Consider the following 60,898-nt stretch of genomic DNA (forward strand, 5'->3'; position numbering starts at 1 on the left):
GTGTGTAACAACTGCTGAGATCTAATGGTTAAACCAGATGTTTACTCTTATCTTTTCTCCATTAGCTCTGCTTCCTCATGTCTTTCGCTTGTTTTGAGGTGGATATTTGTTGTTACACACCAACTGAAGTGTAGTTTTTAGTTGTATCGTCTTTTTCTTCATAGACCTTTGTTATTGTCACACACAGTAACTTTAATAGTGATTTATGCCACAAACTATGAGTTGTAGAGAGGTTGCAGAGTGTGGATTTTACATGTCTGAGAGCTTTTCCAGCTGAAGCTGTTGATGATAGATGCTCAATGCAATAATTAATACTTTCATTTACATGGTATTAGTCACAGACACAGACTAGATCAGAGTTAATATTCACTAATGAGCTCATTGCTGACCTTCAGTCTGACTATAGAAATACACACAGGAACAAATAAAGTTCACATGACCTCACTGAAAATTGATTTAAACTTATATTACTCTTGTTTAATATATTGTTTAAACTAGGGCTGGGTTGAGTTTACTCGTTATTATCGCGTTAACTCATCGATTATTTAACGCCGATAAATATTTTATCACGCATTAACGCAATTTTTTTATTTTATATATATTATTTTTTATTATTTTTGGGGGCTCTTGTGCCTTTAATGGATAGGAAAGTTCAGAGAGACAGGAAGCAGGGGGCAGAGAGAGGGGGAACCACATGCAGCACAGGGCCGTCCGATGCGGGATTCAAACCGGGGCCAGCTGCAGCGAGGACTATAGCCTCTTGTACATGTGGCGCCTGCTCAACCCACTACACCACAAACCACCCGTTTTATTATTTATTTTATTATTGTAAAGGTCTGTTGCTCACAGGCTTTTATTTTGTAAAAGTCTGTTGCTGTCTGCTGTGGAACTGGAAATGAAAGTAATCGGCGGATCCACCAAACATGGAGAAGGGTACGGAACTTTTACTCTGCCATTTTCATTTTAAAGTTCTTCCAGACGGCGGAGTCGACAGAACCAAAGTCATCTGTAAACACTGCCAAGTTGAATTGTCTTCTCAGCGTAGTAGTTCCAGTCTAAAATATCACTTAAAGGCAAAACACACAACTGATACCAGCAAGTCATTCAAGGAAACAGACAGTGGAGCGAGGCTTCTACATAAAAACTACAGAAAGATGCTGATGTTAAAAGTGTGTTTGCACAACAAATGTTATGGCACTTTCATTCATATGGCAGCACATTTAAAATAAAACTAAATGCTAAAAGCTATACACTACTTTTGGATTCATTTTTGGATTTTGCGTACAAATGCGATTAATCGTGATTAATCAGGGAAATCATGTGATTAATTAGATTAAACATTGTAATCGTTGCCCAGCTCTAATTTAAACCTTACTAGTCAGTAGTTGGCCTTAGACATGTGCCACATGCTGAGTCACAGACAGTCCCTTTAATTTCTCCACTTCTGATATACGATTACACTGAAATGCAATAAGATGGTCAATCCAAGTAGAATTCCTACTGAGAACGTTGTAACAACTGTAAAGACATTTAGATTAAGCCAGAACTTTGCTGCTGGTTTAGACACACAGTTACAGACTGATAAAACTACAACTAAGACATGTAGCCCACGGCCTAAACCTGTAAATGATGGAGCAGACTGGAGCAGGTCAACACCTACAGTAGAATGAATAGAAAGGTAATGTTGAGGATAGAAGTGCAGCCAGAGAGAAGAAAACCCTTTAGAAAAGGAAGGAGCTGATGGTGTTTTAGATGGAGCAGGTCATTTGGCATATTGATCGAGCTCCCTGCAGAGAAACGTGCCTTGTCTCCACATGTCTGATGTCTTAAGGGAGCGGTTGGCAGGATGGCAACACGCACAGCACACAAGCATGTGCTGAAGCCAGAGGGATTCACAACATCGGCTGTGCAGTGACCTACTTACCTGTGTGACCCGCTTTGTTTTACATTAAAAATGGATAACACAGAGGCCCCGAGCAACCCAGAGGACAGCAGGAGGAGTGCTATGATGGAGGGGAAAAAATGCCATTTCAAACTGGCCACTAACACACATTTAATCGATAGTTTCTCCGAGGGGAAAGTGGTCAGCTCATAGCTGCAACACAACATTTCTGTCTTTCATGTGTTTTTAGACCAATGCAGCTTAAAGGGATAGTTCGCCTCTTTTGACATGAAGCTGTATGACATCCCATATTAGCAATATCATTTATTAAATTCGACTTACCCCCTGCTGCGTCCTGTGAGCCGAGTTCCAGCCTCATTTTGGTGTTGACGAAGGTAGTCCGGCTAGTTGGCTGAGGCCACAAAAATAAAGCGTTTTGCTTCTCAAAGCAATATGCGTTCAAAAGAGTAATACATTTGCATCACAAAATCGTTCTCCAGGAAAAAAGTCAGACCTCACAATCGCTTGGCCCTATTTTTTCTCCCTTCGTATCACTGCCTGCTGCCACCTGCCGACACCTGTTACGGTGTTTACTGCTCGGTCTGCACTTCGGTCTACACAGCAGGCAGTGATACGAAGGGAGAGAAAATAGCACCAAGCGATTGTGAGGTCTGGCTTTTTCCTGGAGAACGATTTTGTGATGCAAATGTATTACTCTTTTGAACGCTTATCGTTTTAAGAAGCAAGAAGCTTTATTTTTTAAACCCCAGCCAACTTGCCGGACTACTTTTGTCAACACCAAAACGAGGCCGGAACTCAGTTCACAGGATGCAGCGGGGGGTAAGAAAATTTAATAAATGATATTACTAGTATGGGATGTCATACAGTTTCATGTCAAAAGAGGCGAACTATCCCTTTAATGCTGGACACTAACCCATTATGGTGATGATAATTGTAAAGGATGGTCAATTGTTTCCTCTGTCTAAAGCCTTTATGTTCAGTGAAAACAACCAACTGTAGAACAACTGCTCTTTTACAGTCTAATTACCGCCATTTTTTTAACAATAGACACGACTATAATTCGGATTACAGTATATCACCGTAGAATAACAAGCAGCACGTTTCATGTGTTTTCAGAATATCAATCAGTACCAACATGGTGGTAAATCGACTGTGATTATTTACGGCTTTTCTAATCCAGTTGACCACTCAGGCAATACATCACACACACTCACACCGACCGATGGACGCATCAGTAAGCAACATGTCTCGCCCAAGGACACTTTGACACTTTGGAAGCTGAGAGTCAAACTGACCTTTTGATTCGTAGATAACAACTATTCCTCCTGAGCTGCAGCCGCCAGTCTACGGTTGACGCCAGGCATTGGTTAGTTTGGACGCTGTATCTTTGTTTGCTCTTAGGCCGTCCTCTCTATGTACGGATCCTGAATGTGGGATCAGCCTCTCGAATCACCTCTCATTCCATTTCTAACCAAACGTTAAGTTTGTCTGTCCACTGCAAGAAAAGATTTTTGTTTTTCATTAGTTTTAATGTGAAAGCACGTTTATTTTCAACATAGGAACTCAAAAAAAATCCATTACACATGACTCAATAAAATCAACATGATCCTAAATGTATTTGGAAATATTATGATAAACTACTACTTGCTATTTAACGATACAGCAACGTGATGGATGGATAGATGGATGGATGATTAGCCGCCTCTGTGACAGAACTTCTTCCTCCGCAGACACATTCCACTCTAGTTCAATGGAGGCTGAACATCTGCAGTTGCTCTGCATAAATGGCGTGTGCTATGCTCCCACCTTGTGGGCAATGTTGCTTAATCGATAGCTGATGACTGTTTTAAAACCTACACATTTGGAATGGATGAAATGTTATAGACAGAGGGGTGCACATATGATTTTTGGTCTTGTTCTCAGGGGAGAACTTAGGGTTGTTGCTTGGTCCTCACATTTTAAATACACTTTTTTCTTAACCCACCTCACGGCAGGAACAAAACAAAGTAGCGTGGATAATGTGACATGTACTTTAAAGGGATACTTCGCTTCTTTTGACATGAAGCTGTATGACATCCCAAATTAGCAATATCATTTATGAACATTTTCTTACCCCCTGCTGCGTCCTGTGAGCCGAGTTCCAGCCTCGTTTTGGTATTGACGAAAGTAGTCCTGCTAGTTTGCTGGGCTCTGTTGATTAGCCGATGGCTTTGAGTCTCGTGCAGGATGTTCTCCCTTTCCTACGTTCCAAGCACAAACTATGTGTTATATTCCTCAGAAAACTTGATTGGAAAATCATCTGGCGAGTCAAAAGACAATACCGTTTTATTTCGCTATAATCGTCCTGTTGATTAAAAGCCAACAAGGCGCACCTTACTTTGCAACAAAACAAAGCTAATTCGCTTCAGAATCTGATGGATAAGGGCTATAGCTAAAAGAAACTCGCCTAACACACATCAGAAATGTCCAGCCTGACACTACATAAAATACCTAGTAGAGACAAGGATTTGAATATACACAGCGGTGTCTATGCACACCGCAAAGACATATAGTATAGCCTACTACTAAATTAAAGGCATAATATCAGTTTCTTAATTGTGTAGCAGCTGGTCATGAAGTGTGTTAAATTTTCATTTTAACACCCCCTTTTTTAATTTTTTTTCCCGGGGGAGAAACCCCCGGACACCCGTTAAAAATTATTTTCATGTCTGGGCTACAGCCCCGAATGTTTGCTCAAGCTACAGACGCCCCTGCGGAGTATTAAGTCACTTTTGTCATGACCACCGAGCTTGACCTTAATCCACAATGCAGACCAAAAAGACTGTTGTTCTGACCAAAAAGACTGTTGTCCTGACTTCGTCAAAATATTGTGCAATGATACGCTTTCTAAAATCTAACATGCAGGAAACAAACACTGTAAATCCATGTGTCTGAGCCTGAGTTTCAGTTGTCTTGATCAATCCCAGCAGTCCGCAGTCATCAGCTGGCTGACGTTTCTGCCACTCAGTCACACGTTTGATGACATTATGTTCATTCCCTCTCTAAAGACACCACTTTCGAATCGGTTACAGTCAGAATGAAGCCGGACGCAGGTTAACCATCGCCGCTGTCTTGATGAAAACTCGCTATTTTTCTTGTCCCGTTCACAGCAAGACATCCAGAAGAAGCTCCTTGTTGAGAAAGTTGATATTGAAGAAGTTATCAGGGAGAAGACCAAGATCCTGGCTGATCTGGAGGTCCGCTACATTGAGCTCAAGTGTAGTGAGAACCCTGCACCTACAAGGTATTTTCACTGAAAACATTACAACACTGACTGCTTAATCTGAATTGTGCCATTCAGTTTTTAAGTGTCATTTTTTTTACTCTTTGTCCCCAGAAAGTAGCATATACTGACACAATGCCATTATTAATTATTGTTATTATTGTCACTTTCTCTTTACACCCTGAATCTATTTCAAATGTTGCCACATGCTGTGAGCTTTTAGTCCGGTTTGCTGCATCTGAATTATAACTTACATGGCTTATGCTTGTGGCTGCAGCCCCATAATAATTTGAAAGCAACTTTTTGGTTGCAGCAAAAGATTGAAGATTGCCAGCTTGGCCATAACTCACAGGGGGTGAGACGTTGGGCTTGACTGATGTATCTGCTGATTGCCCCCTGAGATATTTACCCAACCTCTTTCTTCCTGCGGCGTAGGGCACTCCAGAGTGTTTTTGGATGCAGTGCCATGTTCAGTTTTTATGCATTTTATGGACTTATCAGTAAATATTTTCATGCAGCCGGGACAGATTACACTTTGAAGAAATATCATCAGCAACAGCAGAGTTTGGGACATCTTTTATTAGGGGCCATTAAAAGTTTTATCGTGTAGCCTATTGCAGAGCCATGTTGGTAGGTTAGTTTTATAATGTTGGAGGGGCATATGTTGTCTTAACTTCTGTTTATTTAAAGGCTTCAGCAGCTAAAGGAAGAAAAACTAGCTCAGGTGAAGCAGGAGGCAGACCGCGTTCAAAGGTTAAAGTCTGAGCTGAATCACTCGCAAGATCTGTTGGATACTATTGACCAGGGGATACGTAACCTCTACTTCATGATAAGCTCCGGGCCTGTGGAGGTTTGACAACTCCAGATCTTCTGACTTTACACTGGCACCACCTTTGGGCCGGCATTGGTCATTCTAGGTGAAAAGATTGACCCGACGTCTTTGCCTGCCTCAAGATAAATTTCAATCACACTGGAGATCTCCTGATTTTCCTTTAGCGCCATCATCACATTAACTTTTTAATTTGTCAAGATTCTTCTTTATGATCAAGCATCTGCTAAACCAGCTGCGTTCCCAACAGCCTTAGTTTTGCTAGTGCAGGTGCTAGCAAACGTATGAAACTACAAACTTTGTTTCCAGATGATTTTCTAAAATCCTTTAAACCTTTAAAAACCTGTAATCGTTCGTACATTTATTTATTTCTGTTTGCCATTGTGTTACATCTGTGTCCTTTCTTGCTAAACGCAGGATTCCAGCTGCTCATGGTTATTGTTGTGTGATTGTCCTCCTGGTGATGCTCAGCAAGTGTTTCCACTCTCCCGTGCAGGAGCTGTCCAGTATGTCCAGCACAGACAAACTGGAGGAGATCAGAGTCCTGCTGCGGAGATTACAGCAAAGTGCAAAGACAAAGAAGCCTCATGTCAGCAGCGAGGACCGAGAGAGGGTGCTGCAGTTCTCTGATACTCTGACTGCTCTGTTTCAGTTCATTTGCTTAAAGGGATAGTTCGCCTCTTTTGACATGAAGCTGTATGACATCCCATATTAGCAATATTATTTATGAACATCTTCTTACCCCCTGCTGCGTCCTGTGAGCCGAGTTCCAGCCTCGTTTTGGTGTTGATGAAAGTAGTTCCGGCTAGTTGGCTTGGGTTTAAAAAAATAAAGCGTTTTGCTTCTCAAAACAATATGCGTTCAAAAGAGTAATACTTTTGCATCACAAAATCGTTCTGCCTGCTGTGTAGACCGTGCAGACCGAGCACTCCCCTGCTTCCGAGCAGCAAACACCGTAACAGGTGCGGCTGTCGGCAGGCGGCAGCACGCCGCCTGCAACGTTGGAAAAAGACTTCATGTACACCTAAAATGGCAGCTGCTTCATGCATGGGCCATTTATCACCCAGCTGATTCACTGAAGAGAAGTTAAAGTAATATTGATAATGACTAGAGCTGGGCAAGTTAACTCGTTATTAGTTAACGCATTAATTGTTTAACGCCAATAAATATTTTATTGCGCATTAACGCATGTTTTATTATTTTACAATTTAAAAAAAAACAAAACTTTTTTTTTTTGAGGGCTTTTGTGCCTTTAATGGATAGGAAAGTTCAGAGAGACAGGAAGCAGGAGGCAGAGAGAGGGGGAACGACATGCAGCACAGGGCCGTCCGATGCAGGACTCGAACCAGGGCCGAGATACCTCTTGTACATGGGGCGCCTGCTCAACCCACTATGCCACAAACCACCCTGTTTTATTATTTATTTTATTTAGTAAAAGTCTGTTGTTCACAGGCTTTTATTTTGTAAAAGTCTGTTGCTGTCTGCTGTGGAACAGGAAAAGAAAGTAATCGGCGGATCCACCAAACATGGAGAAGGGTACGGAACTTTTACTCGGCCATTTTCATTTTAAAGTTCTTCCAGACGGCGGAGTCCACAGAACCAAAGTCATCTGTAAACACTGCCAAGTTGAATTGTCTTCTCAGCGTAGTAGTTCCAGTCTAAAATATCACTTAAAGGCAAAACACACAACTGATAGCAGCAAGTCATTCAAGGAAACAGACAGTGGAGCGAGGCTTCTACATAAAAACTACAGAAAGATGCTGATGTTAAAAGTGTGTTTGCACAACAAATGTTATGGCACTTTCATTCATATGTCAGCACATTTAAAATAAAACTAAATGCTAAAAGCTATATGCTACTTTTGAATTCATTTTTGGATTTTGCGTACAAATGCGATTAATCGTGATTAATCAGGGAAATCATGTGATTAATTAGATTAAAAATTTTAATCGTTGCCCAGCCCTAATAATAACACATCTTGACAATAATCTTTTTTCTTTCTTTTTGATTTGATAAGGGAAGATTTACAGGGGGCAGAATTAGAGACACTAAAATTCCTGACTGTATTTTAATATCGAGCCCTTTGTGATTAACTCTGTCTTGAGTGGATCTGAATATTTCAGTTTCTGGACAGCTTGTGGGGAAAAAGCTGGTAAACCCAAACATGGGATACATATTCATTAAACAAGCTCAGTTTAGTCTCAGTCTGATCTGTCAAACAATACTTTCCTACCATTTGAAATGAGATGCAGATGTTGCTGACCCTATATTAACCAAACTATTTAATGTTCATGGCTGATATTTGTGATGAAACTGGGTTTGTGAACATTTTATAAACAGAAATCTGCATTCAACTTGCAGCTTCATCCATAAACATAAGATAGTAACAAAAGAAAGTCATTATTTTGTAAGTGAATAGGGCTCTTCCATCATCATCATCATCAGATTTGATAAGGCACAAAGCCTACTGATCAGTGACGATCAAATGAGCAAAAGCAGAAAAAATTCTTGCTTCTTTATACTTTATTTTCCTCACATCCACTGTGTGGTGCGTGTCTCTATTTAGTCTTCTTGCGACCCTTGGCGGTCTTCTTTTTCTGGATCTCAATCAGCTGCATGCTGTCGCGTTTGATCTCCTCTCGGGTTGGACAGGCCGGCTCTTCACCCTCACTTGACTCAAGAGGGTCTGTGAGATGAGAGGCGGATTTTCATTCAGCTCATTATTCAAAACAGCAGACAGTCGTGGAAATAAAGCCTCAACTGCGATATCGTTTGAAGCTATATGTGCAACAGCAGTTATTAAACATGTTAAACACACTATGGCATTTTTATTGGAATCAGTTCGTGGCTCTTAAAGAAATAATACCCGACATTACAGCAGGAATAGTAATAAGCTTATGGACAACTAAAGCTTCTTTCTGGGTCTCATATATACACTTTAATTTCTTGAACTTGCACCTGAAAACTGAAATCTTAGGAAAATAAATCCAGCCTGAACCCAGCACAAAAAAACATATTTCTATTCGTCGTCTTTGCAGAGTCGAGTTCAGTTTAAATGAAACATTAAATCCAGTTCTGCAACACGCTGCTCACCTGGTGGGGTGGCTGGTCTTCTGTTGTTCTTCACCTCAGATGAGTTGATTTTTTCCATTAACATGTAAACCTAAGGGAGAAGAAAGTTAGTGTGGGAAACGGATTAAAGGGATAGTTCGCTTCTTTTGACATGAAGCTGTATGACATCCCATATTAGCAACATCATTTATGAACATTTTCTTACCCCCTGCTGCGTCCTGTGAGCCGAGTTCCAGCCTCGTTTTGGTGTTGACGAAGGTAGTCCAGCTAGTTGGCTGGGGTTTAAAAAATAAAGCGTTTTGCTTCTCAAAACAATATGCGTTCAAAAGAGTAATACATTTGCATCACAAAATTGTTCAACCAGAAAAAGCCAGACCTCCCAATCGCTTGGCCCTATTTTCTCTCCCTTCACATCACTGCGTGCTGCCACCTGACGATAGCCGCACCTGTTACGGTGTTTACTGCTCGGTCTGCACGGTCTGCACAGCAGGCAGTGATACGAAGGGAGAGAAAATAGCACCAAGCGATTGTGAGGTCTGACTTTTTCCTGGAGAACGATTTTGTGATGCAAATGTATTACTCTTTTGAACGCATATTGTTTGAGAAGCAAAACGCTTTATTTTTTAAGCCCCAGCCAACTAGCTGGACTACTTTCATCAACACCAAAGCGAGGCTGGAACTCGGCTCACAGGACGCAGCAGGGGGTAAGAAAATGTTCATAAATAATATTGCTAATATGGGATGTCATACAGCTTCATGTCAAAAGAGGCGAACTATCCCTTTAAGCAAATGAACTGAAACAGAGCAGTCAGAGTATCAGAGAACTGCAGCACCCTCTCTCGGCCCTCGCTGCTGACATGAGGCTTCTTTGTCTTTGCACTTTGCTGTAATCTCCGCAGCAGGACTCTGATCTCCTCCAGTTTGTCTGTGCTGGACATACTGGACAGCTCCTGCACGGGAGAGTGGAAACACTTGCTGAGCATCACCAGGAGGACAATCACACAACAATAACCATGAGCAGCTGGAATCCTGCGTTTAGCAAGAAAGGACACAGATGTAACACAATGGCAAACAGAAATAAATAAATGTACAAACGATTACAGGTTTTTAAAGGTTTAAAGGATTTTAGAAAATCGTCTGGAAACAAAGTTTGTAGTTTCATACGTTAGCATGCTAACGTTTGCTAGCACCTGCACTAGCAAAACTAAGGCTGTTGGGAACGCAGCTGGTTTAGCAGATGCTTGATCATAAAGAAGAATCTTGACAAATTAAAAAAGTTAATGTGATGATGGCGCTAAAGGAAAGTCAGGAGATCTCCAGTGTGAGATCTAGAATGACCTAGAATGACCAATGCCGGCCCAAAGGTGGTGCCAGTGTAAAGTCAGAAGATCTGGAGTTGTCAAACCTCCACAGGCCCGGAGCTCATCATGAAGTAGAGGTTGCGTATCCCCTGGTCAATAGTATCCAACAGATCTTGCGAGTGATTCAGCTCAGACTTTAACCTTTGAACGCGGTCTGCCTCCTGCTTCACCTGAGCTAGTTTTTCTTCCTTTAGCTGCTGAAGCCTTTAAATAAACAGAAGTTAAGACAACATATGCCCCTCCAACATTATAAAATAACCTACCAACATGGCTCTGCAATAGGCTACACGATAAAACTTTTAATGGCCCCTAATAAAAGATGTCCCAAACTCTGCTGTTGCTGATGATATTTCTTCAAAGTGTAATCTGTCCCGGCTGCATGAAAATATTTACTGATAAGTCCATAAAATGCATAAAAACTGAACATGGCACTGCATCCAAAAACACTCTGGAGTGCCCTACGCCGCAGGAAGAAAGAGGTTGGGTAAATATCTCAGGGGGGCAATCAGCAGATACATCAGTCAAGCCCAACGTCTCACCCCCTGTGAGTTATGGCCAAGCTGGCAATCTTCAATCTTTTGCTGCAACCAAAAAGTTGCTTTCAAATTATTATGGGGCTGCAGCCACAAGCATAAGCCATGTAAGTTATAATTCAGATGCAGCAAACCGGACTAAAAGCTCACAGCATGTGGCAACATTTGAAATAGTTTCAGGGTGTAAAGAGAAAGTGACAATAATAACAATAATTAATAATGGCATTGTGTCAGTATATGCTACTTAGTGGGGACAAAGAGTAAAAAAATGACACTTAAAAACTGAATGGCACAATTCAGATTAAGCAGTCAGTGTTGTAATGTTTTCAGTGAAAATACCTTGTAGGTGCAGGGTTCTCACTACACTTGAGCTCAATGTAGCAGACCTCCAGATCAGCCAGGATCTTGGTCTTCTCCCTGATAACTTCTTCAATATCAACTTTCTCAACAAGGAGCTTCTTCTGGATGTCTTGCTGTGAACGGGACAAGAAAAATAGCGAGTTTTCATCAAGACAGCGGCGATGGTTAACCTGCGTCCGGCTTCATTCTGACTGTAACCGATTCGACAGTGGTGTCTTTAGAGAGGGAATGAACATCATGTCATCAAACGTGTGACTGAGTGGCAGAAACGTCAGCCAGCTGATGACTGCGGACTGCTGGGATTGATCAAGACAACTGAAACTCAGGCTCAGACACATGGATTTACAGTGTTTGTTTCCTGCATGTTAGATTTTAGAAAGCGTATCATTGCACAATATTTTGACGAAGTCAGAACAACAGTCTTTTTGGTCAGAACAACAGTCTTTTTGGTCAGAACAACAGTCTTTTTGGTCAGAACAACAGTCTTTTTGGTCTGCATTGTGGATTAAGGTCAAGCTCGGTGGTCATGACAAAAGTGACTTAATACTCCGCAGGGGCGTCTGTAGCTTGAGCAAACATTCGGGGCTGTAGCCCAGACATGAAAATAATTTTTAACGGGTGTCCGGGGGTTTCTCCCCCGGGAAAAAAAATTAAAAAAGGGGGTGTTGAATGAAAATTTAACACACTTCATGACCAGCTGCTACACAATTAAGAAACTGATATTATGCCTTTAATTTAGTAGTAGGCTATACTATATGTCTTTGCGGTGTGCATAGACACCGCTGTGTATATTCATATCCTTGTCTCTACTAGGTATTTTATGTAGTGTCAGGCTGGACATTTCTGATGTGTGTTAGGCGAGTTTCTTTTAGCTATAGCCCTTATCCATCAGATTCTGAAGCGAATTAGCTTTGTTTTGTTGCGAAGTAAGGTGCGCCTTGTTGGCTTTTAATCAACAGGACGATTATAGCGAAATAAAACGGTATTGTCTTTCGACTCGCCAGATGATTTTCCAATCAAGTTTTCTGAGGAATATAACACATAGTTTGTGCTTGGAACGTAGGAAAGGGAGAACATCCTGCACGAGACTCAAAGCCATCGGCTAATCAACAGAGCCATGATCACCAGGTATTGGCGCAAGTGTTGGAGCTCTTGTGCAAGGGCCAGTAGCCTATCGCATTAAACCTTTTCTTGTAGCGATTTGCCCATCACCATAAATTCCGAGCGAATTAACATTATAACCGTTTTCCATCACATGTGTGAATTATGATTGACGATGTTTGGGACTATAAAACGTGACTTCAACTCGGGGCGAATCTACCTGATGGATGGGGGGAGTTTAATGATTGTTTGTTATGTTTATGTGTGTGCTTTTTGGTTGTGGAGCGGGAAGGGATCAAAGATAGCAGGTGGGTTAGTGGCTTCACCTCGGCACTGATTGGGAACACGCTGTTGCTGATTGCAGGTGATTACGGCGTTTGGGAGCGAGAGGAGAGAAATAGAGGTTCAGAGTACATGGTGGGTGTTCTGGGAAGGAGCCGGACGCTTCACGTCGAGTTGCACTCACGGTTGGGGTGGTGGGTGCCGTTCGTAGCTGTTTAGAGCTGCCGGCGGTGAAGACAGTCAGCGGGCAGTGTCAGACAGGGCCGGGCTGTAGGAGTGTATGCTCAAGCGTGTGCCTAAAACGCCGAGCTGCACTCACGGTTGGGGGTGGGTGCCGTTCGTAGCCGTTTAGGGCTGCCGGCGGTGAAGACAGTCAGCGGGCGTGAGGTGAGTTAGGGCCGGGCATTGTAGGAGTGCATATTTGGGCATGTCAGAATCCTGCGGTCTGAGCTGGTTACAAAGTTGCATGATGACAGCAGCGGTATTCTATCACCGCTCAAAGTGTGGTCCACGGAGCTCTTCTTTTCTTCTTCTTCTTCTTATTATACATATTTTATTTATGTCAGTCCAGAGAGATTCGGTGCTGAAGCCCCGAATGACCAGGTCTCTCGACCCCCCTGATACTCTGTGTTTGCTCCAGATATTTTCAGATTAAGTGTATTACCGTCCTTCGGATGGACGGTTAAATCACATTCGTGATCCTGATCCCTTGGTTCACAAGTCAGGTGCTTTGTCGATATTATAAAGTGAGAGGTAAGCAAGAAAAAGCTTATTAGAGGCGACAATAAAGTGGCAAAAAGTATGTTTAACCAGTGTTGTATAGTAACGAAGTAAAAATACTTCACTACTGTACTTAAGTATATTTTGGAATACTTTGTACTTTCCTCAAGTTTAAATTTTTTTGACAACTTTCACTTTTACTTCACTATATTTCCGAACTTAATTGCATACTTTTACTCCAATACATTTTCATTGTTCGGTTTAGTTACTCGTTACAAAAGAGAGAGAGAGAAAAAAAACGCAACAGTGTTTTGACCCCATGCATGTTATGCCTGCCCAAAGACGTGGAAATTTTTTATATATAAAAAAAAAAAAAAAAAAAAAAGTGTTGAGGATAATCTTTTGGACTATTCAACCATACCCAGGGTTTCTGGTTCCATTACATATTGTAACATTTATCATAATGAGCTTGGCTGACCACTGTATTTCACATTTTACAGATTTGGAGTGTTGCACCGTGTGTGTAATAAACACACCTACTTTTTTACTGCCGCTGGGGGCTTATTTTCCTTCTGTATGAGCACAAATGTGGAAAAATTACAACAATAATTGTGCAATGTGTGCCTGGTATACAAAGCTGCAAGCTTTCATACCCAAAGACCCCACTGAAACGATGCCATTTAGCTCTTTTGTGAATCTGCTTCAAAAGAAAAGAATACTTATTAACCTTCTTCTTCGGCACTGCTGTTATTCACGCTGAGCTGAGCTGTTATGCTGCTGACACTGGACCTGTATTCACCAGCTATGACAGGTGTGATGTGCTGCAAGTTTAGAAACTACTTCTTAAAAGCAAACTAACACAATTAATAGAGGATGAGTAACATTTCAGCGGGAGATAAAACAGGAGATAAAACAATAATGTTGGAAATAATAATATATAACCGAGGAATAATTTGTAATCAGTGTGTATTATAACATTTATTTTCTCATGTGTCTATGCATGAAATCTTTTAACTGTTGCTTGTTTTTAAATTCATTTGAATTATTTTAATTGTTTCTCTTTATATTCTTTTATGTATTTTTAATGCTTCTTCCACTCCCTGCTGCAATGCTTTTATTTTATGTAAAGCACTTTGAATTGCTTTGTACATGAAATGTGCTATACAAATAAATTTGACTGACTTATTATAGCGTAATTTTGTTAGTCTTAGAAATTTCAGATGTCTAGGACCACGTAATGCTTTTAATCAAAACAAAAGCAAAGTAAGCATACAAGAGACTCCACAGGGGCTTGTTTCTTCCTGTTATCATGTGGATATAGAATCATGCTTTCACATGAGTTTATAACTTTCTTTCTTTTTTCTATTTAAGTTCTTGCTGTTGGATTTAGCAAGCAGCACTTTGAAAATAAAAAAATGCATTACTGATAATTTAAATGTGACATGTATGGATTACCTGCACTTTTGCAAACTTCTGAGCTTCCCTTAGAGCATCCACATCCTCCATCAGCTTCATGTCGGACTCAAAGCTCTCCTGCTGATCGTCTGCAGAGGCACCTGGAAAACATAAGGAGGCTTAAATTTCTTAAACTGCTCATTTCATTTTACTCTGCTGCCTTGGAGGATTATCTGAATTCTTTTTTTTGGTTAATTTTGAGGAAAATTGTGTTTAACCTCTCTTACTGGGGTGCCTGCTCGAAAATGACATACACAAAATTCACTGAGTATTTCTCTACAATTACAAACTCTGCGAAAAAACTATCTTGGTAAAAAAGCTAACACCTCTGAGGCTTCATGAGAGCTGCATCAACAACCCCCCCACCCTTTGAAATAACATTCAGACTATGAAACAAAAAAAAGTGTTTATCACACCAAAATGTTTTTGATATTTTTGAGTTTGTTCACTATTTGGCTGTATTTTATCCAGCGTCATGAGGTTGTTTCCTGCTCCAATTGTCATACTGTTCATTTTTCTTAAAGAAAATACGCTTGTATTCGCGATCTCGTTCTTTCGGTCACTACCCAAAGCTTGTGACCATAGGTGAGGGTAGGAACATAGATTGACCGGTAAATCGAGAGCTTCGCCTTCTGGCACAGCTCCTCCTTCACCACGACGGGCCGGTGCAGAGCCCGCATCACTGCAGACGCCGCACCGATCCGCCTGTCAATCTCCTGCTCCATTCGTCCCTCACTCGTGAACAAGACCCCGAGATACTTGAACTCCTCCACTTGGGGAAGGATCTCATTCCCAACCCGGAGAGAGCATTCCACCCTTTTCCGGCCGAAGACCATGGTCTCAGATTTGGAGGTGCAGATTCTCATCCCAGCCGCTTCACACTCGGCTGCGAACCGCTCCAGTGAGAGCTGAAGGTCACGGCCCGACGACGCCAACAGAACCACATCGTCCGCAAAAAGCAGAGACCCGATTCTGAGGTTGCCAAACCAGACCCCCTCAACGCCCTGGCTGCGCCTAGAAATTCTGTCCATAAAAATTATGAACAGAATCGGTGACAAAGGGCAGCCCTGACGGAGTCCAACCCTCACAGGAAACATGTCCGACTTACTGCCGGCAATGCGGACCAAACTCTGACACCGATCATACAAAGACCGAACAGCCCATATCAAGGAGTCCGGCACTCCATACTCCCGGAGCACCCCCCACAAGAGTCCCAGAAGGACACGGTCGAACGCCTTCTCCAAGTCCACAAAACACATATAGACCGGTTGGGCGAACTCCCATGCACCCTCCAGGATCCTGCGGAGGGTATAGAGCTGGTCCACTGTTCCACGGCCAGGACGAAAACCACACTACACCTCCTGAATCCGAGATTCGACTATCCGGCGGATCCTCCTCTCCAGTACCCCCGAAAAGACCTTACCAGGGAGGCTGAGGAGTGTGATCCCCCTATAGTTGGAACACACCCTCCGGTCCCCCTTTTTAAAGAGGGGGACCACCACCCCGATCTGCCAGTCCAGAGGCACTGCCCCCGATGTCCACGCGATGCTGCAGAGGCGTGTCAACCAAGACAGCCCCACAACATCCAGAGCCTTGATGAACTCAAGACGGACCTCATCCACCCCCGGGGCCTTGCCACCGAGGAGTTTTTTGACCACCTCGGCAACCTCAGCCCCAGAAATGGGAGGCCCCACGTTCGAGCCCCCCAACTCTGCTTCCTCATCGGAAGGCGTGTCGGTAGGATTGAGGAGGCCCTCGAAGTATTCCCCCCACCGACTCACGACGTCCCTAGTTGAAGTCAGCAGAGCCCCGCCCTCACCATACTCGATGTTGACGGTACACCGCTTCCCCCCCCTGAGCCGCCAGATGGTGGACCAGAATCTCCTTGAGGCCGTCCGGAAGTCGTTCTCCATGGCCTCCCCGAACTCCTCCCAAGCCCGAGTTTTTGCCTCGGCAACCGCCGAGGCCGCGTTCCGCTTGGCCTGTCGGTACCCATCAGCTGCTTCCAGAGTCCCACTGGCCAAAAAGGCCCGATAGGACTCTTTCTTCAGCTTGACGGCCTCCCTCACCACTGGGGTCCACCAGCGGGTTCGGGAATTGCCGCCACGACAGGCACCGACCACCTTACGGCCACAGCTCCGGTCGGCCGCCTCAACAATGGAGGCACGGAACATGGCCCATTCGGGCTCAATGTCCCCTACCTCCCCCGTGACATGGTTGAAGCTCTGCCGGAGGTGGGAGTTGAAACTCCTCCTTACAGGGGATTCCGCCAGCCGTTCCCAACAGACCCTCACAATACGTTTGGGCCTGCCAGGTCTGACCGGCTTCCTCCCCCACCAGAGGAGCCAACTCACCACCACAACTCTGCCCCTCTCTTCACCCGAGTGTCCAGGACATACGGCCGCAAGTCCGACGATACGACCACAAAGTCGATCATCGACCTGCGGCCTAGGGTGTCCTGGTGCCAAGTGCACATATGGACACCCTTATGCCTGAACATGGTGTTCGTTATGGACAGTCCGTGACGAGCACAGAAGTCCAACAACAAAACACCACTCTGATTCAGATCGGGGGGGCCGTTCCTCCCAATCACGCCCCTCCAGGTCTCACTGTCATTGCCCACGTGAGCATTGAAGTCCCCCAGGACGAGGGAGTCTCCCGGAGGAGCACTCTCTAGTGCCTCCTCCAGGGACTCCAAAAAGGGTGGGTACTCTGAACTGCTGTTCGATGCATAAGCACAAACAACAGTCAGGACCCGTCCCCCCACCCTAAGGCGGAGGGAGGCTACCCTCTCGTCTACCGGGGTGAACTCCAATGTACAGGCGCACAGCCGGGGGGCAATAAGTATGCCCACACCTGCTCTACGACTCTCACCGCGGGCAACTCCAGAGTGGAAGAGAGTCCAACCCCTCTCGAGGAGGCTGGTTCCGGAGCCCAAGCCATGCGTCGAGGTGAGTCCAACTATATCTAGCCGGAACCGCTCAGCCTCGCGCACCAGCTCAGGCTCCTTCCCCAGCAGAGAGGTGACGTTCCACGTCCCAAGAGCCAGCTTCAGTAGCCGAGGATCAGACTGCCAAGGTTCCTGCCTTCGGCTGCCGCCCAGCTCACACTGCACCCGACCCCCATGGTCCCTCCTACGGGTGGTGAGCCTGTCGGAAGGGGGACCCGTGTCGTTTCTTCACAAAATCCTCCCTCCAGAAAAAGTCAGACCTTACAATGGCTTGGCGCCATTTTCTCTCCCTTCGTATCACTGCGTGCTGCCGACAGCCGCTCCTGTTTCGGTGTTTGCTGCTCGGTCTGCACTTCGGTCACAGCAAGCAGTGATACGAAAGAAAAGAAAATAGCGCCAAGCGATTTTGAGGTCTGACTTTTTTCTGGATGAACGATTTTGTGATGCAAATGTATTACTCTTTTGAACGCATATTGTTTTGAGAAGCAAAACGCTTTATCTTTTAAATCCCAGCCAACTAGCCGGACTACCTTCATCAATGCCAAAACGAGGCTGGAACTCAGCTCACAGGACGCAGCAGGGGGTAAGTCAAATTTAATAAAGGATATTGCTAATTTGGGATGTCATACAGCTTCATGTCAAAAGAGGCGAACTATCCCTTTAAGCCCATATGGCCCCATGGTAATGAGCTGTGGGTAGTGACCTAAAGAGGCCGGGGACAGGGAGGGACGTCTGGGTTTCTCTGCTCAAGCTGCTGCCCCCGCAACCCGATCCCCGGAGAAGCGGTAGATGATGGATGGATGGATGGATGGATGGATGGATGGATGGATGGATGGATGGATGGATGGATGGATGGATGGATGGCCTTTAAGCCATGGTATCAAAGCAGCTAAAGTTAGTTTAGAGACTACTCCTCAGAAAAAGCACTTCAGCTGAGGACGACAGACTCTGACCAGCAGAAGCCGTCTTGTCACGGTCGAGTGGGGAACATGAGCAGCACCCGGAGGGGTCGTGGCTGGAAAGGTTTAGACCCACTGCTGTGGTTCTTTGTGCTGAAAAGCCATCAGTATTTTTTTAAGGCGATGCAGCCCCCTGCCGTTTCATCTACGGTAAATAAATAATGTTTATCTGGCACCTTTTAACCTCATCTCGGTCCTACAAAGCACTTTACACTGCGCTGAAGTATAGAATGTAAATTAAATGATTTCATCCCTCTTGCCTCTTGTTGAATGTTTTCAGTTTATGTTCCAGCGAGTCACGTTTAAAGTTTATGATTTATACCAACTTCAGCAGGAATGTGCTACAAATGAAGACATTTTGTTTGTTGTTGTTTTCCCACCTACCACATTGTGCAGATTCAGTGGCAGCAACTTCCTCAGTTTCCTGCACCTGTTAAAAAACAGCGACTCATTTATAAAAGTTTGACATCTTAAACAAGATGGCAGAGAAGGCTCTTTTCTATTCTTACCTGCTCTTTACGACTACTCTGCCCAGACATTTGAATTGCCTTTTGCAGCTCCTCTTTTTCTGCAGTCAGTTCATGCAGCTTACTGTCCATTTCCCTTATCTTCTCTCTGACTTCCTGCTCCATCTGAAACACCATGATGGACGGAGGAAAGACATAATGAAAATAGTGCCAAGCGATTGTGAGGTCTGACTTTTTCTGGATGGACGATTGTGTGATGCAAATGCATTAATCTTTTGAACGCATATTGTTTTGAGAAGCAAAACGCTTTATTTTTGTGGCCCCAGCCAACGAGCCGGACTACCTTCATCAACGCCAAAACGAGGCTGGAACTCGGCTCACAGGACGCAGCAGGGGGTAAGAAAATGTTCATAAATGATATTGCTAATATGGGATGTCGTACAGCTTCATGTCAAAAGAGGCAAACTATCCCCTTAAAAATACCACTATTTGTTCAGCACTGAGCTGATAGCGTTTCATGGCTTTTCTTAGTCTTCAATTAGGTACTTTTAACAGTGTAGGTGTGTAACATTGTGATGTAGGCGTCTAGTGGGATGACATCATCGGCGCTGCAGCACAGCTCATTCAATCTGTGCTCTGTGACGGTCGGCTAACTTCACACAGAGTTTGATGCTGCTAGTTTTGTGCAACATGGCAGAATATTTATCAGATTTTGACGACGTGGACGACGACTTTGAGTTGATGGACGTCCTTACCGGAGGGAATAAGCTGTGCTGTAGCGGCGCGCTGCGATGACGTCATCCCAGTAGACGCGTGTGTAGAAAGCTCCTATAAGCCCTCCGATAGCCCCCAATAACAACAACACGGCAGCTCTGCGCTAACAGAGCAATAATAAGCATTCATTCATTGGTCTTAAAGTATTAGTGAAATAAAGACAGATAATGCCTTATTCAGAGGCTGTATTGTCTCTGCCCTGTTCTCTCCCGTTATATGGATATACGCGGATCTCCAGTGATCTAAATATCTACCGAAGGACTTTCACCAAACTGTTATCGGTGAGTAGATGAAGGTATTTTATGCCAGAAATAAGGTCCACGTTTAAAAAAATAAATAAATAAAAAATCCCCTTCAACACACTTCTTAGGCCTCGAACACGATAAAAGATTAAATGCAATAACAGAAATTTTGTCGAATTGGGGAAACCTACAGAAAAATGAATGGCAGGAAAAGAAAAGTCTTGATTCTGGTGTCAGATTACCCTTGTCTTGCGATGACGAGGCCTTGCCCCTGTTCTCTCAACATCAGCTGATTCAGACTTGAGCTTTTTCTTCGTTTTCTCCAGTTTTACCTGTCCACGAATAACTGCATCCGCCTTCTGGTCCAGCATCTTCTCCTGGGCTTGGAGTTGCTACCAAAAATTTTTTTTTAAATTAGGCAAATGAAACAACAGCTTTTGTATTGATCGTTAACATGCCTGCTGTCCAACAGCTAGGATCTGAATTGGGTATGTTATGGGTAAATATCAGTTAATTATGTCTATAAATAGTTTACATGTCTGTACAGCTTCTCAGTACAGATTTTCCCCATTCAAACATGTTAGAAGGTGTCCGTCGAACTTTCCCTCCACCTTCTCAAAGAGAAGACACATTAGCTCGAGTGCAATCTTATTGTACTTGAAAAGGAACTCACCGATATCTTATATCAGTATATACAGTCCTCCCAGCACAATTAAAGCTTTTAGTTTGCTTGTAATGGCCGACATTATTTCAAAACAGCAAAACTCACCTGCTTCAGGTGCTCATAAAGGGACATGTAGGAGGTATGGATCTTCTCAGCTGCTATTATCTTCATCTTCATTTTCTCTCGTTTGTTCTCCGCCTCTCGTGTTTGCTGACACCGTGACAGCAAGATATAAGATGATTAGAAATATATTTATGCAGCGTTAACGGCCCCTGTTCAGGGTAGAAAACACAGACCTGAAGCACACTAAATGATTTGTCATATTAAAGGGATAGTTCGCCTCTGTTGACATGAAGCTGTATGACATCCCATATTAGCAACATCATTTATTAAGTTTGACTTACCCCCTGCTGCGTCCTGTGAGCCGAGTTCCAGCCTAATTTTGGTGTTGACGAAGGTAGTCCAGCTAGTTGGCTGGGGCAAATGTATTACTCTTTTGAACGCATATTGTTTTGAGAAGCAAAACGCTTTATTTTTGTGGCCCCAGCCAACTAGCCGGACTACCTTCGTCAACGCCAAATCGAGGCTGGAACTCGGCTCACAGGACGCAGCAGGGGGTAAGAAAATGTTCATAAATGATATTGCTAATATGGGATGTCATACAGCTTCATGTCAAAACAGGCGAACTATCCCTTTAATCTCCAAGAACAAACAGCTAAAGCAAAAAAACAACACTTGTGACTTCAGGGGGGGGGACAAACATCAGGGTGTCAAGTCTTTCCCTTAATTAACTTTAGTAGGTTTACATCAGTATAGAAAGACAGAGAGATGTTTCACTTCCATAGTTGAGGGGCTCATCTGTAATTTCAGTTTTTAGCTCTTGGACAAAGATGTTTGGGTTTGACATTTTGTGGATGAGCAGAAATTTAATTTGACTGCTGAGAAAAACTACTTTTAAGATGATGTGCAACGTGTCAAGATGCTCTTTAGCATGTAGGCCAAATGTTCTCAAGTGAGGAAGTACTTCCAAGGATTCTGCACTGCCCACAAACCTCTGGTTTTTCAACGATTCAAAGAAAAGAATAGTTTGCAACATAAAAGAAAAATAGATGAATAAATGAAAATAGATAAATGCAATGACTTGTGCATGTGTGGCTGCCAATAATGCAAAAGTTTCAAAACATTTAGCATCAATTATTGATTAAAATGAGCTAAGCTGAGCTTTTACTTTGCTCTGCTTCCCCCAACTGATCAAAACATACGATTAGGTTCAGATTTACGTAAACTGTCCGAGCATTCAAACTCACCCGTTCCAATGTGTCGTCGACCTTGAAAGTTGTAGGCAGAGAGTTCAGCACTCTCATTGACTCCTTCAGCTTTTCCGTTCTTTTCCCCACAGCAGCTGTTAGGCTGTTGCACGCCTTGATCAAGAGAGCCCTCTCGTGCCACTCGTGTTCCATGTTCTGCTAAATGAAAAGTGAACAAATAGAATTGTTTGTAAACAGATTGCTGTAGCCACTGGTGTCAGCATCTAATATTGTCCAGCTAAAAGAGGCTCACCTCCAGAGGCAGTGGACTTTGCTGTGCAGGATTTTTGCCCTTGTTCATCACGACTTCCATTACTGACTTGTCATCTGTCCGATTCTCTAGAAATTGAAATTTAGCTCAGTCCTAGTCACAATTAACAGTATTTCTTCATTTTTAATGATATAATTAAACATTTTCTCAGAAATATATCATTGAAAAAATGATTTCCAAAGTGTGTGAATAAGGCTTTCATATAATCAGATAAAAAATAAAAATAAGTACAGAGATAAAATGTGAACAAGAACAAAAAGAAAACAAATAACATTAATCCGTGCTTTTCTGAGTCCTGATAATATGAGCCGACACTGTCAACGTTTCACTGTTCACACATAACATGTCGTCATGGTATAACTAGCATTGTTCATACGTCCCCAGGGAGTCATTTAGCTGCGACTTGATTGGCTTAAGTGTCTGCATCTTGTGCTTTTTGTACCTTCAGGTCACAGAAATTGCCTGTTTTGAGAAAACGCACTATTTTCAGAATTCTCACAGACTCTTAAGAGTCAAGAAACGAAGAGTTTTCTTTTCATTTGAACCAAAAACAATGTTTGGGGAAAAGCTGGTGAAAGGAAAGCCTACCCAGGACCATAGTTCACAAAACAGTTTGCTCAGTTAACTTTATGTCACATATGCAGATATAAACAAGAGATTACTTCAACTTTAAAAGAAAAAAAAGACTAATACATCAATTTTAAAGATTTAAAGTTCCTGCTATATGTTGATTAGCTAAGCTTACTTTTTAAATAGCCTACCTGAAGTTTTCATTTGATGTGTAGGTGACATCTTTTCAGTCCCTCCAGACTCAGTCTCATTTAGAATTATTTTCCTTCAAATGTACACAATGTTTTGTTAGCAATGTTTTCACATCATTCCGCTTCCGTTTCTTGGATACTGTTGCTATGGCTGGTCTTCATCACTACTAAAACCTGTACAAAATACTCTTTTGTTGTTGTATTACAGTCAAATTTGAAGCGGGACTATAGGTAAGACTTCAGGCTGTAGTCCCATTGTGTTTTTCAGTTCGCAGCCCTATCCTAAAGTCACTTTTACGACACATATTTGGGAGAAAAAAAATTAGGCTGACATAAAAATCCATCTCTTTCATTGTATTCAAGCTCATAATACTTTGTGACAGTAACACTTACCGAGATTCTGACTGTTGTGGGTGAAAATTCAGAGTGTTCTCTTTCACAAGAGACCTCAACCAGGCCTCTGCTCCAAGTGGTTCAAGAGCAGCGTTCAATTTACTTTGGGTATACTTTTTTTTTTTTTTTTTTTAATGGGAGATTCAGGCAAAAATTGCCTGGCTGTTAATCATTTAATAGTTGTATTTCAAATAGCTCTGGGTGTGTCAACTCGTTATTATCGCGTTAACTTGTTAGTTATTTAACGCCAATAAATATTTTATTAAAGCATTAAAGCTGGGTTTTATTAATTTCGGGGTTTTTTATTGGGCTTTTGTGCCTTTAATGGATAGGAAAGTTCAGAGAGACAGGAAGCAGGGGGCAGAGAGAGGGGGAACGACATGCAGCAAAGGGCCATCTGATGCGAGACCCTAACCGGGGCCAGCTGCAGCAAGGACTGTAGCCTCTTGTACATGGGCCACCTGCTCAATCCACAACACCACAGACCACCCTTGTTTTATTATTTATTTTATTATTGTAAAAGTCTGTTGCTGTCCAAAGTCATCTGTAAACTCTGCCAAGTTGAATTGTCTTCTCAGCGTAGTAGTTCCAGTCTAAAATATCACTTAAAGGCAAAACACACAACTGATAGCAGCAAGTCATTCAAGGAAACAGACAGTGGAGCGAGGCTTCTACATAAAAACTACAGAAAGATGCTGATGTTAAAAGTGTGTTTGCACAACAAATGTTATGGCACTTTCATTCATATGGCAGCACATTTAAAATAAAACTAAATGCTAAAAGCTATACACTACTTTTGAATTAATTTTTGGATTTAGCGCACAAATGCAATTGATCGTGATTAATCAGGGAAACCATGTGATTAATTAGATTAAAAATTGTAATCGTTGCCCAGCCCTAATCTCAAATAAATGAACCAAAGAAAAGTTTTACATTTTGATAATTAAAGTAATTAAAAACCTGAAGTAGCAGCTGGAATGAACGGGATCCATGGGTGACGTGAGAATGTAAGTGAAACCCTCTACATGAGCACAAATGTATGTTTAATGCATGTTTGGAAGCTTTGACCTCTGCTGGAAAACAAATCTCCCACAAAAATTACATTTTTTACTTTGAGAAGATCTTCAAATTCAACTGACCCAGAGTTTATGCTTGAACTCATCTCAAGAGACTCAGAGCTAAATAAAAACAGTATAATTATTCTTCCAAATCAAAAAGTTCTCCAGTTGCTCAAAACAAGAAAACTAAATGAGAAGTGAGAAGTGACTGGAAAAAAAAACAGATAAATGCATCAGAGCATCATACCTGGATTGTTTAGATGTAGTTTGAATCCATCTGGATATGATTGATAATATTAACTTACAGGATATAATGAAATCCCAGGATATGATCTATAACAGACTTCATGCTTTAAAATAGGGCTGGGCGAGTTAACTCGTTATTATCGCGTTAACTTGTTAATTATTTAACGCCGCTAAATATTTTATCGCGCATTAACGCAGGTTTTATTATTGTAAAAGTCTGTTGCTTTCTGCTGCGGAACCACCGAACATGGAGAAGGGTACGGAACTTTTACTCGGCCATTTTCATTTTAAAATTGGACATCACCGCTACAGGTGCTCCTCCATCTCTGTGTGAAGCTCACGGAGCTAACCGGCGCTACTTCCTGTTTTACTTATTTCAACATAAAAGCACGAATTTCAAAATAAATTAAAAAAAAACTCCTGCATTTACAGCCAAGTTGAATCATCTTCTCAGCGTAGTAGTTCCAGTCTAAAATATCACTTCAAGGCAAAACACACAACTGATAGCAGCAAGTCATTCAAGGAAACAGACAGTGGAGCGAGGCTTCTACATAAAAACTACAGAAAGATGCTGATGTTAAAAGTGTGTTTGCACAACAAATGTTATGGCACTTTCATTCATATGGCAGCACATTTAAAATAAAACTAAATGCTAAAAGCTATACACTACTTTTGGATTCATTTTTGGATTTTGCGTACAAATGCGATTAATCAGGGAAATCATGTGATTAAGTAGATTAAAAAAATTGAATCTTTGCCCAGCCCTACTTTAAAACCGTCCTTATGTACACAGAGACATTACAAACAGGTGCTGCCACTTCCCAATGTGGCACCAAAGGCTTAAAACAGGTTGAATTAACTGTAACAGCATCAAAACGGGTGTAGATCCCCTTACAGTTTTAAACACAGGCTTATACACCAATCAGCAACAACAATGATCATTTCATTACAATGCAGTGCTGGGAAACCTTGGGTCCTGCTCTTAACGTGGATTCTTCTTTAAAACGAACAGCTGAGCAAAACACCGCTGCAGACTCCAGCACAATCCTCGAAGACAAAGAGCCCAAAAGCATTCATCTGGCATTCAAACTCCTCAGATCCAGATCTTTTCGAGCATCTGTGGGATACATAAGATCAAGTCTGATCCATAGACGACCCACGCAGCAGGAAGACACCATATTACACAATATTAGGCAGGTGGTCTTAATGTTGTGGCTGATTGGTGTTCGCTGGTTTTTCTGACTCTTGTGTAAGGACATGATCCTAAAGGGATCTATATAGAAGACCTGCTGAAAAACAGAAGGGAAACTACCTGGAGGGTAAATTTCCTCAGCACTCACCGGAGAAACATATCTTGGAACCTTTTAGGCTTAGGAATGGTTTTAAGTAACAGTGTTGAAGCTTTTGAGCCATTAGTCGCCTCATATCACATTTGCTGGTGTGTCAACTACTCATATGACGTCACTAAGATTGATACCCAGCTGCCATTCGTAACTTTTTCTCCCCCCGTTTGGTGGATCGTTTTGGGGCATTAAGGATAGATCAATAAAACGTTGATCCCTTTTCACTGGTAACCCAGTCCTCGACGGCTTAAGTGGCACACAAGAGGGGCGGTAACACTCAGGCAAACAAACTGTAAACAAAGAAGAAACATTTCAATTTGACAGGAAAAATTTGCAATGACACCAAATTATGCATCAAATGCAGGTTTTATCTTTTGTTTTTAAACCTTTCATTGATTCACTTTCCTAAAGGCCTAAAGCAGGGGTCTTCAACGTTTTTCAGGCCAGGGACCCCCAAACTGATGGAGAGTTGGAGCAGGGACCCCCCCTACCCTTTATATGGCATACAATTGTGTTTTCTATTTAACGGGACCTAGTGCCGTGTATAAACATAGCTACACTGTTATTGTACATTCAATACTAAGCTATTCAAATAATACACAGGTTAATATATTCATGTTTTTATTTTAAACATGTGCAAGGTACAGGGTGGCCGTGCCACTGCCATTTACACAACACTGAGCTATTCAAATAATCCACAGATTTTAACTTTAAACATGCATGTAGATGGGACAATGAATCCTCAAACCATCTGTGGATGCATATGCCAACTATGCGGTCGCTTAGGGCCCCCACGCCACCAGGGGGCCCCGAGAACAATTTTGAATTTAATTTTGATTACAACTTTTTTTTCTGTAAGATAATGTGAATGTCATTTGATTCTATTTTGTATTTGTATTTTGAACATTTTGCACACCATTGCACATCTGAAAGAAATTAAACTATTTAACGTGTTTACTATAAATGCAGTCTCCAGCCTGCTGATGTTACTTTCAAATAGTTAAATTAATGAGCCATACTTATACATCACTCTTTATGTAGAAGTTAATTAAACCATATTTATGAGTTTGCTGACACCTGTATAATGTAAGATGATTACAAATAATGCTAATGATTGTGGGTCCGTTACACACATAACAGTGTAGCCCAGAGGTCTTCAACAGGGGGTCCGCGACCCCCAGGGGGTCCGCGGAGGTACTGCAGGGGGGGTCGCAAAATATTTGGTTGTTTAGACGATTTAAAAAAAAATAATAATTATTATTTTTAAAAAAAAATTTAAATTTTTTTTTTTTTTTTTTTAAACAGTTTTTTCTCACAAATTGTGTGCAAACGTGTGCCATCCACACAGGGCCGGCCCAAGCATTTATGGGGCCTTAAGCAGAATTTCATTTGGGGCTGCCCTACCATCACCGCAGCTCCAGATGCCTCATTATTCCATAGGCTACGCTGTTATGTGTGTAACGGACCCACAATCATTAGCATTATTTGTAATCATCTTACATTATACAGGTGTCAGCAAACTCATAAATATGGTTTAATTAACTTCTACATAAAGAGTGATGTATAAGTATGGCTCATTAATTTAACTAGTGGAAACCGCTTATAGTGATCACGTTGGTCCAGAGCCAATTTGAACACTATAGGCGGTTGATTATTAAAACCGAAGTTGTATTACAGTACAGGTATTTCACTTATTTTTTATGCAGAATATCATCTAAATGCCATTTGTATCGTTTTTCAATGAGAAAAATTAAATAAAACGGATAGCTTCAGCATTTACTGAATTTTATTATCATGCAAGTTTAATTACAGTACTGCGCAGTGCGCAGACATACTGTAGGCTAACTCAAATACAGTACGTAACTTATTCTCTGCTGTGCCGCCGGTGCATTTTTTTTCTTACAAGTCAGAAAATAAAGTTTGAATTCAATCCGCCTTCCAGCACCCCTGCTCGGATCTATGCTCCTCCATGCCGGTGTTCTGTCGATTTGTGCTACTTGGTGTGAAAACGAAACTTAGAAAATCGGCTTGGCGCATGCGCAAAACCACAAAGTAGCAATTCTCGACAAGTAGGAGAAATCGAATGAACACCGGCCTCCCATCTTACAAGAACCAGCCTGGAGCTTCCAGCGGTCACACGCGCATTCAATCCGCTCTCCAGCACCCATCCTCGGACACATGCTCCTCCATGACTTCCTTTTTCCAGCCATGATTCGCGCGCTTGCTGCCCGGTGTCAACTCGTTACGTTAGCTAGCGAGGCAGAAGCAGACGTCCAGAAAGGAATCAAGGGAGTAAAAAATAAAATAGCTACACGTAGTTTTAAAATTATTTTTGCACATGTTTACATTCATAAAATGGCCAAAAATGAACATTATAAGCGGATTTCTTGATCACTATAAACGAATTATTTAAACAGCATTTGTATAGAAATGATTCCGTCCCAAGCCTTTTGATCCATATAAGCGGTTGATTACTATATCCGTGACCACTATAAGCGGTTTCCACTGTATTTGAAAGTAACATCAGCAGGCTGGAGACTGCATTTATAGTAAACATGTTAAATAATTTAATTTCTTTCAGATGTGCAATGATGTGCAAAATGTTCAAAATACAAATACAAAATAGAATCAAATGACATTCACATTATCTTACAGAAAAATAAAGTTGTAATCAAAATTAAATTCAAAATTGTTCTCGGGGCCCCCTGGTGGCGTGGGGGCCCTAAGCGACCGCATAGTTGGCATATGCATCCACAGATGGTTTGAGGATTCATTGTCCCATCTACATGCATGTTTAAAGTTAAAATCTGTGGATTATTTGAATAGCTCATTGTCGTATGCAAGATGTTTGTTTATAAATGGCAGTGGCACGGCCACCTTGTACCTTGCACATGTTTAAAATAAAAACATGAATATATTAACCTGTGTATTATTTGAATAGCTTAGTATTGAATGTACAATAACAGTGTAGCTATGTTTATACACGGCACTAGGCCCCGTTAAATAGAAAACACAATTGTATGCCATATAAAAAGTAGGGGGGTCCCTGCTCCAACTCTCCATCAGTTTGGGGGTCCCTGGCCTGAAAAACGTTGAAGACCCCTGGTGTAGCCTATGGAATAATGAGGCATCTGGAGCTGAGGTGATGGAAGGGCAGCCCCAAATGAAATTCTGCTTAAGGCCCCATAAATGCTTGGGCCGGCCCTGTGTGGATGGCACACGTTTGCACACAATTTGTGAGAAAAAACTGTTTAAAAAAAAAAAAAATAATAATTTAAATTTTTAAAAAAAAATATATATATATATATATTTTTTTTAAATCGTCTAAACAACCAAATATTTCGCGACCCCCCCTGCAGTACCTCCGCGGACTCCCTGGGGGTCGCGGACCCCCTGCTGAAGACCTCTGGCCTAAAGGATCATATTCCTGCACTTTTCACAACCAAAATTAGTGGACATATCAGAGCATTCGGCAACTGGTGGAGACCAAACTATTCAGCTCATATTAGCCAGGGTGATTGATGACTCCAAGGTTAAGGTCACGTTTATTTATATAGCACCTTATAGCAACCTGGGTTGACCTCAGTGCTTTACATAAATAAATAACAATAAAATTCAAAGCAAATTCAGCAAGAGATATTAAAAACTATTTACACACACAAACAACAATTGTTTCACCCAGGTCTGAAAGCCTGGGTGAAAAGGTGGGTTTTAAGAGTTTATATTTTTAATTTCGAGAGTTTCTGATGAACGAATATGCAGCGGTAACCATGGTAACCCATTCCAAAGTTTAGGGGCAACCACTGCAAAAGCTCGACCGCCTTTCGTTTCTAGCCGTCATTTAGGTACATCCAGGTAAAGTTTGTTTGCCGACCCCAGAGCTCTGATTGTTCTGTGAACATGTATTCAGTTAAATACTCAGGGGCCAGACTGTTTAAAAATCAGGATCTTAAAATCAATTCAGAAGTGGACAGGAAGCCAGTGCAGAGAGGCACTCCAATGGCTCGGCTGCTCATGTGTCCCATGTCAGGTGGTAATGTCAAATGTTTCATTTCAAGCTACTTCTACTAACCAAAACCTGACAAAAAACTTAATTCAACCATTTGTAATCAACTCTGTTCAGGCAGTCGCACAATGAGGCCTTCATATATTTCAGCTTCATATAGCTGCCACAGCTGCTACTTCAAACATCAACCAGGACTTTGAAGTCTATGGGTTTAGATATAAAATTATAGCACTTTTGGCCACAAGCAATAAAGTCAGATGTGGATTTCAGAAGTCTTAGAGGTCATGGACATAAACTGCTGGTGTATCGATAACAAAGAAGTACAATGAGGAGAATGAGAAAGCTGAACTGTACCTGGATCATAAACATTGTGACGACTCCTGAAGCTGTGCTGAGGTAGTTGCTGGCAAACCAGTCCCTCAGCTTCTCCAGACAACCCTGGGGGGAAAGATTAGCATGTTGGCCTTTATTATTCATAAACATAACTTGGTTAAAAATATCGTCATGTGGACAGGGAGTATCCCCCTCGAGAGATTCAACAGGTTTGTTTATCAGGACATAACAAAAATAATAACCACACTGAAAAAAGTGACTTTTTGGTGAAGTAAACTCTATTAGAGTACCTTGTATTTTTAAGATTCAGTAAGAACTAGAGCTTCTTAAGTAAAATTAAACATTTTATTAACGTAATACATGAATTATGGGGGAAGAGTAAGTTTTACTTAGGTTTCCGCATACAATTTAAATGTTTAATAGTTGTATGTACATAAACCTAGAAATACTACATAAACTTTACTCTGAAAGAGTAAATCGTTAAAAAAGTATCGTTAAAATCTACTAAGTTACTTCATAACAGTAAATACTACAGATATATAAACTTTACTTAAAATTTTGAGTAAAATTATGTTCCTGCCTATGAAAAACAAGTAGAGTTTACTTAATTTGTTTAAATAAATATAACTTAAAACTTAGATGTAATAAAGTAAATGTTACTTAATATCTTCACAACTGTTATGTTTTATGGTAAAATTTACTTGATACTGGCAAGCGAGTGTTACTTGATATTGCAGCATTAAATATTACTTAAATCATTTGAGTGCAAATACTTACAAGGGGTTTTTTAAGTAAATCTTATGAGTTGTTTTTTTCAGTGCAGATGATAATAATCAAATTTAGGCCAATAGAACCTCAAATGGGCAACAATACAAGACATAATACACAATGTTATTACCTATTGGACAAAACTAATCTAAAATGCAGAAAGAGCTAAAGTTTCCACTCTTACTTCCACAGGAATTAAGAGGGTAAGGAGCAGCCATCTGCTGCCAATCAAATCAAAATCAGCTGTATAATTGCAGAAGTTTTGACAATTTTGCTGATCTGGAGGATTCAGGTGTGTGTTGACACAATGCCAAGGAGGAAAGACAATCTTCCCTGGAGTGGACGTACCAGCAAGTTCACCTCAAGGTCAGACTGTGAGAAACAGCAAAAAAAACCAACAGCTACATCTCAGGCTCAGTTAGCGTGTAAAATGTTAAAGTTCATGACAGTAAAACTAGAAAATGCCTGAACAAGTACGGCTTGTTTTGAGTGGTTGCAGGAGAAAGCCTCTTCTCTTTAAGCTTAGGTTTGCAAAGTGGCATCTTAACAAGACTTCTGGAACAATGTCCTTTGGACAGACCAGACCAAAGTGGAGATGTTTGCTCATAATGCACAGCAGCACGTTTGGAGGAAACCAAACACAGCACATCAGCACAAACACCTCCCACCAGCTGTCAAGCACGGTGGTGGAGGGCTGATGATCTGGGCTGGTTCTGCAGCCACAGGACCTGGGCACCTCGCAGCCACTGAGTCCACCATGAACACATGCCTGCAAAGCTCAATGAAATGAAGAAGCATTGTACGAGGTAAGAGACAATAACTTCATACAAAAAGATTACATAAAGTTATTGCTGCTGAAGGTGGTTCAACAAGCCACTGAATCATGGGTTGTACTTAGAGTACTTAGTGTTCATACACTCAGCATTTTAGCTTAGTTTTAGATAAATAATAATTTAACTTAAATATTAAGACTTGGTGATGAGAAGATTATTTTTTTATTACCATTTCCTTAGTCTAATGCTGTATTCATTATAATGGATGTCTATGGGAGCCATTTCTGTAATCTGCCATTGCAGAAAAACTAAAAAGCTGTAAAACTGATGTTGTAGCTCATCAATGACATATCCCAGACCTAACAATCCCCCATAGAACATTTCACTTTGCACTGCATACATTGAAAATATAGCAGTTTTTGTGTGTGTGTTTTAACAGAAATTGGTGTTTACCTCATATACACTAGTATTTGAAGGGTTAATTTTTTTTAAACAATTGAAAACTTGGTAGTTATGATCAGAACTGAAGTGGAATTAAAGATCTATGAAAAAAAGTGGAAAAAAATATTAACATATGATGTTTTTAAGTTGTTTTAAAATGTCCCCTTTCAGAAATTAAGTTGTGTTTTAAATCAGGTATGAGGGTTAAATAAAGCCTCTTATAATGGCTGGGGTGCGACCTGTAATACTGGCCTTCATTTTGTGGAAAACGTGTGGATGCACATTCAGTATTTAAAAAGAAAGCCCTCCGAACAACAGATGTGTTTCTAATCATTTAAATCAAGAAATGATTTTATGGTCCTGGAAGTGTTAAGTGTGTAGTTCCAACCCAAAAACAGCATCCAAGCCACACTTATAGGCAAGATGAATAAGAGAGATTACAGTGAGGAGCTTTGAAAACCACTGATTTACGTAGTAAAAATGTAAGTAACCTCATTCCAATTGGGCTGGTCACCGATGTTACAGGGGTTCCTTTTGCAGCAGGACACCGGGACGTTCCCCTTCCAGTCAGCTTCTCCATGAACTCCACAGCATTTAAACTGTAGAAAAAGCAACAACATACTTCTATGAAAAGAATCTCAATGTCACAAGAGCAGGGGAGAGACAATTCCCTGTACTTAAAAAAGTAAAAAAAACATCAGTTTAAAATCAGTGTAAAACATCAGTAACAACATGATATAGAAAGACTATGGAGTGTATTTCAATTGAACCCTTTTCTGCAGCGCCCCCTGGTGTGTGGATGCTTTATAGCGTGTTTGTATAGTAGACAGGCAGCCATGTTCAACAATCCAAGGAAATTAGAAGCATATAAGCAGCAAACATGTGAAATCATTGAATCATTCAAATCTTCCAGAATGTGCTCTATTTGTTACAACTGGGGAAAATAAGTGCACGTGAAAGACAATGTAAAGGCATCTTTCACATCCAAAAATCTCCATCTTTAAATAAATTGTGTATGTTCATAAATACGCTGAATAATTTCTGCTTATAATTTAATTAACCGTTAGAAGTAATGAACCATTTCTCTTTGATCTTTAAATGATAAGTTATTTAGCACTGAACTGAGAACTGGTAAATCAAGGGGATAGTGACCAAAAAAAGCTGCTAAATTATGTTCATTATGATTTATTTATTTATCATTTCATTATTCATCTTCAAATCTAGGCTAAAAAACTACTTATTTAGGATTGCTTTTAATACCCAGTAGTATGATGGCACTTTTATCTTAATCGATTTTGTTATATTTTATTGCTTTCACTGTTCTTTTATTGTTTTTACTTATTCTTCTCTTTATTTATGACCTGCTGTAAAGCACTTTGGTACACCGTAAGGATTGTCTGTAAAGGGCTGTATAAATAAAATACATTTACATTAAACACAGTAGTTGATCGTTTACCAGGAACTGGACGGCATCAAAGTCGGCTTTAATGGTCTTGTTCTCTTCTGGACCGGACCGTCTGTAGATCTCCAAGCTGTTTGTCAGATCTTTCTCAAAGTAAGTGTCAATCTGCACAAAGAGAAACCAAACATCACAGTAGCACAACACAGAGTGCAGCCACTGGTTTCACTGGTTTCTGAGTGGCAGATGCTGGCAGAGAGACCAGCAGCACCGCGTGTGTCGATGGAAATACGAGCATGACCTCGTCACAGTTTGACAGAAGCTCGAATCAACACCTGGCCCGAGACATTTACTAAAGTTCTGATGCTGGTCTATAAAGCTCTGAATGGTCCAGGACCAGAATACATCAGTGACCTCCTGACCCAGTATGAACCTTCCAGACCCCTCAGGTCATCTGGATCCGGTCTTTTATCAGTTCCCAGAGTCAGAACCAGACTTGGAGAAGCTGCATTCAGCTTCTATGCTCCACATGTCTGGAACAAACTCCCAGAAAGCCTCAGATCAGCTGAAACACTCAGTGTGTTTAAGTCCAGGTTGAAGACACACCTATTTTCAGCTGCATTTGAATAAGATAGATCGATAGATAAATACTTTATTCATCCCAATTTGGGAAATTATTGTGTTGCAACAGCATACAGTATAAAAGATATGTAAACAATTAAAGGAAAAACAAGCAGAATAGAAAAAAAATAGAGAATAAACATCAGCTATAAACAAATCTACAGTATGAAGAGTAGGGTAAATAATAATAATAATAAACATCAGTTAACTAAATAAAAACAGATTGGTACATTTAACAATAAAGGTCAAAATAAATTTAACTGAGCAGACTGAACCAATAAGAAAGAAAGCTCCAAATCTGAAGCTTGAGTTTCAAAACTTAATCACATTTTCACTACTGATTTTACCTATTGTTCTTATTTCTTTCTTTATAATTTAAATCATGCTTTTTATTTCTACTGTTTTAATGTCTCTGTAAAGCACTTTGAATTGCCTAGTAGTTGAATTGTGCTGTACAGATAAACTTGCCTTGCCTAAACGTAAGCTGTGATCCAGAAAAAGCCTGTGTAGGCAATAACAATATGTTGTTCTAATAACAGACACAACCAGTTGACTTCAATCGTGATCAAAGCAAAACTGCTGAGAGCAGCACAAGAAAACAGGCCTGTTGATAATAAGGAGCAAATAATAGTTTTTGATATAATCCTCCTTAAAGTGATAGTTCGGAGTAGATTCACCCTAGGGTCATTTGAACCGTGATATCCAGCCAAGTAGCCCACCCGACGTTTTTTCGATCTTGGCTGAACATCAGCTGAGTTACTGAGTTATCCCGAATAGCTTCGTACAAGGGTTAATGGATCCTGGCAGTATCTCCAAAATTACCACACTAAAATCACATGCCATGACACCAAACTTCTACAGTAGTACAAATATGGTCTGTACTCACAAAACGATGCATTTGGAAGTTTGAAAATAGTCCAGGAGTTTATTATTATCAACACAAGCCTGATAGCTTCTCTGCTGCTAAAGCTGCGTCGACGTCACTTCCTTGATCTGGGAGCTTCAAAGTAAGATGAGGGTTGCTCTACTACTGTAGACAACAAAGCAAGGCTGCTCAATTTCTCTATTGATAAAATAAATTCACAACTCTACAACATAAAAATTCATAAAAAAATTATGTAGAATATAGCATATACTTTGTTGTCTACAGTAGTAGATCAACCCTCATCTTACTTTGAAGCTCCCAGATCAAGGAAGTGACGTCGAAGCAGCTTTAGCAGCAGAGAAGCTATTAGGATGGTTGTTGATAATAATAAACTCCTGCACTGTGTACAAACTTCCAAATGCATCGTTTTGTGAGTACAGACCATATTTGTACTACTGTAGAAGTTTGGTGTCATGGCATGTGATTTTGGTGTGGTAATCTTGGAGATACTGCCAGGTTCCTTTAGCGCTTGTACTAAGCTATTCGGGATAACTCAGTAACTCAGCTGATGTTCAGCCAAGATCGAAAAAACTTCGGGTGGGCTACTTGGCTGGATATCACGGTTCAAATGACCCTAGGGTGAATCTACTCCGAACTATCACTTTAAGCAAGGTGAATTTAATGTGTTCATCGTAGAGAAATCAGTCTCTTACCTCTCTGTTATAGACGAAGAACACACAGGCCATGGTCAGCTCCACCAGCATCAGGATGAAGAGCAGGACATAAAACTGGAAAAAGTGAAAGTAGGATCACTTTAAAGCATATAACGCTGAGCTGATAAAGACATGACAGAACAAACTTCAGACTAACAGAGATGAGCATGCAGCGGTTCTCCTTCATGCCTCCCAGAACTCCCAGGTAGCACACACAGGTGACGATGGTACCGGTGACGATCAGCGTGTTGGCGGGATAAATGGGCCAGAACGTGGTGACGAGAGAGGCGAAGGTGGAGTGCATCATCTGGAACTCCCCAAAGGCCACCACGAAAGCTCCGCACAGCTCCAAGAAAGACACAAGAGACACCTCCAGTTATCATTCTGGAAGCAGGCTCAGACGTGGCTTCAATCTGGGCTCACACCATGACTAACACCCCGGCAGCTAATCTCTTTCTGTTCCTTTCAAATAAGCAATTTCACACATTAAATCTGAACACCTTGCCTCCTGCTGCTCTCACTGCGTCTCTGGCAAAGTGACGAGCTAAATCCAAATCAACCAGGCCTCGGATTTAATTAATTCTCTCAGTGATTTTAATCCTCAAATCATACGTTGATTATTTTGTCATCTTGATATAAACTATTTCGTTTTTCTCTTGTTCTCAAGTTAAAGAAGAGGACATAACAATATAAATGAAAAATTCCCTCAAAAGATCAGAATATGTTAGCATTTAGAAGATGTCTAAAAATCATTTTACTGCGGGTGATATCTGTATTTTATGGAAGCCCGTTTCCGCCACTTAATAAAAATAAATTTAGAAATACTATCTCATAATTATGAAATACTTAGTCATAATTTCGATTTAGTATCTCATAATTTCGAATTAGTATCTCATGATTATGAATTAGTATCTCGTAATTTCGATTTAGTATCTCATAATTCCGATTTAGTATCTCATAATTCCGATTTAGTATCTCATAATTTCGATTTAGTATCTCATAATCTCGATTTAGTATCTCATAATCTCGATTTAGTATCTCATAATTTTGATTTAGTATCTCATAATTTCGATTTAGTATCTCATAATCTCGATTTAGTATCTCATAATTTCGATTTAGTATCTCATAATTTCGATTTAGTATCTCATAATTTCGATTTAGTATCTCATAATCTTGATTTAGTATCTCATAATCTTGACTTAGTATCTCATAATTTCGATTTAGTATCTCATAATCTTGACTTAGTATCTCATAATCTTGATTTAGTATCTCATAATTTCGATTTAGTATCTCATAATCTTGATTTAGTATCTCATAATCTTGACTTAGTATCTCATAATTTCGATTTAGTATCTCATAATTTCGATTTAGTATCTCATAATTTCGATTTAGTATCTCATAATTTCGAATTAGTATCTCATAATTTCGATTTAGTATCTCATAATTTCGAATTAGTATCTCATGATTATGAATTAGTATCTCATAATTCCGATTTAGTATCTCATAATTTCGATTTAGTATCTCATAATCTTGATTTAGTATCTCATAATTTTGACTTAGTATCTCATAATTTCGATTTAGTATCTCATAATCTTGATTTAGTATCTCATAATTTTGATTTAGTATCTCATAATTTCGATTTAGTATCTCATAATCTTGATTTAGTATCTCATAATCTTGACTTAGTATCTCATAATCTTGACTTAGTATCTCATAATCTTGATTTAGTATCTCATAATTTCGATTTAGTATCTCATAATCTTGATTTAGTATCTCATAATCTTGATTTAGTATCTCATAATCTTGATTTAGTATCTCATAATCTTGACTTAGTATCTCATAATTTCGATTTAGTATCTCATAATCTTGATTTAGTATCTCATAATCTTGACTTAGTATCTCATAATTTCGATTTAGTATCTCATAATTTCGATTTAGTATCTCATAATTTTGAATTAGTATCTCATGATTATGAATTAGTATCTCATAATTTCGATTTAGTATCTCATAATCTTGACTTAGTATCTCATAATTTCGATTTAGTATCTCATAATTTTGATTTAGTATCTCATAATTTCGAATTAGTATCTCATAATTTTGATTTAGTATCTTATAATTTCGAATTAGTATCTCATGATTATGAATTAGTATCTCATAATTTCGATTTAGTATCTCATAATCTTGACTTAGTATCTCATAATTTCGATTTAGTATCTCATAATCTTGATTTAGTATCTCATAATTTTGACTTAGTATCTCATAATTCCGATTTAGTATCTCATAATTTCGATTTAGTATCTCATAATCTTGATTTAGTATCTCATAATTTCGATTTAGTATCTCATAATTTTGAATTAGTATTTTATAATCTTAACTTAGTATCTCATAATTACGAGATAGTATTTCTAAATTTATTTTTATTAAGTGGCGGAAACGGGCTTCCATAGTATTTAGTGTGAAACATTCACTAATCTTTAAATGGCAGCAGTGCATACGGGGTCATCACCACCTACCCAGCAGAGGAAATGGAGAACTATGACCATCCTCTTCAGGCACTTAACACAGGAGCGGTTCATTCTGCTTGAAATTACTCCTCTGAGATCTGAAAGAATGCACGAGTTTGTATCTAAAGAGAAGAGAAAGAAAACAGGATCACAGATTTGCAGCTTTGCAGGTGTTAGACGATGTAAGAAAGAAGCTGGAGTGAAGCTGCAGCTCCTGTGTTTACAGGACAGAATTGTTTGATGTGGCAACACTGAGCCTTGAGCCTCAATGGGCACCACTGTCCTCTTGGTTCCCCACGTTAATAATTATTAAGCTCTTATCTTCAGATTAAACATTTGTTACAACTTACATCCAAAAGAATGTGTTTGATGAATACAGCTTACAGCCAGTGTTTGTTCGCCTTACTCACAGCAGTCTGTAATTTTAACTGTAACTTCTGTATTATGCTTCTTAAACACACCTAATCTCAAAATACAGTGAATGAAAACCCCTTAAGTTTATGGTTCTTACTTTTCTACTTTATTACAAACTTTTATGGACTCACTGTGTAGTTTGTGCAGAAGAAATCAGAGATCTTGATCAAACAAACTGAATGTCTGAGGTCTTACCTTAACGACACTGTCTCCGGTATTATTTAATATTCCAGTGATGCAGTATTTTAGTGGCGTTTCCAGAAGGTTAACTGACTACAGACAGTAAGACGAGAAAGAGAAGCGAGTGGGAGGAGGAAAGGCAGCCGAGGCCTCGGTCTGCCTCCCAGATATTTACAGTTAACGGTGAGGGAGGGGCATCCACAGTTATAGGTAAAAAAGGAGGAGACATACCTCTGCCCGGGGAGCCAGATCAAGAGTGACACCTAAAGCAGGTAAAACGCACATATAAAACCATCCAAAACATTTTGCGAAACACTAATTTCACTAGGAACGTAGATTGACCCTTCTTCCTTCTTCACCACGACAGGCCGATGCAGAGCCCGCATCACTGCTGACGCAGCACTGATCCGCCTGTCAATCTCCAGCTCCATTCGTCCCTGAACAAGATCCTTGAACTCCTCCACTTGTGGAAGGATCTCATTCCAGACCCGCAGAGGGCAATATAAAGTTAAATTATTTAGAAAAAAAAAAAAAAAAGACACGACCTCATGATGAAAATCACGACAGAAACTTTAATAGAGAAAAGAGTCACAGTAGCAACAAGACAATATGTCATTTACTTCCCCTTTTTCAGACAAGGGTTTAGTCTATTCTGAGAATTTCATAAACATCATTATTCTAACAATTCCCCACAGGGCTGATTGGCTTGTATGGACTTCAGTGATTACAACAAATGACTCCTCGTAAGGAAAGAAAACAACGAGCTACAAGAAGAGGAAAAAGCAGAGAAAAATAAACCCTTTGGAAAGACAATGACAAGTGTGGAACTCAAGTAACTAACAACAAAAACTAAAGAAAAAAGAAGCACAAAAATACAGTGGGCTTCATGAAAATCAACTAAAGATACCAAATCTGTGACAACCACAATGAAGCTGTTTTACTTAACTGAGAGAAGACTTATTAGCCAATTAAATGAAATAAAACCAACCGAGTGCTTTATTGTTTTTGTGAGAACTTGACATCTGAATTAGAAATCTTCATGAAATGTGTGCCCTCGATGCTTCTGCACACCTGCTGGGAAAATAGGCTCAGAAGCTCCTCCGACAGAGAAGATGTGACCTCTATCAGATAAAGTCTGCATCATCATCATGTGACTCGACTGAATGTGTCAACAAAGAGCAACACAATGGACTTCACAGGTCAGTCTGCAAGCGTTCGCTTTCTTTTTCTGACGTCAACTCCACTGATTTCACATATAAATGCCTTCTCCAACACCCGAGGAAAGAAAAACTACAGAAACTTTGGTCCGAGTCAGCATTTGTTTGGTTGGAAAAGTAGTAAACCACAAGCTCAGAAAACAAGAAAGTTTAAAACAAGTGAGTGTACCAGAGCCACTCTGAGACTGGTTAGGTTAACTGCTACCAGCATACCAAATTCTCTGCCACGACCGGATCAAGCTGCATCGTAATGGATGTTACTGCTTGGAAGGGACTCATAAATGCTCCTCTGCAGAGTGAAAACTAATCGACTGATGTGAGATCTGTCAGAAGTGACAAAGCTGCACAGAATCCAACAGATTCAACAACTAAACAGTAAATATTCATATCCACAAACCCAGTTTGATCAGACTGAAACCATGACGATGCAAATGGCTGTTAGCTCTCAGATCTAAATCGTGGTCATGAAATGATGAGCAGCTGGAACAGAAATGTTTGCTTTGACAGAGATCTGATAAAAGTCACGAAAACAGGTTAAAATTGATCAAAAAAACTTCCTTTTCACTTGAGAAGTGGTGGCTGTAGAAAAGCAAATGCAGTTTTTATGACATGATGTCCACCGGGAAAAGTGAAGGGGAGCTCAAACCTACAGAAAGGACCGGAACACCGGGCGGGTCGGTCTTTGCTGTTCGGCTTGTGGAGGCACTTTGTTGAACGTTAAAGGAACAAAGCCACCCTCGCTGCTCAGTCACTCAGGATCACCGATGGCACATTTAGACACGGAAGCTCTTCCCTGACTCGCACTGATGTATAGAGTTCAGTGCGATTTAACTTTTTCAGTGCAACAAGAAGTCTACATGGATTCACAGGACGATAGGTCTTTAAAGCAGCTACGTCACAGCGGATCTGACGGCTGAAGTGGAGGTTAAAAGGTACATACAGGCAATGCTACACTCTGCAGACTCATGCCAGAGGAGGCGAAGTGCTTTCAGATAGAAGGGGCAGCTTGAAAATGGACAGGCTTGGGGATCACAGTGAATAATGAGCTGTTTCTAGTCATTCCGTGAGGTACAGATGAGTTTAGTAATGTCATCCTTACTGTGTCTGCTTCAGTCCGACACTCTGAAAGAGGAGCAGAGCTCAGGCACACAGGGTGAAACAGACCAGAGAACAGCAGAAGCAGCACTCGCACCGAGCTGAAATAAGTGCATATGAGCCCTAAACCTGACAGCTAATCGTGTCTTACTTCAGTTGGATTGCACTGACCTGCATTTCCTCAAGTTGACTGGATCGGTTCCATTTGTTACCTATGCCTGACCGGGTTTCTGGAGTCCTGAAATGTTCCAGCTCCAGTGCAAATGTCCACAACATTCACTCTACATCCTTGCAGAGATTCCCCCACCGGAGCCCCTGGAATAATAAAACCTCTGGAACATCAGCGGGTGGGACCGTGTGTAAATGAGAAAGTCACCCGCTGCTCGTGTGGACAGAACTGAGGAAAAAGATCGGATCGAATTGTCAAAGCATCCTTCAGAACATCTCCAGTGTTCATGTGTGAAAGCGGTCTGAGACACCGAATACTGGTGCACCGCAGCCTGAATCCATTCCTTGTTTTACTGGTATATCTTCTTGCATATAAAAAAAACAGCGAGGACAAGTTAACAACATTATCTTTTTATCAGCTTGAGTGCATTTGCAGCACTTTGCTGAGAACCCCCCCCCCCACACACACACTCTCCAACTCCCTGTAACATGTCAGTGAATTCCACACAGCATCTGATTTCGAAGCTTTTTCCAGCTTCTGATCATATATCTTCTGGATAAAATAATCTAAAACAATATTTTACATCTGGCTCAGCTGCTCATGATCTGTTCATCTCGGATACTCGTGTTCTCCTGGCTCGAGGAATCAGACCCACGATGTTGCCGGTCTGGTTCTTTCATTTATACGACAGTCTTTGTTGTAATGATTCTGAAAACCTGCTCGGATCGGCTGCTCTCAATAGAAACGTTTGCGCTTGTTTTCCTTCCAGCGGTTGTAAACCATCAGCCCCACCACTGCCAGCACTCCCAGGCCCATGATGGAGAAGACGAGAGTGAAGAAGATGTGCACTCCGCTCATCCCTTCCTCCTCCACTTCCACTGCAAAGTAAAACAACAAGACATGTATCAGGCGTTTAGACCAGAGAACAATCATTTCACAGAATTCCTTATTACCAAAACACTCTAACCCAGGGCTGGGTTACATGGGAAAAGGTCATATCACGATATATTATTTATATATACACGAGTCGATATATATCGGGTCCATAACTTTTAGCATCCACTTGAAACCCTTATTTTCCACCGTGTTCATTGGCTGCAGGTCTTTTTTAACACAATAAGCTGCATGTGTAATATCAGGGTGTCTCTCAGACTTTGTGTCATACGGCGCTGGATGAAGCAGACTCTGTGGTCTGCTGCTGCTGCACAGGCGTTGTTATCAGGGGAAGATTAGCACCTGTTTCGGGCTGCGTTGGTAACAGTTTGCATTCTCCGAGCTCAAACGGGTGGAGCTGCTTCAGATTAGCGGTTTTCCCCGTTTTTGTCGGAACATGTGCTCGACATAATTTGCAGTCCACACTATTATGTTTCGTGTCGGACTTGAAAAACCCAAAATACGTCCACACCACTGAACTTTTTGGGCCCTTCTTATCAACAGTGTCATCAACGATGTCATCCCTTACGCCTTGGGCTGCGATTCGTTGCTTCTTCCGAGGTAGCAGCAGCACAAAAAAAAAAAAAAAAAAAAAAAACGCCACGACTAGCTGCTGCCATGGCTCTAATCCAGCCACGTGATTGGTTCAGCGCGGCACAACTCTTGTTGTCATTGGCTGTTCGTGTTGTCTGTCAAAAGTTGGACGAATGTAATCTATGGAAAAGTATGTTGACCGTGTTTCATGTCTCTATCGAGGCTCAGCCTCTTCTCACTGCTATCAGCTGCTTGCTGAAATAGTTTTTCTTGCAGAGAATTGTGGCAAATAAACATGAACTGCCTACAGAGATAATACCAGATTTTTCTGGTGCGCAAAGATATCCACAGCATGATGGAAAACAATTTAAGAGACGATGGGGGGGGGGCAAGAAACTCTTTGATGTTCAAAAATGTTTGTTTTTCATTGTCATTCTTGTCCGAAGATGTTGGTTTTTCTCATAACACAACCAAGTAATGCTCTCGTGCCATCTTTCCACTGCAAGGAACTGTTTAAATCAACTAATCTTCATTTTTCCCTGCTGACAGTAACCATCTTAACCCAGCAGTAGTGCCTTATCAGCAAAAAAACCTGGACACAGATCAGACAGAAGAAGCTCAGCATGGGTTAGAATATTTACAAGATGCTACAAAAAACTAATTACTGTGCATAATAAAAGCAGACTTTTTAAAAATCCATCCCAAATCATTTGAAACCAAGTTTCTCACAAACACACTGCTAAATTCCAGCTGCACAATATTACTGCTGCTCTGCGTTAATCACGTTATCATCTGTATAAAAACTCGTGGAGAGACATATGGTAAAAGATTTTTGCATACTTTTAAAAATAAAGAATATAATAAGGACATTTTGGGGGTTAAAGATACAAAATATTTCATTCACTGCAAAAAAGCACGTGAAATTCAAACAACCATAAGCAAATTCTGTCCCTGGATTTACAGCTGAAACTTTGGCATGAAGATGGCGGTGCTGCATTTACCTTGGAACTGTTCCATGTTGTCAACTCTGGGGATGGTGACCTCCTCCTCTTCCTCATCCTCCGGAGTCTTCTCCACCGTCAGCTGGTACAACTTCATTGAGATTATGTCATGGTTATCTGGAGGGATAAGCCAATTATGAACATTTGAGGAAATTTTTGAGGCCCCGCTGTCATTTCAGACGGGCCTGTGGTGTGGAGCAAAGGCTTCCTGGAAAGCTTTGGCTGTTATTTTGAGATAATTTAAGATTTCGTACCCGACAAGTCTCCAGTTGCAGAGGAGGCACCGAAGAAGTAGCCCGGTGGAAGCCGCACTCCTGTGACATCAGCACAGTCTCTCCATTCCTGCTTACCATCTACATCCACCATGAGCTGGAGGAGCAGTCACAATCATTTACTGATCAAGTCTATTCATCTCTGCACCGTTTTAACTTCACAGGATTTATTTAAAAAATTTAACGCCATCAACATCATACTGGTTTTTATCCTGATTCATTCTAGGTCACAAATATGAAACATTTTGCCTGTAAACATGGTTCAAAATCAACTTTTGTGGCAGGTAAACAGCGAACAAACACTTCCCAAAAAAAAAAAAAAAAAAAAAAAAAAAAAAAGGTAAAACTGCACGGCACATTTTAACCGAGGTGACAATAAATCAACTAAAGAGCAACTTCAGAACTCAAATTGTACTCTCTCAAAGCAAAACACTGTTTTTCAGTGTTTTTTCAGAGTTCAATTGTTACACTTAAACTAGTTTTCTTCCTTTCATACAAACATAAAAAGGTTGTTGACGGCAATAAACAGAAGCAAGCTACACTGATTTGACTACGTGACATCCCAGCCGTCTCACACGTAAATAAATCAGTGTTTTTACTGGCTACCTGACCCTAACTGTAAGTACCTTATATCAAATCAGTGCGTCATACCGTCAGTCTGTTTTTGGAGAATCTGACCAGGAGAAAATTGTCGTAAATCGAGTTGCGCGCCATTGCCGTGCATCCACCAAGCTCAGTGGGCCGCCCATCGCGATCGTGGTCATACGACAAGGTCCCGTTCCCAAGCATCATGGATATGTACGGGAAAGTCCTCTGTGAGAGAGAGGGGAGTCAAATCAAACATCCAACGGCACCAGAAACACGCACCATTATAAAGTTATCTTAATGCAAAAGTACCCCATTAGTGCAGCAGGAAACATGTGCGAGTTCTGGGCTGATTCAATGCCCAAACGCCTTAAGAACTGGTTTGTTTTTGCAAAAGCAAGAGAAGCACATCATCATGTCAGTGCGTGTGTGTGTTTGAACAGAAGTCTCTTTAAAACTGGAAAGTTAATACTGTTTTATCTGACTGGTTTGCTGTACAGTACAGTGAAAAAAACATGAACCAAAAAAAAAAAGAAACAGGAAATAGCTGCAGAAATTGATTTAAACTTGGTAAAATATATTTGGAAATACAAAATGTAAAGAAAGCACATTGTGCTGAAATAAGTTTTTAGCTTGTAGCTCTTTGGGAATAACCTTGCAGGTGCAATGTCAAATGGTGTTATCTTAGGTATTTGAACGATTTCTGTGTCTTTGCAACAGGTTGTTAGTAATAAAGTGCCTGAAGTTAAAAGCTAAACTGGTTCACCCTCTACGTTAGGTGCTTATTCTATGCTTGAATGTACAACGACGGCACTGAAAACTAATGAAAAATAGAGATGCACCAGTAGGGGAATTATGTGGGCGAATACTTATACCGATATAAAAAAATATCTGATCTCAGTTAAATAATAAAATATGACCATGAAGAAACAGTTCATATTTCAGCCCTTCATCCCAACATCTCTGAACGAGCACTAATCCTTTCATACAAATGTAACAACCAACTTTTACTACAATCTTCACATGAAAAAAAAAATCCTTTGTGTGGAAAAATAAGCTTCAAAAGCCCTTTAAGCCTCTTAAACTATTATCTACTCAGTGAATTTTTAGTACTCGACAGGCCCAACAAAATGTTCTCGTGGAAACCACGTTTGGCTTCCAGCGACCGGATAGTTGCTGGATCTGCAGCTGCAGTTTCAGGGCAAAGTCAGTGAGATATCGGATAAACTTCCATCGAAGGTGGCTAAAAACATTTGCACAGTACTGTATACAAAACCAGCCATTACAGCAGCACTAACCAATCATTCTGCTTTCCAGGAATATCCCTCCAAACACTCTCCTGACACGACTGTTCACTCTAACCAGCCTAAACACGTCGATGTTATCTTTATTTTAAACACGAGAGGTGAAACAGAAGCTACGAATTAACACTTACATCATGGGTCTTGTCAGCATTGGGATAAGTGTCCACAAATATTCCAAGTCCAGTGAACTGGTTCATGTTGCCGAACACGGGACCTGCCAACAATAAAGTCAAGGAACAGTCAGATTATTGAGTGCACAGGATATATATATATATTTATAAGGTGTTTCATAACGTTTAAACGAGTCACTCATCAACCGTCTACCAGCAAACTAAAAGTACGTCTGATGAGAACTTCTTTGAGGTTTTCAGCCGTTTCCATCTGGATTAATTGAATAAAGAGATGGATTGTTTTCGCTTTCAAGATGTTGGATATTGATACGAACGTTAAAAATCTGTGTTTAAGAAATAGAATCAGTTTTGCTAAATAAAAACTAAAAGGTGTCACGGTAAAAACGTTTGGAGTCTCAATCCTTTGGCTTGAAGACTCAGATTCTGGTTCTCCAGGTTAGCAGGTTGCAACAGGTTAAGCCCTCGGATGTCAGTGACTGTGGGGCCACAGAGATACTTTTCTACCTCCTCAGTAAACACATCTCTTTGAATAAAAACACTTAATGCAAAGTCGTCCATGGAATGGATTTCAGTGACAGTAGGACTGGAGATATTGTGAAAAATAGTATCATATCGAGGCTGTAATTTTGTTTTTACTGGTCGAAAACAGCTCCCAAAATCTCACTTTTGACTGCAGTGGAAAAGCGTTTAGTAGGTATTCAGTCCCACATCAAAGGGCTCTACAGTAATCATAGGGATTCATCCGCTCTGGTTCCAGTCTGGATTAATGGGAACATCACACTCTGGTCAACATGCTCACTCTCAATGAGGATGCTGTGCTTGGAGCTGCAAGAGTGTGCGGTCCACATTGTTCCTTCACAGAAACCATCTTCACATACGTCGACCCATTTTCAGGACAATGTGAAGTCAATTTGGTCCAAACCGTTTCTGAAGTTGCTGTTCACACATGTTCTTTACAGTGGGTGGATTTCTGCTGGATATGCACTCTCACAGCTGGAAATGGGAGGGTGGAAGGTGTGTGTGTGTGTGTGTGCGCCCAGCAGGCAGGTTGTGACATAAATGTGTCGTTGTGGAAATGGCTGTTTTCTTGACAACACAATGACTCATTTGTGTGTGTTTATATCAACCTGCATGTACACTATGTTGCCAAAAGTACTCGCTCGTCTGCCTTTACACACATATGAACTTCAGTAACATCCCATTCTTAATCCAGAGGGTTTAATATGACGTTGGCCCACTTTTTGCAGCTATAACAGCTTCAGTTCTTCAACAACAACACGGCAGCTCTGAGCTAACAGTGCAATAGTACGCATTCATTCATTCATTGGTCTTAAAGTATTGGTGAAATAAAGACAGATAATGCCTTATTTAGAGGCTGTATCGTCTCTGCCCTGTTCTCTCCCGTTATATGGATGGATCTCGAGTGATCTGAATATCTTCCGAAGGACGCCGACGTTCACCAAACTGTTTTCGGTGAGTAGATGAACGTATTTATGTCACAAATAAGGTCCAGGTTTAAAAAAAAATAAATAAATAAAAAAATCTTCCCCTTGAAGATTAGACTTGACTAGAAACTTGATCATGGAAAAAGTCATTATTTGGTTATAATGATTGGTTATTGGTTATATTAATTAGCGACATATGTAACATCCAGCATAGTATTATGATTATTTTTATTATAATCATTAGTAACCGTAGTACAACTTACCATTTTGCATGCGCTCTTTGGTCAACCAAAAGGCAAGCCCATCCCCGTTTAAGTTCTTCTTTCCCTGACCGTGGATTTTAAAGTGCACCTTCAGCTCCCAGTCCCGCAAAAAGAGCGGCTCAAGAGCAAAAGAAAGAAGAAGATGTCAGAATCAGGTGAGAGACTAGCCTTTAGAAACACGGTGAGGGTTAATGTGTCAATAAAAAAAATTTAAAAAATGAATGGAATGCATCTGTAACATCTCTCTTTCAAAGTTGAGTTTTGTTGTTCATGAAAAGCGAGAACGGGGCAGGATGTGAGAGGTTAAGATGTGGTTTGACGGGTGGTGACGTAGTGTGGAGCACAGCTGTATTCTGCAGATTGTTGCAGGTGACTTACGATTCGACTCCAAACGGCTCCCTGTCTGCTCTGCAGGTCCGGGGTCAGCCTCACGTGCTCGGGCGTCACCATGGCCGTTCCCATCAGGTCCCACTGCGAGGAACTCGAGAAACCCAGACCTAAAAAAAGTAATAGTAAAAGTCAGTCACAGAATAGATTTTAAAAGTCTGCTGATGGTTTACAAATCCCAGAACGGTTTAGGCCCAAAATACATCTGTGATATATTCAGAGAATATAAACCCAGCAGAGCTCTTAGACCCAAGGACTCAGGTCAGCTGGTCCAGTCCAGAGTCCAGACTAAACATGGAGAAGCAGCATTTAGCTGTTATGCTGCAAACAAGTGGAACAAACTGCCAGTGGAGATTAAACTTTCACCAAACGGAGACATTTTTAAATCCAGGTTAAAAACATTTCTTTTCTCATGTGTCTATGCATGAAATCTGCACGATATCTTTGAACTTATCTGGACTCTTACTTGTTTTTAAATTCATTTAAATCATTCTATTTGTTTCTCTTTATATTCTTTTATGTATTTTTAATGCTTCTTGCACTCCCTGCTGCAATGCTTTTATTTTATGTAAAGCACTTTGAACTGTTTGTACATGAAATGTGCTATACAAATAAATTTGATTTGATGATAAATAAATATATATATATATATAAAAATTTTAAAAAAACACACAATCATCAGCATATTCAGAAATATTTATGATACTCTCCCGTCTGTGTAGCAGAAAAAAAGGCTGCTTCTCTGGTGAAAGTACCTCAAAAGATGGAAAAAAAAACAACAATAATAGCAGCTCGTGTTAATTATTTATCATTTTCTAACCTTTAACATTAACACTGACAGTTGTTAAGGATAATTATAAAAGATAAATGAATGCAAGTTAAAACTATAAAATGTTATTCTGGCATGACAGCTGTAACAAACTTTAATGAATCTTTATCTGTATTGTAAACCAGTGAGCTATAACTGGTTGTGTGTTACTAACACTTATCAAAACTACATAATTCAGTGTATTCGAGTTAAGAACCACGAGGGGCACAAAGTTCCTCTTAGTTAATTATTATGGGATGCAGCAAATATGCCCAAGCAGCCGAGGTTTAATACCAACGTGACCGAAGTCGCTGAGCGAGGTAAGAAGCTGCCATTGTTGCTTTGTGTTAAATAAGTACAGTACAAGGTTGTTGTGTTTACTGAAAGGTTGTTGTAGGTAACAAACAATTAGCTAGCATGCAAACTGACGCTGCTCGACTCACAACTTACCACGATACGGCTTCGCCAGGGAATATTCCCGCTTCAGAAAGTCCTCCATAAACTCCTGCTCCTCTGCCAACGACTGGCCCGTCAAAGTAAAAACAGCCACGACCAAAAATATTAATTCACGCGAGCTTTTCAAACGAAACATTGGACACAAACAACAGAAACTTCTCAGTCGAGCCAGATTTAATTTGCTGACAGTGGCGGCCATCTTTACACTCCTACATCCAAAGTGGTCACGTGATTTCAAGGAGCCGCCACCGCTTCTGCTCTGGAGCATCATATTTGAGAGTTGTCATATTTCGCCCCCTCGTGTTTGTAGCCTTTAACACGCGCCAAACTCATACATATAGTGTACTTTCTGTTCTATACAGACTGAAACTGTTACCCATTTATTTTGGCACTGCCCTATTGTCCAAAGACTGTGGAGTGATATCTGTAACTTCATCGCTAACAACATTGCTAATGAGTTTAATTTATCTTGGATGAGTGTATTGTTTGGGCTCCCTGACATTAACAAAAACAAAGAAAAAGCCAACATAACCTCATCATTTTAATGGCAAAATTTCATATCCATAAATGTAAATTCATGAAAAAAAACACATATTTTCTTGCCTTTCTCGGTGAGCTCAGGCAGTTCATGACCTCCATTAAATACTCAAACAACCAGAAAGCGATAAAGACTGTTGATATCTGTGAACACTTGAATATTTTATTGTGACCTCTTTTATCCCCTGGCGTATAATATTGAAATGTTTCATGTGTAATGTAAATAAAAAATTCTTAAAAAAAAAGAAGTTATAAAAAAATAAAAAAATAAAAACTCATACATAGGCTATAGTATAAAATATATGCTGTAAATACACACAGTATGTGAATATACGGTTCTTGGCCCACTGAAGTTATATCATTTTCTTTGGGCGTATGAAACCATCTGAAGACAGTTAACTGTGCACGTCTGTTTTAAAGACTGGGTTAGAAAGAAAGAAAGAAAGAAAGAAAGAAAGAAAGAAAGAAAGAAAGAAAGAAAGAAAGAAAAAGTTTGAGTTTTAAATTACCTTTATTACACACTCTAACAATCAAAAAATCAAAATATACATTAAATAATAATCAATAAACAAAAAACGTTAAAAATAATCAAAATCCAAAAACTAAAGATGCATCATCCACTGAACACAAAACATCATTAATATCCCACTTACTTACAAAGACATCTATGTTCTTTATCATCTTAAAAAACAAAACAAATTCCACACCTCTTCCGTTCTATGTCCATTAATTTTGTTCTTTCTTGATATCCAGATTGCTAATTTTGCCATCCCAGAAATGAAATTTGAAAGTCTGTAAATAGATTTCTTTTTTTGCACAATACCGTGGACCATAAATAAAAAAATACAGTAAGAAAACTGTACACCAAAACCACCAAACAAATGATTTAAGAGGACAAAAAGAGGATTCAATCTTAAAACATTCAACAAAAATATAATACAAAGTTTCCTCCTGCAAACAATAAGGATTAAGGTGTGCCAGATACCTGTTTGTAGCTATGGCAACATGCACAATCCTCCACTGGAAAGAAAGAAAGAAAGAAATTAAATCAGATATGACCTTATTTTCCAGAGATTTTGTGTATTAACCTTATTTATGAAAAAAAGAGATAACACTCATAACACTTCAATTGGAAGAACACAGATATTTCCATTCTTGCTTGTAACACACTTCTTTAGGTCGATGATATTTCATCGGCATACATGTGTAGTGTATGTCACTCTGAAACATCAGTGCAAAAAACATCCTTTGAAGAAATACCTTTTCAATTATTTATAACGTCAAACAACAACAGAGATGGAGATCTAATTAAAATTCATTTTGTGACCTCATTTTATCAAGTGGAAAGGGGGCCAAAATACCAGAGAAAGTTGTCTTTACAGATGTCTTTATCAGTGATGTATAATGGGGGTGTGATACAATCATTTTATATTGTAAACTGAATTAAAAGTACTATTAAAAGTGCTAATCTGACAGGTAAAGAATGCGGCAGAGAGCTGTAACGAAACAATGGACTTAACCACCTAACTCCTGACTTTCACCGAGTTTTAAATGAAGGGTCTAAAGCATGAATATCTCAATTTGTTACATACTTGTTAACTCCTCTTTTTCTCAAGTTTCTTCCTTTCCACATCTAACTGCATTGCCACAAGGAGAGGATTTATGAATGCAATTGTACAGCTAGTTAGTGGTAGTTTCCTTCAAACGTCTGTCGTGTGGCCCTGAGTTATTTAATGGAAAAGAGCCCCATCTTGTGGCAACAGGGCCTCACATTGAACTTTTTCACCTTATGCTGAAATCTTATAGTAAATGAAGGGACCAGACCAGAGAAACTAAAGTCAGAGCAGTTTCCATGTCTCTAAAAATGTAAACCTCCACTGCAGCTCGTCCACCATAAAGTTTTTGCGCTGGTTGCTGGATGATCAGTGAAATCTGTCTGATTCAAAACGATTCCTTTGATGGCGTTACAACCAAACCAATGGAAAGTTATTACGTATTTTAGCAATATTTAGATTAAAGTTAGCGATCGCTCTGCATAAATCTCTGGATTAAAGCAGTGTTGTGTTAATGAGATGTGTGGAGGCTCATTTCATCCAGTAAAAGATCGATGTTAAAATCATTTAAATTTGCATCAGTTATATTAAATAGTGAATATGACTGTGATGGCCACACCTGCAGCCACACAGTCGGTAACCCCACAGACCAACACTTTTTCATTCAGAGTTTCCACATACACGCTTACTACAGCACAAATATATGGGTTGTTTATTTTTATTTGACAATGTTAAAATGCATTAGTTCTATTTGTATTTTGTATATTTAATTTAGTCAAATCATTCATTTGTTGTGCTTTCTTTTGCTGGTGCTGTGTGTGTGTGTGTGTGGGGGGGGGGGGGGTACCTTGGACTGGGCTGAAGCAATGGACTGATTGGGTGATACCATCTAGAGTTCCATGGGGGAAGACTATGGAGTCTTCATTCTAATTTTTGCATTAGTTCTCTTTGCTTTTTGTGATTTGCTTATTTTGTTAACTTTGTTTTGTTATTAGTCATTTAAGTTGATTCTTAAGCTAACTGTGTTTAGTTACTTTTGTTAGTTAAATTTGTGTAGATGTTTCCCTCCCCTCAGTGTGTCACTATGGTCTGATCAGCCAGTATTTAAATCCCCTTTGTTTGTTGTGTGTCAGGTCAGTTTTGTTTGTTTTGAGCCGCTAGTTTGATGTTATGTTATGTTATGTTATGTTATGTTATGTTATGTTATGTTATGTTATGTTATGTTATGTTATGTTATGTTAATATAATGTTATGTTATGTTATGTTATGTTATGTTAAAAACTTAATTTTTGGCCTTGAGTTTAGTTTCTTCATTTGACGTCTTTTAAGGGCCCTAGGCTGCAACTATTGTTTTGAAGTTTGTTATTTTTTGGGGAATAAACCCATTTTTCTTAAATTATTTTTGTGTCCTCATGCTTGACCGGCTCGGTCCCTCACATTGACCTTACATGTTTGATGGAATAATCTGGGAAAAGTTCATGCACTTATAAACACACCCTTTGCAGGGGGTTGGATGAGCCATCAGTGTATCACAGGCTATAGCTTTAACCAGCCACATTACATTACATCTATTTAGAAGACGCTTTAATCTAAAAAAAAAATTAGGATGAAGTGTCTTACCCAAGTACACTTTTGCATGTGAGCTAGGAAGGTTTGGGATCAATCCACCAATCTTTTGCAATAAAAGTTGACAACTCTATTTCTTAAGATCAACAAAGTGTTACTGGTGGGGTCATTTAGAAAATCTGGCTTCATGGTCAAGGTCAAAAGTTGTCAAGGCCAGTTTGTAAAAGAGGAAATGTTTATTTTTCACAGCCTTTAATGTAGTTATTTTTCTCAGATCTGGTGCTATAGCTGCATCCGTGCTAACCTCCTTAGGACCCACATGGCTGTCTGTTGTCACCTGGTCCCAGAACACAGTAGCTCTGGTGAGGAAAGATAGATAGATAGATAAATACTTTATTCATCCCAATTTGGGAAATTGGGACACCAACGCCTGAGGAAAGCACTGCTCCCGTCTCCCATACTCGCCACGTTCTACAGAGGAACCATGGAGAGCGTGCTGACCAGCTGCAGCTGCATCTGGGCTGCTGGCTGCAGAGTCAGACTGGAAGGCTCTTCAGAGAGGGGTGAGAACAGCTGAGAAAATTATTGGGACTTCTCTGCCCCCGGTCCAGGACAAAGCACGAAAACACTGTGTGACCAGGGCACTGAGGATCCTTCTCACGCACAAAATGGACAGTTCACAGTTCAGCCCAGTGCCGTAACCAGCATTGAGGACACAGAGGTCACGACCTCGGTATTTTCCCCGGTGTTTTTTTTTTTATTTTTTTTATTTTTTATTTTTTTTATTCAGAGATGAAAATCGTTCTGACTTTGATTGGTGGAAAGATCAGCATGCATTCTCATTTGTTTTTCTGAAAATAAAGTCCACATAATACCTTTATCATCACGTTATATTTTAAAACTGAGCGGAAAAACGCCACCCGACTTTTTTTCTTTTTTTTTTTCCGCCACCCGCCATTGGAAACATGTTTATCATATTACACAGCTTCGACGCGAAAGTCAGCTAGGAAATGGAAGCAAGATGAAGAAATCTACTTAACAAACTAAACTCAGCTTTGGAAAGCCAACTGGCCAGGGGAAAAGAGAGAGAGGAGGTGAGTTCATTTCGCCAATCGCCAGTGAGAATGAGTGACAGTTAATAATGTTCATATGCGTTCAAAGCGTGGCTAGGAATAGGAGGATGCTAGATCATTGTCCTCAGCATTTCAAGCAACAGTCACAAAGCCCCTTGGTTAGGATTTTGTTTTGCAGTCGGCACAAACACACTGCACACAAATCTCTCTCTCAATTCGATTTTCCAAAAAGAAAAGTAGCGACCTGTAATGAAATTATTGGGACACGGCTTGGGCTGTTAAGCTAACTTTTTTTTTTTTAAATCAGGGCTTGACAGTTTTGTGCCAACTGTGGCTCATTCAGCCTCACTAGCTACAGTGTTGTTCAGTGCTATATGGCTTCCTACATGTAAATAAAGCAGAGTAATAGAAACTGGGTCAGAAACTTATATTTTTTTTTACTTAAAACAATTGATGATGCACACGGGGCAAAATAACAGAATGAAATACCCCGTGTACTCTCTCATATGACACAGTCTTAAGGTTAGTTGTGCTGCTCATGGTGCATTATGAAGCCAAGTTTTACCAGCATTTAGCCAGTTGTCAGGCCCGGCATGATACCTCTGTCTTCTCTGTGTTGAATGAATGGATTGAATTGAGACTATTCATCTAAAATACAGCCAACATCTTGTGGTCTGTTTGGCACATTCTACGATGTTAATTTAGTGGGTGGATTCAACCAGTTAGGTAAAATGATTGCATTTTTCCTAATGAACCATTTGGATTTTATTGGAAATGGTGCCTAAAATTTTGCACATCGGTTAGACCAATAACCCAACTCATTCATTTGACCTTTTAGTGGGTCATGCACATGCATGGTGATGATTGTGACAATAGTAATAATAATAATAATAATAATGTAATATTAATAATAACAATAATATTAATGGTGATGCTGATGATGATATTTTAAAACAGATGACACAGGAGAGGATGAGAAGGAGGGAGTTGAAGAGAGAGAGTCAGAAGAGGAAGAAAGGGGAAGAACTGATTCTCACTCACTCAAATACTCTACTTTTGTGATCACATTGTTATAATAAACTTGTTCACCTACATATTCACCTCCTTGATGGGCTTGTGATTTACCTCTGTTTATTCACATTTACAAACTGTATTTTAAAAAGTCAACATATTAGGATGTTTTTTTTGTCGAATAAGATTTATCGCAATATTTGACCTCGGTATTTGAAAAATCCTGGTTACGGCCCTGGTTCAGCCTGCTGGCCTCCGGCAGGAGGTGCTGCAGCATCCGGTGCAGAACCAACAGGTTCCGTAACAGCTTCATCCCACAAGCAATCAGACTACTGAACTCCCGCTGATCCTCAACTTCTGCAAGTCCGATATATTTATGCTCATTCTGTAGATTTTTATACTTATTCTGTAAGTTTAACACTTAAAGACTCCATAAGTTTAACTCAACACTAGTTTTGTACAACTGTCCTTGAGCCAAACTGAACGTAATTTGGTTCTATGCACACTGTTAGTGGATGTCTGAATGACAAATAAAAAGTCAAAGTCGTGAAACATTCTTTCTCCCATTACAGGACGCTGACTGAGGCCTCATGACAAACAGTACATGGCCAATGCTTTTAAAGCAACTTTTTTAACCTTATCTGGGTTCTACAAAGGGCTTAACAATGTGTTTCCCTTACACACACACGTCCATACGGCGCTTTTTATTGTTATTATTAGCACTCTGTCAATGCAGAGCTTTTCTCTCTACAGTCGCTGATTAAGATCAGATCGGATTTATTTGTTGTATTTTTATTATGGCAGACAGTGATACAAGAAATTTCTCCTCCGCTTTTAACCCATCCAGGTTGGCAGCTGTTGAACACACACACATGCACAGGGTCACACACTCATAGAGACAGCCAGATGCTATACACTGGAGCGGTGGGCAGCGAATCACAGCACCCGGGGGTACGGTGCCTTCCTCAAGGGCACCTCGGCCGTGGCAAGGAAGTGGACTGACACCCCTCCTGTTGTCAGTTTCACCAATCTTTTTCAAATCAAATTTATTTGTATACCATTTCATGTACAAAACAATTCAAAGTGCTTTACATAAAATAAAAGCATTGCAGCAGGGAGTGTAAGAAGCATTAAAAATACATAAATATAAAGAGAAACAAATAAAATAATTTATATGAATTTAAAAAGATATCGTGCAGATTTCTTGCATAGACGCATGAGAAAAGAAATGTTTTTAACCTGGATTTAAAAATGTCTCCATTTGGTGAAAGTTTAATCTGGTTTTTGAGTGGCGAGAGTAAGTAACGACTCTAACCACTGAGCATCCATATGCTAATGGACGCCATTATGGATCATAATGCCAATGTCAAGCACAAAGATACGTCTACGTTCCACCGACCGTGTGATTGGAAGATGGTCACTAACACCTGAGCTGAGGCTGCGTAACTTTCTGCTCGGCTACATGGATCATATCATCATCATGACTTCATAAATCAGCCTGTAACGCACTGAAAAGCTGAAATGATGCTTAAATTTTTTTTTTAAATGTCTCATTTCCTCCCAGAATATTTTGCTTTTATGATCTTCTTTCTTAAGTCAAACATTTGACTTTTCAGCGCGTGGTCTGAAATGTATTTTTTTTGCTAATTTAATTAATAAATTTGTCACAAAGTAAAATGTAGAGTTTTAATTTTTTATAAATTAAACCATAATTTCACATTTGACATTGATTTACATTTTTATTTCACATTTCAGACCTTTAAATAACAACCTTGTCTTCTTATTGTCTACATGATGCAGAGTCCATCCATCCATCTTCTATACCTGCTTCATCCAATCAGGGTCGTGGGTGTGTGTGTGTGGGGGGTGGGGGAGGGGGGGGCTGTCCCAGCCGTCACTGGGGGAGAGGCGGGCAAACCTTTGACAGGTGGATTTGTCATCCTTTCATTGCTACATTTTTCTTATGATTTCTCTCAACAGAAATCCACGTAATGATGAAGTCTGGATCAATAGGGAGTTTTTACAGACTTATTTTTGTTAATACAATCTTTTAATTAATTTAATAATCTTAATATTAGAATTAAGACTTTACTTTTGATTCTTTCATGTCATTATTTTGATTTTTATGTCATGATCCAGGCTTCGTAACTCTTTAAAATCAGCTGCTCCTGAGGGTTCCTAAAACATGGCGGAAGCTCAGGGGGACCGAGCATTTTCTGTTGCTGCCCCTAGGCTCTGGAATGAGCTGCCGCTGCACATTAGGCAGGCCCCTTCCTTGTCCTGTTTTAAAAGTCGTCTTAAAACTCACCTCTTTTCTTTGGCTTTTACCACCGTCTAGGTTGTTTATTTTATGTGCACAGTTTTGTTTTATGATGTTTTTAATTGTGTTTATTTTAATGTACAGCACTTTGGTAACCTTTGCGTTTATTTAAAATGTGCTTTATAAATAAAATTGATTGAAATTGATTGATTGATTTAAATGCGATTTAATATTCTTTATCTTATTATGATATTAATGCACAAAGATAAGAAATATTATGACTAGAGCTGGGCGAGTTAACTCGTTATTATCTCGTTAACTTGTTAATTATTTAACGCCGATAAATATTTTATCGCGCATTGACGCAGGTTTTATTATTGTAAAAGTCTGTTGCTCACAGGCTTTTATTTTGTAAAAGTCTGTTGCTGTCTGCTGCGGAACCGTAAAAGAAAGTAATCGGCGGATCCACCAAACATGGAGAAGGGTACGGAACTTTTACTCGGCCATTTTCATTTTAAAAATGGACATCATCGTTACAGGTGCTCGGTGACGGAGCTAACCGGTGCTACTTCCTGTTTTACTTGTTTCAACATAAAAGCACGTATTTCAAAATAAATTTTAAAAAAACCTCCTGCATTTACAGCCAAGTGGAATTGTCTTCTCAGTGTTGTAGTTCCTTTCTAAAATATCACTTAAAGGCAAAACACACAACTGATAGCAGCAAGTCATTCAAGGAAACAGACAGTGGAGCGAGGCTTCTACATAAAAACTACAGAAAGATGCTGATGTTAAAAGTGTGTTTGCACAACAAATGTTATGGCACTTTCATTCATATGGCAGCACATTTAAAATAAAAACTAAATGCTAAAAGCTATACACTACTTTTGAATTCATTTTTGGATTTTGCGTACAAATGCGATTAATCGTGATTAATCAGGGAAATCATGATTAATTAGATTAAAAATTTTAATTGTTGCCCAGCCCTAATTATGACCTACACCCTTATTTTGTCGTGATTTGTCTCTTCACAGAATCCTTCCAACAGCAGCGTCAACGCTGAAATGCATTTGACTCAGCTCTTTGCCGGGCCTGTTTACTGGCTCACCCTGCCCTGACGCGTCTCTTAAAGAATGGTGCTGCGTTCGATTAATGGACGGGGCCCCGGTATTGACATATGATAGTAAGTGCCAGGTTTGTGTCAGGATCCTGGGAGGAATTACAGTAATGCAGTCAACTGCGGGGTGATGCTATTGCTCCTTGGAGACGCACAAAACGCCAAAAGCGGGAATAAGAGAACAAACATGAGGTGTTTATGATCTAGCAGTGACTTGAGGCCTTTAGCATTTCCTGTATATGTCCCAGGGGAAGGTATTATTCACTTGTATTGAGAAAGCTGCAGAATTCTAGATGAACCTTGAAACCTGAAACATCAGCGTCTAGCACCTCTCCTGACACCCACGCATCCCCATTTGTGTATGCTGTAATCCACAGCAGAGAGCGACACATGCAGCACTGGGCTGTCTGAGGGGCCATAAATTCTGCCCCAGCTTATCAGGCAGCGAGGACCGCCAGGCATGCTGCATGCAGTCGCCTCCTGCTGAGGCAGACGTGCACTGTAATCCATGTTTGCAAGGTCAAGAGATATTTTGATATCCAATGGTCACAGTCGGATCCAGCACTCATCTTTATTAAAGCCAACAACACCTGTTCTAGTAGAAACAATTGGGAGTGAATGTTTCCCAGGGGAAGGGAAGGCATCACTTTTTACCACCACATGCTCCGTGCTGTCAGCAGCGCAGCCGGTGTGTGCTGCACAGGCGAGAAGTGATAGCGACAAAACAGGACGCATGAGATCAAAGCTGGGAGGTTTTTCACAAAGCTGCAGTATGTTAACCTGGATTTTATACAATACAAGGGAACAAGGGATCAATTAACAAGGTTAATTAATGGTATCTCGGTCAGAATCATCTGGGATGTCTTGGATGGCATCTGATCATTGGGTCTTTGCAGCCTACTTTGTGATCAGATCTGGACAAATGGAAGTGCTGTGCTGCTAACCAGCTCATACAGTATCTACCTTTCTGCTTGGGATTAAAAACAATGACTGATGGTATTGGAGACTGTTCTCCTCCCACATGCGCTATAAAGGACTGAATTAGCTATCGTTTCTTTTGAGGAACTTGTGACTTTAACTGGTCCTAAGAGCATAAGAATCGTAAAAATGGCATCCATGACGGTGACAGTCGGGTTGTAAAAAGAAAGCATTTTAGCCCAAACCATGACTGCTTCTTAACTGAAGCCAGGCTGTTTTGATTTCAAACACTCACCTTATCACAATCTCTTTGGACAAACCTTCACATTTAGAATATCATTTCTTTCTTTCTTTATTTGTTCTGATCATATTCAAATCACACACACAAAAAAACACAACTAAAACATATTCCAATTATCCGTCTCATCAGTCATAAACGATATAGATCCTGACTATTAGTTTCATACAATGCAACTCTTTGTTCTTTAAATATTTTTTTTAGGTGAAATATGTTCAAACGACCCTTTAAATCATTCTGAGGAATTCCCCAGTTTAACTCCAGCCACAGATATGCACATTCGTTTTAAAGTTGTTCTTGCAAATAGAACTGAAAATAAACACATTTTGCAAATTTATCTGGTAATACTTTACATTTTGCCATGAATATGACTGCGAGTGTCTGTAGTTTGACCAAATCATTGAGTTTCAGTAATCTTGCTTCAATAAATAACCAATAATTGGTCATTTCAATTACAAATTACCAAAAAAACAATAATTTTTGGACATGAGCGGGTTGTCATGCTAATTTCGATAATTCGGCTGAAGATTTCCACAATTAAATGTATTTTTTCTTGTGTTTGAATCAAACTAAGATGTTTACCTGACTTCAACCAAGTACTTTTAATGTGTGATGCTGTTTCAGGGCTTAGGTAGTCA

General features: G+C 40.2%; 3 protein-coding genes across 7 annotated transcripts; all 3 read right to left on the reverse strand.

Annotated features, from left to right (window-relative positions):
- Positions 1–8,506: 8,506 nt before the first annotated feature.
- On the reverse strand, positions 8,507–23,799 carry LOC142381912 (uncharacterized). 3 transcript variants are annotated; one of them, XM_075467211.1, is made up of 13 exons: positions 23,274–23,799; positions 22,495–22,580; positions 22,242–22,400; positions 21,040–21,144; positions 20,603–20,662; positions 19,297–19,419; positions 19,172–19,217; positions 14,879–14,979; positions 11,300–11,433; positions 10,472–10,631; positions 9,900–10,016; positions 9,088–9,157; positions 8,507–8,680 (listed from the first exon to the last, which is right to left on the reverse strand). In XM_075467211.1, the coding sequence occupies exons 1-13, from the start codon at positions 23,302–23,304 to the stop codon at positions 8,553–8,555; spliced, it is 1,320 nt and encodes a 439-aa protein (XP_075323326.1). In that variant the 5' UTR covers positions 23,305–23,799; the 3' UTR covers positions 8,507–8,552. The 3 variants fall into 3 exon arrangements, with proteins under 3 accessions (XP_075323326.1, XP_075323324.1, XP_075323325.1); XM_075467209.1 differs by having other exon boundaries at positions 20,513–20,662; positions 23,274–23,797; XM_075467210.1 differs by having other exon boundaries at positions 20,513–20,662; positions 22,242–22,397; positions 23,274–23,796.
- A 148-nt stretch (positions 23,800–23,947) lies between these two features.
- On the reverse strand, positions 23,948–39,435 carry LOC142381913 (leukocyte surface antigen CD53-like). Of its 3 annotated transcripts, none has more exons than XM_075467214.1 (8): positions 39,346–39,435; positions 38,746–38,858; positions 36,390–36,578; positions 36,233–36,307; positions 34,091–34,201; positions 33,126–33,233; positions 30,674–30,757; positions 23,948–26,087 (listed from the first exon to the last, which is right to left on the reverse strand). In XM_075467214.1, the coding sequence occupies exons 2-8, from the start codon at positions 38,806–38,808 to the stop codon at positions 26,064–26,066; spliced, it is 654 nt and encodes a 217-aa protein (XP_075323329.1). In that variant the 5' UTR covers positions 38,809–38,858; positions 39,346–39,435; the 3' UTR covers positions 23,948–26,063. The 3 variants fall into 3 exon arrangements, 2 of the variants coding, with proteins under 2 accessions (XP_075323329.1, XP_075323327.1); XM_075467212.1 differs by having other exon boundaries at positions 23,948–26,603; XR_012769910.1 differs by lacking the exon at positions 23,948–26,087 and adding an exon at positions 26,521–26,603 and having other exon boundaries at positions 34,065–34,201.
- Positions 39,436–39,882: 447 nt separating this feature from the next.
- lman2lb (lectin, mannose-binding 2-like b) lies at positions 39,883–50,137 on the reverse strand. The gene is made up of 8 exons (XM_075467215.1): positions 49,925–50,137; positions 48,658–48,776; positions 48,280–48,397; positions 46,572–46,654; positions 45,203–45,364; positions 44,534–44,648; positions 44,280–44,396; positions 39,883–42,689 (listed from the first exon to the last, which is right to left on the reverse strand). The coding sequence occupies exons 1-8, from the start codon at positions 50,127–50,129 to the stop codon at positions 42,547–42,549; spliced, it is 1,062 nt and encodes a 353-aa protein (XP_075323330.1). The 5' UTR covers positions 50,130–50,137; the 3' UTR covers positions 39,883–42,546.
- Between the last annotated feature and the right edge of the window lie 10,761 nt (positions 50,138–60,898).

This window comes from Odontesthes bonariensis, chromosome 6 (genome assembly GCF_027942865.1).
Source record: "Odontesthes bonariensis isolate fOdoBon6 chromosome 6, fOdoBon6.hap1, whole genome shotgun sequence".
In the NCBI taxonomy this organism is placed as follows: domain Eukaryota; kingdom Metazoa; phylum Chordata; class Actinopteri; order Atheriniformes; family Atherinopsidae; genus Odontesthes; species Odontesthes bonariensis.

What these genes read in the sequence shown, in the direction of transcription:
- lman2lb (XM_075467215.1), bottom strand. Translation starts at nt 50,129, where the DNA reads ATGGCCGCCACTGTCAGCAAATTAAATCTGGCTCGACTGAGAAGTTTC. An exon ending in CCTGGCGAAGCCGTATCGTG is followed by an intron (nt 48,777 to 49,924) that starts GTAAGTTGTGAG and finishes TACTTTTTTTAG; the next exon opens with GTCTGGGTTTCTCGAGTTCC. An exon ending in CAAAGAGCGCATGCAAAATG is followed by an intron (nt 46,655 to 48,279) that starts GTAAGTTGTACT and finishes TATTGTTGGCAG; the next exon opens with GTCCCGTGTTCGGCAACATG.
- LOC142381913 (XM_075467212.1), bottom strand. Translation starts at nt 38,808, where the DNA reads ATGAACCGCTCCTGTGTTAAGTGCCTGAAGAGGATGGTCATAGTTCTC. An exon ending in TTCTCCATTTCCTCTGCTGG is followed by an intron (nt 36,579 to 38,745) that starts GTAGGTGGTGAT and finishes TCTTTCTTGGAG; the next exon opens with CTGTGCGGAGCTTTCGTGGT. An exon ending in TTGATGCCGTCCAGTTCCTG is followed by an intron (nt 33,234 to 34,090) that starts GTAAACGATCAA and finishes CTTTTTCTACAG; the next exon opens with TTTAAATGCTGTGGAGTTCA.
- LOC142381912 (XM_075467209.1), bottom strand. Translation starts at nt 23,304, where the DNA reads ATGTCACCTACACATCAAATGAAAACTTCAG. An exon ending in TTTATGAGCACCTGAAGCAG is followed by an intron (nt 20,663 to 21,039) that starts GTGAGTTTTGCT and finishes AATTTTTGGTAG; the next exon opens with CAACTCCAAGCCCAGGAGAA. An exon ending in TGAGCTCCGGGCCTGTGGAG is followed by an intron (nt 10,017 to 10,471) that starts GTTTGACAACTC and finishes TCTCCCGTGCAG; the next exon opens with GAGCTGTCCAGTATGTCCAG.